The sequence below is a fragment of the Theropithecus gelada genome, chromosome 12 (genome assembly GCF_003255815.1).
Source record: "Theropithecus gelada isolate Dixy chromosome 12, Tgel_1.0, whole genome shotgun sequence".
In the NCBI taxonomy this organism is placed as follows: domain Eukaryota; kingdom Metazoa; phylum Chordata; class Mammalia; order Primates; family Cercopithecidae; genus Theropithecus; species Theropithecus gelada.
In genome coordinates this window covers 48,941,233-49,013,321 of record NC_037680.1, presented here as the reverse complement: position 1 = coordinate 49,013,321, position 72,089 = coordinate 48,941,233, and the positions used below count along the sequence as shown (strand labels likewise).

Genomic DNA, 72,089 nt, shown 5'->3' with positions numbered 1-72,089 from the left:
CACCCCCTGCAGGAAGAAATTTAGACCAAAAGATGGTGGTCAGAGTTTCAAGCCCCAGATCTCCCTTATCTGAGGCCTATGTGCAGGTAGATGTGCAGGCAGATCTGTTTGGTGAGGGTTCCGTTTCTGAAAAACAACTCAGAGACATATGTTACAATGTTATATTTGGTTTGTATAGGGGAACCAAATGTCCCCTGATTCTAGTTTCCTTGGCTCTTGCTTTAGGCTATTACCTTCTTGCTCATTAAGTTGCTTATTTACTTCTCAGGGCTAACTAGGTGCCTGGAACTTGAAGGAACTCAAGATTTTCCTTAATTCCCATGCTTGGGGGGGGGCCCACAGGCCTCTAAGAAGGTCCTTACTCCATCTCACATCTGATGTCCAAGAGAAGAGAGAACAAAATATGGTCTAGTATGTGAATTTCCTAAGTCTTTTAATGACTATGTATGGCTTTCTTGATACTGTGCATATTTTTTGAGCTAAATAGAAGCATGTTCTGTGTTCTGTTGCCTCTCTTATGTCAGTGCTTGCTTTAAACATAAGCATGTTTATAATTCATCATATTGGGCTCTGCTCATTTCTATAAACTCCACCAGCTGCTGTTGCTTTGGCACAACAGAGTATTTTATGTTCCTCTGAAGTATTTCCCTGACGAATATAATGCTTTGTGAAACCTGTATTGCAGAAAATGCCTGAATGTTGAATTGAAACCATGAGAACTGAAGAGTAATGAGCCAAGATCAGAGCTTGTGACAATCCACAGGTGGCCCTGGGTGCAGGTTTAGATACTATTCTTTCAGACAATGTTCTCAGCCCTGTGCATCACTCAATCCTCTACATCTGAAATGATTTGCATAACCATGTTGCTGGGCCTGGGACGAAATTCCTATGGCAGTGTTGCTTTTTCAGATTCTCATTCTCTCCCCTCTTTTTTTCTCTCTCTTTTAGAATTCTGCAGGAATGGAATGGATTTGTGTGGGGTTTTCTTTTCTGTAGAAATTCAGGTTGTATGTCTTTCATAAGTGTTCAGAGCTGAGAAAGAAAGGGTTTGGATACCGTTGTATTTTACTGTGCCTTCTAAAAGACATTTCAACAATCTCTAAATTAGTTTATCTCCTTGTTTTTTATTTCTTAAATAAATTAATGACCTACCCCAAAAGAAGGTGTGACAGTAATTTCTTTTCTCTCTCTCTCTTTTTTTTTTTTTAGTGCCGTGGCATGATCATAGCTCCCTGCAGCCTCAACCTCCAGGGTTGAAGCAATCCTCCCACCTCAGCCTACTGAGAAGCTGGGACTACAGGAATGCACAACCACACTGGGCTAATTTTTTTTTTATTTTTAGGAGAGACAGGGTCTCACCATGTTGCCCAGGCTGGCCTCAAACCCCTGGGCTCAAGTGATCCTCCTGCCTCGGCCTCCTAAAGTATTGGGATTACAGGTGTGAGCCACTGCACCGTGCAACACGTTAATTTCAAACCTATATCTTTAAAATAATGGATATTAGTGTCTATATGGATTGCCAAACTACAGAGAGAAGAACAGTTATTTTGTTTCATTACTTATAAAGCTTCCCTCTTCTCTAAAATAACTATGTCTGTTGAATGCTGGCAATACCAATATGTCAACAGAAATTTTAAGTCTATAAATTCCTTTTTATTTATTGCCCCCATTATTACTAATGTCCCTCTACCTTCAAAAGAAAAATCAAATGGAAAAGTAGCACTTATCTGACTTAGGCTATTGAAAACTTTTAACTACTTACATTTCAGATAATAAATGAGCCTCAGCAACTAATCAAACTCAGAATCAAAAAAATAAGTACACTTAGTTTCTTAACTATAAATTATTTTGACCCAAGCCAAATATATTTTTTATCTTCCAGAGATATTATAATCTCCCAAGCCAAGGAAAGAAAAAAATGTTAGGAAGAATCCAATACATGACTGTGTTTTCAAAGATTTTGAAAGATTTCTAGGTAATATTTTTACCTGCTGCAGACTCACTACCTTCAGACGTCAGTTACCACACTTGCATGGGAGGAGGATCTTTGTGATGTTTTTATGGGAGGAGGATCTTTCTGATGTTTATATTGGTTTTCTCTTTTTTTGTCACTGATTCATTCATGTCATTAAGCACATATATGTATATATGATATATATGACATATATAGATACATATACATAAAATATATCTATATATTTTTTGCTATGTGCCAGGCATTGTTCGAGGCTCTGGGAATGCAATGCCCAAGAGCCTTTATACCTCAAATCCAGAAAGGGGAAACAGACAATTAAGAAATGTAAATAAGGTGTCGTAAGTGCTCCACTAAGACAAATAGAAAGTACTATGGGAGTTCATAGCAAAGGCACCAGATTAGGATTAGACCAGACTAAATGTTCAAGGCAGGCTTACTGGATAAAGGAATATTTACACAGAGCCCCAAAAGATGAGTCAGATTCAGTCCTTGGAAAACAAGGGCATAAGAAAAATATGTTCCAGTCGTAGAGAGGTAGAGCAGGGACTAGCAGGAGATAAGGTTGAAGGCAGAAAGTTACAAACAGAAGCATGATATGATTAGATGAACATTCCAGGAACATCACTCTGCCTGGAGAAAGGACACACAGGACAATTACATCTGTCAGGAAACCAAACAAAGGCTGAAATACAATAATGCAGTAAGTATAGAAAGAGAATTTACACAAAATTCTCTTTCTATCCTTCAAAAGGCAAATTCACAGGTCAATTAACTGTCAGAGTGGGGACAGGGGAGAGTGGCTGATCACAACCCTTGAATTTCAGACATACTAGTGAAGTTATATGGTGGGCTACTGTATTAGTTAGATTCGTTGATGCTAACAGCTGTTATGACTCAAAATCTCAGTGGCTTAGCACAACAAATGTTTATGTTTATTTCTCTGTCACCTCACAGTCCAAAGCTGAGCTGGGAGAAGGTGGGTTCTGCTCCACACAGTCATTCATATCTCCATGTTTTGTCCCTGGATTTAAGCATTCAAAAGACATTATGAGGCTTCTGTCCCTCCCCCTTTTATTTTTTACTTATTTATTTAATTTTTTGAGACAGAGTTTCACTCTTGTTGCCCAGGCTGGAGTACAAGGGCACGATCTCGGCTCAGTGCAACCTCTGCCTCCCGGGTTCAAGCGATTCTCCTGCCTCAGCCTCCCGAGTAGCTGGGATTACAGATGCACACCACCATGCCCAGCTAATTTTTTATTTTTAGTAGACAAGGTTTCTCCATGTTGGTCAGGCTGGCCTTGAACTCCTGACCTCAGGTGATCTGCCCACCTCGGCCTCCCAAAGTGCTAGGATTACGGGCATGAGCTACCTACTGCACCTGGCCCTGCCCTTTCCTTTTTATTCTCAGCTCTGCCTTCCTTTTCACTGGTTTACCCCTCTCCTTATGGTGGCAAGGATGGAACCCCAGCATGTCCACTCAAATGATCTCTAGTGCAGCAGTTCCCAATCTTTTTGGCACCAGGGACTGGTTTCGTGGAAGACAATTTTTCCATGGATGGTGGTTGGGGGATGGTTTTGGGATGAAACTGTTCCACCTCAGTTCATCAGGCATTGGATTTTCATAAGGAACACAACCTAGATCCCTCGCATGCACAGTTCACAATGGGGTTCACCCTTCTATGAGAAGCTAACGCCACCACTAAACTGACAGGAGGCAGAGCTTAGGCAGTAATGCTCACCTCCTGCTATGCAGCCAGGTTCCTTACAGGCCCTAGAGTGGTACCGGTATGTGGCCCCGGGGGCTGGGGAACTCCTGCTCTAGTGTATCATCTCAGGAGATAAGCTTTCCCCAACCATTCTCTTAGCATCTCTAATAATCCCTGCAAAAGGATTCTGGACTTCCTCGGGTCAGATAACCACCTAGGGCCAGTCACAGTCCAACTGGATGAAGAACTTTGATTGGCCAGCCTGAGTCACACCCCAGAGGCAGAGGAGACCTGATGATTGGTAGCTCCATCAGATGTGGGAGGAGGAGTTCCTGAGAGGAACAAAGAAAGAAAGACTCTAATACCAGAAGGCAGGGATAAGTAGCTGCAAAAACAACAGCCATCACCAAAGCTATATAAACTTTAATTTCTCATCAAATTTTGGTTTAGGATCTTAGCAGAACTGACGGGTAGAAAATCAACCTATGCAATTTTAATTTAGGAGTGCCCAATGAGCAACCCGCTGTGCTATTATGCTATGAAGTATGATGACTAAACATTTCCATTGTGTAAGTCTAGAATGTCACATTTTTTTCATATCTATATGTTCATTGGTGTTTTATCTTTGAAACGACATGGTTTTTACTCCAGTCTTTAGCCTGTATTGAGGTTTATGGGTCTCCTGGGGAAAAGCTAAGTTTAGTGTAGAATTTGTTCTGTCTTCAATCACAAGGGAAAAACAACCTGCCCAAGCAAATCCTGTGGGAACATGATTTATGAGTGCATGCTTAGGTGTTTTATTACTACATATCATACCTTTTGTTAGTGCTTCTATTAATATTGCCAGTCACGAGCCATAAAATTGACTCTGAGTACATCCACAAGCTTTTATAAACCTCTTTCTGAATCATTGGTTTTTCTGTAAAACATAAAACATTTTGGTAAAAAACAAAAAGTGGCAATTCACTTGGTTTTGGCTTAGCACTTGCATTTTCTAGGAGTGGAATCACAGCTGCTCAGAACTGTGGGAGCTCTCAGAAGTCATCTCACCTCATTCTCTATTTCTCTGTGACTGGAGGGTAGGCACTCTGTACACTTAGTGGAATGAATGTCTCCACTGTGGCATCACACTGCTGTTAAGCTTATTACCTCACAACAGCCCAGGTTTTCATGTGATTGTTTTATTTGCTTTTGAGACCAAATTCTTTTTTTTTTTTTTTTAAACAGTCTCACTCTGTCGCCCAGGCTGGAGTGCAGTGGCATGATTTCGGCCCACTGCAACCTCCACCTCCTGGGTTCAAGCAATTCTCCTGCAATTCTCCTATATAATTATATATTATACACAAAATATATATAATGTATATAATATATATATTTATATATAAATATATTTATATGAAGGGCAGTTTATTAAGTATTAACTCACATGATCACAAGGTCCCACAACAGGCCATCTGCAAGCTGAGGGGCAAGGAAAGTCAGTCCGAGTCCCAAAACTGAAGAATTTGGAGTCCAGTGCTCGAGGGCAGGAAGCATCCAGCACAGGAGAAAGATGTGGGCTGAGAGGCTAAGCCAATCTAGTCTTTTCACATTTTTCTGTCTGCTTTATATTCTAGCCACACTGACAGCTGATTAGATGGTGCCCACCCAGATTAAGTGTGGGTCCGCCTTTCCCAGCCCACTGACTCAAATGTTAATCTCCTTTGGCGACACCCTCACAGACACACCCAGGATCAATACTTTGCATCCTTCAATCCAATCAAGTTGACACTCAGTATTAACCATCACACATGCCCAATGAATTTTTGTATTTTTAGTAGAGATGGGGTTTTGCCATGTTGGCCAGGCTGGTCTTGAACTCCTGGTTTCAAGTGATCTGCCTGCCTTGGCTTCCCAAAGTGCTGGGATTATAGGAGTGAGCCACTGTGCCCAGCCGACACGTTCTAAACATCAGAAATGTGCTCTAGTTTTTTTTTCCTTTGAGCCTGTATTAGGCCATTCTTGCATTACCACAAAGAAGTACCTAGACTGGGTAGTTTATAAATAAAAGAGATGTAATTGGCTCATGGTTCTGCAGGCTGTACAGGAAGCACTGTGGCATCTGCTTCTGGGGAGGCCTCAGGAAACTTTTACTTATGGTGGAAGGCAAAGGGAGCGCAGGCACTTCACATGGTGGAAGCAAGAACAAGAGTGTGAGGTGGAGAGTGCCACACACTTTTAAATGACCAGATCTCGTGAGAACTCACCCACTATCATGAAGACAGCACCAAGGAGATGGTGTTACACTATTCATAAGAAATCCAGCCCCTGATCCAGTCACCTCCCACCAGGTCCCACTTCCAATACTGGGGATTATAATTCAACATGAGATTCGAGTGGGGAGACAGAGCTAAACCATATCAGAGCCCCACAGAATGAGCCTGCATAGGATGACAGGTCTCACTTTCAGATTACCCTAGGTTCCCTGAGGCTTTTCTTCCCCAGACTTCATATCCTCAGTTCTGTCCAACTTCCCTCAAATGCCATCGTTTCCACAGCCACATCTATCTTGACCATTTTACTGTGGCCATGTTCCAGTCCTCTTTGGGCACAGTTGTTCACTGTATTATAAATCTACCTGCCCTTCTGTCTTCTGGTTCCCATTCTTACATCTTATTCATGATATTTCAGAAGACTGTCCAATTATTTGCTGAAGTCCAGATACCTATTTCAACAGCCTTTGTCTGACCAAGACAAACTATCAAAAACATAAATGAGTTTTGTCTTGCTTGTTTGACACAGGGTCTCACTCCAGACTGGAGTGCAGTGATGTGATCTCGGCTCACCGCAACCTCTGCCTGCCAGGCTCAAGTGCTTCTCCTGCCTCAGCCTCCTGAGTAGCTAGGATTACAGGTGCACACCACTACCACCTGGCTAATTTTTGTATTTTTAGTAGAGACGGGGTTTTGCCATGTTGGTCAGGCTGGTCTCGAACTCCTGACCTCAAGTGATCCACCCACCTGGGCCTCCCAAAGTGCTGGGATTACAGGTGTGAGCCACTATGCCTGGCCTGAGATCAGTTTTGTCTGGAATGTTCTTCATGTAGAACATTAAGGTTGCCCATCTACAATTTGCAGCATCCTCTTTCTTCCTTCCTTAAATGAAATTGAGACTTTTCCCTGACTTTGATCATCTGATCCTTTTCCCTTTTTCATGAGCCATCAAAGGCTATTATAAGCTTTCATGGATCTCATCACAGATCCTGTCAATATCCCTGGGTGTAATTGTGGCGGGATAATATTTTGAGATATTACCTGAGAAATCCCTCTCTAAATTTTTTACTCTTTGCCTTTTATTCATTTAGTCAATGCATTCATTGCCTCAGGCAAAGACTGTTACAGCAGAAAACCAAAGAGCTGCTAAAATTTCTGAAGCTTACACCTTTAGATGTTTAAAAAAAAGAAAAGAAAAGAAAAAAAAGCTAGGCCTAGAGATAATTCAGGTCATAAAAATTAAATGGGAGAAAATGAGTTATCGGCAGAGTGTCTGCTTTTCCTGGTCCTCTGCTTCTCTTCAGCTCCACCCCTGGTCCACTGAGCTATGGAAATTTGTTCAGACTATGGGAAGAGAGAAATCAAGACAGTTGGAAATCCAAGAACAGGAGAGAATGTGGGCACCCCTGGTGAATAAGGCAAAGCTTGAGGGTCTTCTCCTGCCCAGCAGCAAAATGAGTGCAAATGTCCACGCGATATATCCCGGGAGCCCAAGAAAACCTCACAAGGCCCTGCTCTCCCTAGTGCAGTTGGGGGCAGGGGGTGGCAGAATGATTTCCGGTAAGCCTGAGAGTAGCATACAAGTGGTGAAAGTCATGCAAAGATAAGGGCTTAAAACAGAAATGGATGAGTACCAGCAAGAAAAATCTGCATTACTTCTTATAGGGGATACTGCAGCACTTCATCCAGAGTTGCTCCGTACGGTCGATGTACCTAACTCCAAGCTGCTGGGGATATTGGCTGCAGACCATAATTTCTTTACCCAAAGTCACACCCTTCCCAGTGCTCACTGATGCAGGAATAAAATGGCCCACTTCTCTAGCCTCAATGAGAGACAACTCTGAAAAGCCACCCCAACTCTGGAACTCCCAGAAGGATCAGCTGGGACCTCAGTTGCAGCCACACTGTAGGAAGGCTTCTTGCTTTGGTCAGTCCTGCCTGCCCCAACTTCTTCCAGGTTATTTTCTAAGAACTCTCCCAAACAAATTTTCTCAGCTCTCCGCTTAATTTTGTTGCCAGGGAATTCATCTAAGGTTTCTGCTCACCTGAGCCGACAGCTTGAAGATTGCATAATTCTGCTCCAAACTTTTCCAGGTGCAGAGATAAATTATTCTAGAGAATCGTGGTTTGCACTATTGTTCTTTTCTTCTTCATTCATCTTTGGCTTCAGTTCTCACACATCAATTTTACTTCTACTCTTTCCTACCAGATGATTATGAAAGTGAAGCAAAGTAGGAATGGAATGTTTTAATCTTTATTGCTTGTTGCCATCACTGTCCAAACATTGGACCAATGTATATTCTTGCCACCTACTTTTGGGTAAACTAAAAAGGACCCCTTGTTTTCATCTTTAGCATGTTTCAAAATATCTCCTTCTAAAATTTTAACTTTTCTTTTTCAATCTTATACACTTCAATAGTTGTATATCCTAAGATGAATGATGACTTCAGGGTCCTAAGCCAGTTTATAAAGGCCTCCTTTGTATAATAAGTCCTACCTACATAGTCTATCATCTCACTATAGAATGTAGGGGTAGTTGGATGCTTTTACTTGCAGACTTGGAAGCCTCCACTAAAATTGACCGAGTCTCATTTACTGTGCTGTTACATTGCAATAGCCTAAATAACTGTGATCAAATGACTGTTTAAATCATGACGTATCTATTATAATGGAAAACTACATAACCCCTAAAAGTGTTGAGGGTGATTTATGGGTTCTAACATGAAATATGCTTTGTAAGTAAAGGAATAGGTTATTGCCAAATAGTTTTCAGCAAAGTTTTTTAATAAAGTTATGTGTTTAATGTGTATAAATATACATGTTTGCATATATATAGAAAATGTTAGAAATAATGCACAAAAATATTCAGTCATTACATCTGGGGCATGGAACTATAGAAGTTGAGAGGTTCAGAGGATGCTATGGTTTGAATGTTTGTTCCCCTCTTAACTCATGTGTTGAAAGCTTAATCCCCAATGCAACAGCACTGGGCAATGGGGCTTAATGGGAGGTGTTTAGGTAATGAGGAATCGCCCTCATGAACAGGTTAATGCCATCAGAAAAATGGCCTGCAGGAGTTGATCAGCTCTCTCTTGGTCTTCTGCCATGTGAGGATATGATGGTACCCCCCTCCAGATGACACAGTATTCTAAGTGCCAAGAAATCTTGTAAGCAGAGAGACCAGGTCCTAACCTGCCAGTGGCTTGTTCTTGGACTTTTCATCCTCCAGAACTGTGAGAGAATAAATTTTCATTCTTTATAGATTACTCAGTGAAATCCTGTTATAGCAGCACAAAATGGACTGAGAATACATTTTAATACAAATTATTTCATTTAATAAGAATCTATTTTTATCTTTAATAAAACATTATTTAATAATTTTTATCTATTCAATTTTCTTAAGTATTGAATTTTAAAATAATTGGCCAGGCGCAGTGGTTCATGCCTGTAATCTTAGCACTTTGGGAGGCCGAGGTGGGCGGATCACTTGAGGTCAGGAGTTTGAAACCAGCCTGGCCAACATGGTGAAAACCCATCCCTACTAAAAATACAAAAAAATTAGCCATGCATGGTGGCAGATGCCTGTAATCCTAGCCACTCAGGACGCTGAGGCAGGAGAATCGCTTGAACCCAGGAGGCAGAGGTTGCAGTGAGGTGAGATCACACTACTACACTCCAGCCTGGGTGACAGAGTGAGACTGTGTCCCTAAATAAACAAACAAACCAATCATTTTTATAAATTACAAAGACAGAAAAAGAACATCTTATTGGGAAAGCATACTGTATGCCATGTTCTGTTTTTCTATTTTGAAGTTGACTTTCCAAGACACTACCCTGAAAGAAAACATGCATTCCACTGTCAGTCCAACCACTAGCCAATTTAGATGCAGAAGTATGCTATTCAAGAGGGAGCATTATTTTATTGCTTTTTAAATTAACCTAATTTAAAAATACTCCTAAATTTAAAAATAACCTATCACATGTAAGTAAATTATGTAGCATAAGATGATGAACCTCTATGAACTTATTTCTCACAAAACCTTCAACTTGAACAATACCATTCATTCACCTATGTGCTTTTCCCTATCCCATTCATGCAACCATTAGCCTGAGTTTTGCATTTATCATCCCCTCACCTTTCAAAAAATGTAGGTTTTCATAGGCCTGAGCACTGTTTTGTTTGGCTTTTTTTAGTTTATGGAGATATTATACAGTATCAGTCTCTCGGGAGTTCTTTTCCACTCGAAATTATGTTCCTAAGATTCATATCCATGTGTGGAGCTATAGTTCATTAACTGCTGTATATTATTTCGCTGGATAAATACAATATACCAAAACTTACTTATTCCATGTCATTGGGTTTCAAGAGTATTTCCAGTTGTTTTTGTTATTAGCATTCCAAATACGTGCAACTTTTCCTAGAATGTATTTCTAGGAGTAGAGTTTTAGGTCACAAGTTATGTCAATGTGTAATTTTACAAAAAACTGCTAAATTGGTTTTCAAAGTTATTTTATAAATTTGCACATGCATTATAATGTATGAGAGTTCACATTGATTCATATTCTCACATTTGGCTTTCTTAGACCTTTCCTCTAAGGGATATAAAATAGTAGTACCTCAATGTGGTCTTAATTTGTACTTCCTTGATTACTAAGCAGGTTCAGCACTTACATGAGATTTCACTTTCCGGTTTTCTTCTATAAAGTGCCTGTTCGTAGCTGCGTCCCCACAGTGCTGCTTCTACCGTAGGCACTCCCTAAATGTTTGTTGACTAAATGAGTAAATTTTCATGTAGCAAAATAAGACTTAGGATATGGACTTGCTAATTTAAGATGTAAAGATGTTCTTTTTTACAAGGTACCGCAAGCTCTACTTCCCTAACCTTGTAATTTAGTAAGTCTCATTACCTAGCCAATTTAGTGTAACTGATAACCGATTCTCTTGCATAATTGATTTGTTTCAAAAAGTGTTCACATAATTATTGTAAAGATGATTTTGCATAAGATATTAGTTATCCTTGGTGAAGCAGTATTTTGCTTCTTTTTTTTTTTTTTTTGAGATGGACTTTTACTCTTATTGCCCAGGCTGAAATGCAACGGTGCAATCTCAGCTCACTGCAACCTCTGCCTCCCGGGTTCAAACGATTCTCCTGCCTCAACCTCCCAAGTCGCTGGAATTACAGGCGTGTGCTACCACACCCGGTTAACTTTGTATTTTTAGTACAGACCAGGTTTCTCCATGTTGGTCAGGCTGGTCTTGAACTCCCGACCTCAGGTGATCCATCCACCTTGGCCTCCCAAAGTGCTGGGATTACAGGCATAAGCCACTACGCCCGGCCTCTACTATTGAATTTTAATGGCAGTAGAGAAGTTCTAAATTTTGTTCTAGTCACTGAATAATTCAGTGCTGTTTTCAGAACACTAAGCATTTTTTTCAGAAAAACATGAAATATTGAACCCAAAGTTGGCAGTGATGCAAGATTTCTCTCAGCCCCTTTGCCAGACTCCTAGCAGGGGCACCCTGTCTGCTTGGCCTACTGTGCTCAGACCCTTGTGGGAGGGAGCACATGAGTGGGCAAGTGTGGGATCCAGGCGGCCACTCCACCCACACAGGAGCAAACTCTCTGCAGGGTCTGTAGCCAGACCAGGCAAAATTATGTCCAAGAAAAAGCGTAAACAGCTATTCCTGAACATTCATCACTGTTATATACTAATACTTAACAGATATGTCATGAGGCATCAAATTTATGAAAAATTAATACAACTTAAAATTCAGAAAAATGTTATCTGTTACCTTAATTTTTATGACATCTTTTTGTAAGTGTTTCTGAATTAGAAATAGATGATTGTTACAGGATCTCTGGGGTGTCAATTTTTTCTGGCCAGAGACCTCTATGGCCATGGTGCCTGAATTCTTGTCCTCCATCCAGGAAGAATGAGGTATGCAGACAAGTGGAGGGTGAAGAAGAGTTTTATTGTATTAGAATAGCTCAGAGGAGTGGGTGGCTCCTCTCTGTAGGCAGATTATTCCATTGGGTGTTCAGTTAGCCGAAAGGCAGCCCTGGAAAGGGTGGCTCCTCTCTGCAGGCAAGTCATTCGGATGTCTGCAGGTCTCTGAAGCTCTCAGCAGAGGGTAGCTCCTCTCTGCAGCTGGTCGCCCATCATCTCCAGCTATGGGTAGAGTACTTCCTCTCTGTAGCTGCTCATCCCGTCATCCTCTGCCCTGCTCTGGCTGAGCCCAGGGCTTTTATGGACCTCAGAGGGGAGGAAGTACGTGCTGATTGGTCCATAGGCAGCCATGAGCAGCACGGAAAAGCATGAGTCCCCACTCCTGTGGGAGGGACTGGCAGCCACTGGCGGCCTGGCCCCCAGTCTTCAGGCCCTCCCTGGCCAGAAGGTGGGGACTTACTGGGGACCCACCCCTTCCATTCAGGACTCTGAACAGATACCCCTGAACCTGCAGGGCTAGGGGTTGGTGGGAGTGGGGGAGCCTTCCTGGGATCCCTGAGGGTGCAGGCTACAGAGATTCCCAGGTTCTACACCTGGGAGGGCGGTCACAGCTGCACCCGGGAGCTCCCACCCCATCAACTTGGAAGGGGCAGGGCTCCTGCTTATCCACAGCTCCTGCCTGCTTCCTGGAGCAGGAGACCCAGGTCTGAAGCTGTGGGTGCGGCAGCTGCAGCTGCACCCAGGAGGGCAGATCCTGCCTGTTTCCGGCTCCCTCAAGAACACAGGGAGGCTTGGATCCACGGCTGTAGTTTGGGAAGGCCAGGAGGGCAGGGCTCCTGCCTGCTCCGTAGAACAGGAGGCCTGGGTCTACAGCTGCGATTTGGGCGGCCACAGCCGCACCGGAAATTCCTGTCCCAACTCAGGAGGAGAAGGGATTCCCCTGGCTCCATAGCGTACGCAGCCCCAGCCACACTTCCCTGCTGCAGCCAGCATGATGGCAGCAGCCATTGGCATCATTATTACACATTTTTAAGTGGGTAGGTATTCCACAGAAATATGATTTTTAAAACCACCCTTCAGATAGTCCAGATAGGAGACTATCCGATAGGGAATAAGGAAAAAAGTCAAAGGTGGGCATGGTGGTAAACCCATAAGCTCAGATACTTAGGATGCTGAGGTGGAAGGATTGTTTGAGCTCTGGAGTTTGAGGCTGCAGTGAGCCATCATTGTGCCACTGCACTCCAGCCTGGGTGACAGTGAGACTCCACCTCTTAAAAAAAAGGAATTAGCAGCAAAAAAGGTCAAATAAGGATTTTACTATTTGTCTTCTCCAGCATTTCTTCTGAAGTCATGGAGGTGTACTGCTCAGATTTCCCCTCAAGAATGAATGTCCAGTTTAGCTGTAAAAAATGCAAATTAGCTGATAAGCTCCATCTGTCAGTTCCTTCAGGATGTGCTTCAGCTTTCAACTCAAGGCCACACCCCTCCAGGGAAGTCCCTACCAATGACTGAGCAGGGCCAGGGTACCCTCCGCCATTTCGGCCCTGAGTGGGTATCCTCACGGGCAATCTTTGCTCCTGAGCTCCTCATGTTAGTCAAGACTCAGCTCTGCATCATGGTCTGAGGTTCTCTATGCCCAATACTGCTTCCTCCACAATTCACTTCTAAACTGTTTTGTTACCCTCCAATAAACCTTTTACATTCCTGTCTCAGCATCTGCTTCCCAGAGTACCCAAATGACACAACTTTTCTGTAGCAAAGGCTTTAATTAAAACACTAGCTGTGCCGGGCACCGTGGCTCATGCTTGTAATCCCAGCATTTTGGGAGCCCGAGGCAGGCAGATCACCTGAGGTCATGAGTTCAAGACCAGCCTGGCTAACATGGTGAAAACCCATCTCTACTAAAAATAGAAAAATTAGCCAGGTGTGGTGGCACACCCCTGTAATCCCAGCTACTAGGGGGCTGAGGAAGGAGAACCGCTCAAACCCGGGAGGCAGAGGTTGCAGTGGTCTGAGATCACGCCATTGCACACCAGCCTGAACAATAAGAGCGAAACTCTGTCTCAAAAAAAACAAAACAAAACAAAGCAAAAACAAAACATTACTGGTAGCATTTTCTTTTACTGACATGCATGTGTAGCATGTATTTGGCTAAACACACAGAAAAACTATTAGCACATTTTAAATTGAATTTTGGATAGAGTGGTGACTGGACTTAGGAGAACACAGTGTTCCTATCACCTACGTCCATGGGTTTGAGAAATTTATGCTTAGCTTGAAAACGCTTTTTTTTAAAAAACAAAAATCCTTCTAATCAATGTAGAAAACCTCTTGACATTGTTAGTTTATGGCAGTGATACTAATTACTATCATATATTATTATACGCAGGAAATGTGCTAAGCGTTGTACATACATTAGGCTCACTTAGTTCTAGAGGCTTATGTCTAAACAATATTAACTCATGAATTAGTTAATTGCTCGTAAGAGTTTCACCTTTAGCCAGGAAGTACATTAGCGTTGGATCTAGGAATTGCTATCTTGGCTGTATAATGAAAATATTCAAATGTTAATGTATAATGGTGGATCTTGGGAAGAGAAATGGTCTTTACTAGCTTAGGCCAAAAAAGTGTGTACCATAGGAATAATTATGAATTTTCCAACAACATTACATATTTAGAGAAATGCTCTTCTCTGTGAGAAAACACCTTTTAAAATTGTGGCTTGGATAATTATGATTTGCTAAATACGTGTTTGACTTATTCCATTTCTAGCCATGTATTTCTTACGAATTCTGACTCACTGATTTACAAGATGAGATACAAAAAAGCATTATTCTTACATCAGGGAGTATCAAAGATGGGAGAAGGTGCCTGAGGGGAGTCAGCACTATCAGATCCCAACATGGGGACCACTGGCTATTTTGAATATATGTGAATTTTGTCAAATGCTTCTATGTCAGTTGATATTATATGATTTCTCTTCTTCAGCCTGTTTCTATGATTACACTAATTGATTTTTGAATCTTGAACCATCCTTGCTTACAAGGGATAAATCACATTTGGTCATGACATGTACTTCTTGTTACACATTAATGGATTTAATATTTTTGGGGGAGTTTTGCCTCTAAGTTCATGAGAAATATGAATCTGTATTTTTTTTATATTGTGTTTGGTTTTGGCATCATGGTAAAACTAGTCTTATAAAATGAGTTGCGAAGTGTTTCCCTCCTGTTCTATTTCCTGGAAAAGACTGTGCAAAACTAACAATTTTTTTTTTTAATATACTGAATGTATGAAACTGATAACTTTTTTTTTTTAAATGTTTGATAGAATTCTTCAGTGAAACCATGTGGGTCTGGAGATTCCCTTTTTGAAGTTTTAAAATTACAAATTCAATTTATTTAGTGGTTAAAGGACTATGCACATTTTTTCATCCTGATTGATTTTTGGTACTTTTGAGGTTTTTGCTCCTGGTTTTATTTAAGGAAAAGATGAAAATAGTCAGTGAGAGAATCACATAAAATATGAAGTTCTTACTAGTAATTTGAGAAGAGGTTGATAGAATGCAAAGTATTTTATACTCAGGATTTGACTATCAACTTGTTCATGAATTGAAACCATTGCTGAATGTGATGCTGAGGATTTTTTCCCGTTCTATAACCCGAAGTCTCTGATTTTATTGACTTTATATGCTACCAAAACCCCAAGATCCAAACAAATATTTCACTTAAAATCACACATAAATTCTACAAAATAAAAACCCTCCTTTGCCACTGAAGTAAAACTTTAGATACATGTTTTGCTATTTTTACAGCTGTATTAATCAAATAAGGAAAACAGAAACTAAGAATTTTAGAGGCTGAGTGCAGTGGCTCATGCCTGTAATCCCAGCACTATGGGAGGCCAGGGAGGGCGGATCACCCGAGGTCAGGAGTTTGAGACCAGCCTGGCCAACATGGTGAAACCCCATCTGTACTGAAAGTACAAAAAGTAGCTGGGCATGGTGATGGGCGCCTGTAATCCCAGCTACTTGGGAGGCTGAGGCAGGAGAATCGCTTGAACCCGAGAGACAGAGGTTGCAGTGAGCCAAGACTGCACCACTGTACTCCAGCCTGGGCAACAGAGTGAGACTCCATCTCAAAGAAAAAAGACAAAAATTAAATAGAGATAATTTGATGTAGGAAATGGAATATACAGATAATACAAAACTGAGAAACCAAAAGGTGATTATGAGGTAACCCAAAGATGAATAACCACAGGAAAATAATTTTTCAGTCCAACCCAGAGCTGGAGAACAAAAGAAAAGACGTGTTTCAAAAACCTAGGCGCAGGGAGGAGCCCCCCATCATGCTGGCTTGTTCTGGCCCTGCAAGCTCAGAGCCCACGCTCAGAGCTCTGAGAGGCATCATAGGGGCAGACAGTGCCTAAACATACTGGATACCTATTTTTCAAATAGTGACTGCAGAACAAGAGGGACGATTCAAGCAGTAGATACATTTTGGAGAAGATAAACCAAGAAGAGCCACTGTTGAGTGAACATAAACCTGAAATCCTGTATTATAGAATTAACAGCGAAGGATATACTAGATGAACAAGCTAGAATATTACAGACTAAAAGTGATACTGGCTGGGTGCAGTGGCTCACACCTGTAACCCCAGCACCTTGGGAGGCTGAGGCAGGCAGATCACTTGAGGTCAGGAGTTTGAGACCAGCAGACCAACATGGTGAAACCCTGTCTCTACTAAAAATACAAAAATTAGCCAGGCGTGGTGGTGGGCACTTGTAGTCCCAGCAACTTGGGAGGCTGAGGCATGAGAATCATTTGAACCTAGGAGGCGGAGGTTGCAGTAAGCTGAGATCACACCACTGCACTCCAGCATAGGGCCCATCTATTGCATTTGCCAGATGGATAATTCAGTTTACTTTTGGGACAATACTGCAAGTACAAACAGCAGGATAATCACGCATTCCAATGATGATGTGCACTTAAGGATACACGCATGTCCGTTTTAGAAACTTAGTGTCTGCATTTCCTTCCTTAGAGCATTTCCTTCGATTTCTTTGGGTTGTTTGGACTCTAATATAATTTCTTCTGTGTAGTCTTTATTTTATTGAGTGCAGCGGACACCTCTGTGCTTACAGCAGTAATACTCCAATGGAAATAAATCAAATTCACTTCACTTAGAATGCACCTGAGAAAAGTTAATCAAAAAAGCATAAAATCTTATTTTCTTTATAGTAAGTAACATTTCAGATTGTGTTTAATATGATACTTAACAGAAAGAAGTCCAGTTGTTTATACTGATGAGGAGGAAAAGCTGTCTTTTACCTTAAATATACCTGACCAATGTACAGCAGTGCGCCCCTTGCAAAGACAAACCAGACAATCTCCAATTAGAATGTGCCCAATTTCCACTTAAGAACCATTTTCTGGAAGTTGAGTGTCCTTGTCATAGACAGCATTCACACAGAATACCATCCTAACTTTCTCTTTGAATTGGAATCAAGTGCTGCTATCTGCTGATTGGAAACTAAAAGTGCATTTAGGGTGCTATTTCAAAAGTGTCCATTATTAACTATCTCCTTAGAAAATAAAGCTTCTAAGTCAAGCATATTTTTAGTTTTGCATAGTGGAGTAAGTTTATCTTCACTGATTTGGGACTTTATAATGATTTTCCATTACAGAAATTCAGAATTATACAATTTAATGTGGTTTATGAAAATATCCAATTACCAACATCCTGAGTGGCTGTTAAATGATAGGGGAAAGAAAAGACAAATTCAATTCCAGGACCTACAAAAGCCCATCTGCGGATGGTGGATGTCTTAGTCTTTTCCATTTCAGTGCCTTTCATAATGCTTAGTACGCAGTAGGCACTCAAAAAATACATGTTCAGTGAACGAACAATCATACAGTGGGTAGCTTTGAATTTTTCCTCAGAGGGTCTAGGTGGCTCACACAAAAATGAGTGACATATGATGCAGGAGAACATGAAGGATTTTAATCAGAAGAAAATGGAGTAAGAAGAGATACAATTCAAAAAAATAAAAGATAGTTTGGAGGTGGTAAAATGGCCATCGGTTAATCCACAGATTTGGTTTCACATAGACTTACAGCACAGTGAATGACAAACAGTTGTACAATTTAACATGATGGAAATGTAAAATTTCTTGCACAATAACTGGAGGTTCTTTCATATTCCCATTAATACTAACTTCTTCTGAGTTTATGGACATTGCAAATAGCATTAGTCAAAATACCCCAGAATCTTGCGGGTGGAAGAGTAGACTAGCTATATAATCACCCAGAATCAGAAGGAAAATGTTATAAAATAAAATGACCTTTCTTTCCTTCTGTATGTTTGTGTATTTTTCTTTGATCAATGCCCAAGAAGTAGCTGACTCCTCTTGCTATGTATTTCCATTTACTAAATAGACTTTAGTTCCAGCAATATCATTACCATTCCGTTTCTTTTCTCCTATCTCACGCTATATGTTTGTTATAGATTGTAAATTCCCCACAGGGTATGATGGTCTTGAGTTTTCAGCCTTCTCTTCTACTTACGTTTTTGCATCAAGAGTCTCAATGTCAGTTGAGTCAAGTATTAACTAAAACTGTTATTAAAAAATCTTTATTATTCAGATTTTTACCTTATACTACAAAAACTGCACACTATCTGATATTGCTTAGATAACTACAGTCTAACACTGAAACACAGCTCCTTTTAAAAATATCATTTCTAAGGCCAGGCGCAGTGGCTCACGCCTGTAATCCCAGCACTTTGGGAGGCCGAGGCGGGTGGATCACGAGGTCAGGAGATCGAGACCATACTGGCTAACACAGTGAAACACCGTCTCTACTAAAAATACAAAAAATTAGTTGGGCGTGCCGGCAGGCGCCTGTAGTCCTAGCTACTCAGGAGGCTGAGGCAGGAGAATGGCGTGAACCCGGGAGGCGGAGCTTGCAGTGAGCCGAGATCGCGTCACTGCACTCCAGCCTGGGAGACAGCGAGACTTCGTCTCAAAAAAACACAAATACATATATGTGTGTATTTATGTATCATTTCTAGATCACCGCCCAGGAAATGTCTTAGAGTGTAAGTATACACTGGATATGGTGTACTGCTCTGAACTGGAAACTCTAGGTTTCAGATGCCAGTTATCAACACTACGCTGCTCCTAGAGTTCCCCTACCCCCTGCTCCCTTCTGGTCCTCATCCTTGGTATTGCTGAGCCTATTCCCCTAGGACCGGCTCTGCTACAACCAGATACAGTGTCAGCCTCCACTCTGAGTTTGGCCAACCTCCTTCCTAGTACCATTGTTTCGGATTCACCACCACGTTACTATCCCACTCCATTCTAGTAGTTACAAAGAACAGAGCTTGGCATGATGCAACAACCTGTAGTTGTAGTGGCTGCCAAGGCAATGACAGTTGGCTTGTCTCAGGGTAACAGCAAGTCTTATTTTGGTTTGAGGCAGGCCCTGGAGTGACAAGACAACTGGAGGCATGTTGAAGCCATCATCCTTGGCTAGCTCAAACTACACCTTAGAGAATACCAGGAGTTTTATAAAGAACTGTATATGAAACTTAGCCAATTACATTTTCACAATTGTTTGATTCTATATATATTTTAAAAAATCAATGCATTTACTATTTCAAATTTTTGTTTTAGAGGCAATCTCACTCTGTAACCCAGGCTGGAGTGCAGTGGCACAATCATAGCTCACTGCAGCCTGGAACTCCTAGGTTCCAGAAATTCTCTCACCTCAGCCTCTGGAGTAGTTGGGCTTATAGGCGTGAGCCACCATGCCTGGCTCACTATTTTGGATTTTAATTTGGGACTCAAAATATAAGTATGTTGATGTTCGTCTTTGGCTGGTTTAAAACATTCCTTTGAAGACAATATGCCTGAGGGCTAACTTAGACACAAACTGTTTCTAAAGGCTTACTCTTTTATATTTCCACCCTTATATAATTATACCACTGTAGAGAAAGATCCCAGGAATAAGACCCCAAAGCATGATAGAGAAACTACCACTATTTAAGGGGTGCAGGGTTTCCTTTCAAGGTGGTAAAAATGTTTTGGAACTAGATAGAAGTGATGATTGCACATTGTGGATGTACTGAACGCCACTGAATTACACTTTGAAATGGTCATGTGAACTTCAACATGAAAAAGGTTATTTAAAAAAGGAAAGAAAAAAGAAACTACCACCATTCTCACTGCTACCATAGAGCACTATAAGCAAGGAATTTGACTTTACTGCAGCCATTAATACCAGCACCGATGCCACTTCTGTATCAGGAACTTGACCTGGCAACCACGAAAGGTCCTCTGAAAGCCAGATGATATATATGGCAAAACTCATGACGGCATATGGGCAACTGAACAGAACTTGTGCTTCATGTTGCTGAGTGCAGATGTGGTTGCCAAGAGTTTGATTAAGTTCTGAGAGACAGGAGATCTTGGCATACTTTACCTTCCAGAGGATGCAGGCAAATTGGCTTTGCTAAAGCACCCAATGTCTGCTTATGATCATTATAATCTTATCAATACTTCCCAGGTCTCCAGAATTAGGACACTCATTTGTTATTAAATTAGCTGTATATTTCTCCCAGGGATCACATTCTCATGAAGCATGATCAACCAATGACCCATTTAGCCATAGGACTATGCTATCCAAGAGAGGACCCAGTGATGCCACCGTTGGAGGTATCTACAAAATTAAATGGTTTTAGATCTATAATAGTACAGAGTTTTAAGGTCACACAATGTATGTACAAAATCTGGCTCATGGAGTTTGGGAAGAATAGTGATTGGACTGCAGAAATTATATATCTATCAGGTTTGGGGGATGGGGAGTTGTGGGGGTGGCAGTTAGTGAATATCAGCATGCTGACCTTTCCAAACAGGTGGTAAATGTTTTTCCACAGATCCTGCCTCTATGCTGGTCAGAGAGAAGTAAAGCAGGTGAATGCATTTTCCAATAATTAATATTACCATAAATGGGGCAAACATGAAAATGAAAATCTAAAGAAACCCATTCAGCACAGCTTTCATGAGCTCCGTACCGACTCAAGATTTACAGAGAGGCTGAGTGCGGTGGTTCATGCCTGCAATCCCAACACTTTGGGAGCCCAAGGCGTGAGGATCACTTGAGCTCAGGAGTTCGAGACCAGCCTGGCCAACATGGTGAAACCCTGTCTCTACTAAAAATTAGCTGGGCATGGTGGCAGGCACCTGTAATCCCAGCTACTCGGAGGCTGAGGCAGGAGAATTGCTTGAACCCAGGAAGCGGAGGTGGCAGTGAGCTGAGATCACACCTCTACACTGTGGAGCAGAGGAGCAAGACTCTGCCTCGAAAAAATAAATAAATAAATAAATAAAAAATAAAGATTTACAGTGTACACCAAACCTGGGCAGTCTAGTTAGTTCCACTCACACATCTTTAAGCTCAGAGGATCCTGAACGCATACGTGTCCTACCCAGAGGCCTCCAGTGTCCTTGACTGTTCACAGTGGAACAGAAGGAGGCATTATGGCATTTGGTTCTATCTCTTGTGCCTCCTGTTGACTGTATTCTCACTTAGAAATAAAAGGCTGACACAACCCAATGGATGGGCTGGGGTAAGATGCCAAGGAGAGTAATATAGGTGTGTCACTAACTAAATGGGCCAACCAAGCCCTGTGCCTCCTTCTTAAAATGGAGAGTCTATAGAGGGAGAAGTTTTCTCTGAGAGCCTCAGGAATGTTAAGCCTGTCATCTACAAACATATCTTTGGGGCTGAGATCTTGAACCTTATAATTGCTTAATAAGCCATTTACTGCCTGCCATTTGGAAAATAAGAAAGAAAAGGGCAGACAGCAATACCCCTAATGATACTTGGATAAGAACATACACAATATAAAGCTCCAAAATAATCTCAAAATTAGAAAAGTAGTCTGGCCACATCATATTGTGGCACAAAACAGTAACACTCAAGCAGCCCTGGACTGGGCCAGTGAAATTTTACTGCTGACCCTTCCAAGTAGTCTAAATGGAAAGGGCTAGACAAGAGGGCAAAGTTAAGTTAATGGCAGCCTGATGTTCCATTGGACATACTGCCACTTCCTCAATTATGGACACCACATCAAAGACCAAGGGAATAAGGTGGAACTATGTTATTTAGTAAAACTCCAAAGGCCATGATTTTTCTGAACTGGAGATTCAAATGGTGAAATGTATTAGCAATGAACATTGGAAAGGAAACACGTTTTTTAAAAAAATTGTAAGTTATCAGAAAAAAAAAAAAAAGGAAATACTTAGGTTTAAGTCTAACAAAATATGTGCGGGATCTGTAAGCTGAAAACTACAAAACACCAACGAAAGAAATCAAAGGCAACCTATGTAAACGAAGATATACACTATGTTTGGCCAGGTACCATGACTCACGCCTGTAAATCCCAGCGCTTTGGGAGGCCAAGGCAGGTGGATCACTTGAGGTGGCGACACCTTGTCTCTACTAAAAATACAAAAATTAGTCAGACGTGATGGCGCTCACCTGTAATCCCAGCTGCTAGGGGAGGCTGAGGCAGGAGAATTGCTTGAACTCGGAGGTGGAGGTTGCAGTAAGCCAAGATCACGCTACTGAACTCCAGCCTGGGCGACAGAGGAAGACTCTGTCCCCACCTCCGCAAAAAAAGATATATACCATGTTCATAAGTTGAAAAGCTCACTATTGTTAAATTATCCTCAAATTGGTCTAGAAATTTAACACATCACAATCCAAATCTCAGAACTTTTTTAGATATGTTAACATCCTTGCCCATCAGTAGTGTCAGGAGCATCCACCTTACCAAATTGTAAGTGGAGTCTCCTTCGCTAAATCCTCAGCAGACACCCATACAGGACATTCATGTATTAGATTATGTGAAATGACTATAGTCATCTGCTAAATTAATGCAAAACATTAATAATGAAGTTTTATCAAGGCCTTCCATTCATAGGCATAAGAGATCTTACCAACTGACTTTGATGTTACCTGCCTGGATCTAACCCTAGAGACTAGATCCACATTGACATTCACCAGAGAAAATCACTTGAACCTTGCTCTAAGGGGCCACAGTAAGTCCTATCTATCCGCTACCACTGCTGTAAAGTGCCAGAGCTTTCGGTCTTGGGTCCATGCTTCCCACTGCCAGAGACTTCACTTATTGCCTGGAACAGACAACGTTAGTGAAGCTCTCATTAACCACTGAAGTTTACTGTCGTCTTCCATGACCTTCCCCATGAAATGAATACAAAGATAAGCATTACACATGGATATCACTTCCTTGCATTAGCCAATTTTCAGGATTTCCACTAGTTATATGCTCACTGGGTAAGATACTTAAAATTCAGATTTCACAAAGATTAATGGGTTTTCGATTTCGAGGTCATGGACACATCCACCAAGTACCCTGGACATCAGGAATAGATCCTTCTTAAGTACTCTAAGAACCAGATTAGCAGATCTGTCTCTCTATTTGCTCTGCAACTGGTCTCAACTTTCCAGTTGGCCCTTCGGGCTGCTAAAAGCAGTTTATCTCACAACCTTTAGTCCTTCGCTACTCAAAGTGTGGCTCACAGACCAGCAGCATTAATACCACCAGGAAACTTGTTAGAAATGCAGAATCTCAGGCCCCACTCCAGACCTGCTGAACCAGAATCCACATTTTCTCAAGATGTCCAGGTGATTCGCATCAGAAGCATTGCTTACAAAGATTTAACCTTACTTTCCATTGGTTAAGCGAGTCCTTATTAAGCCAGCCCTGATCCAAGAGCAACAATCAAGTTCAGCTGTGCACCACAGCAAATGAGGCATCACCTGATGGTTCTTAATTGGTGGTTGTTTCTATTTGTTGCTTTTGTTTGTCACTGAGAGTTGGTTTTAAGATGAAAGGGATCTTCTTCTCCAAAGGAAGATTTGTCATACCAAAGCAGGAAAGGCAACAGTTTACCAAACAAAAAAACCCTAGGCCCTTTTATAAGCCTAATAATGTTTACCCAAACACAGAAACATCAGATGTTTGTTTCCTCCATGTTCCAAAATAATAGGCCAGAGTTAGAAAGGGGAATCCATAGGCAGGTAACTTTTTGTTAACACCTTGCAAATGGTGACCCTTGGACATATAACTCAACAAATTTTCCATGGCAGGCCCATGGATCCAACCCCATAGATAATTCCAGTATATCTGTCTTACATCTGCCACTATACAAGATTTATTGTAACTGGATATAATGGCTTATATAAGTGAGTTAAGCACTTTTAATTACAACCATCCCCCGCAAAAAACCTGAATTTCCTGTCTCTGTTGATGTGTTCATGTTTTTCCTCCTCTAATCTGTAGAGAGGTAAATTACATAGATTTTTAGACATTAAAGCATCCTCCTGTTCCTGGGATTCTCCTTTTGCTCAATACAATATTTTTATGCACTGCTACATTCAATGTGCCAATATTTCATTGGCAATTTTTCCATCTATGTTCATAAACAAGATTGGTCTATTAATATTTCATAGTCTTTGCTCAAGTGTAGTTTTGAGATTTTACTAACTTTTTGAAATGGGTTGGGTAGCTTTCTCTCATTTCAAAGTTTCTGTAAGATAGGAATTATCAGTTTCTTGATGTTTTGGTAACATTCATCTTTCAAAAATTGCCTTTTGGCGAGGTGGACTTGTGATTACTGATTTCATTTCCTTAGTGGTTGATTTAAATTGTCAAAATCTTACATGGATCTTATACTGTTTTCCTAGAAATATATCCATTTCTTCTCCACTTACAAAATTTTTATCATAAAGTTAATGGTACTCTTATGATTATTTTAAATCTCTATTGGTAGTTATGTCCTTTAAAAAAAAATCTAAATACTGTTTATTTGGGCCTTTTCCTTTCCTGACTGGAGGTTTATCGGAAGGGTCCCTTCTGCTGCAGCCTGCAAAGCCTCCATCAAGGGACACCCACCAGCTGGCTGCTGTTTACCTACCCCAGCTAACCCAGTGGGTATTAGTCTGTCCCCACACTGCTATAAAGAACTGCCTGAGACGGGGTAATTTATAATAAAAAGAGGATTGACTCACAGTTCCGCATGGCTGGGGAAGCCTCCAGAAACTCACAATCATGGCGGAAGGCACCTCTTCACAGGGCAGCAGGAAGAATGAATGCAGGAGGAACTACCAAATACTTATAAAACCATTAGATCTCATGAGAATTCACAATCACGAGAACAGCATGGGGGAAACAACCGCCATGATCCAATTACTTTCATCTGGTCTCTCCCTTAACATGTGGAGATTTTAATTCAAGATGAGATTTATGCGGTGGGGACAGAAAGCCTAACCACTATCAGCGTGTTTACTTGTTTACTTCTATTTTAAACTTCAAAATAAACCCGTAACTTCAGCACTGCTGTTTTGCTACTCCTCTTAAATTCTCTCATTTTCTTGTGTATTTCATCCTTTTGCTAGTTTTGCACTGGTTACTACTCAGTTTCTTTGTTCATTTTTAAGTATCATTTTGAGAATGGAGGAAAAAAACGTTATTAAGTTCATTATTCCTTATGTATTTACTGAGCACACAATTGTCATAGAAGGCAAAAATAATTTAGGTAAACAGGGTAAAGCGAGTCCCCGGCAGAAAACTTTCCTTTTAACAAACAGCAGCTCAAAAATAGCTCCCTTTTTAACCTCATGCAGTTAACCCCAGTAAAACAGTGGCCCTTAATAAGCACATTCCTTTCCCTTTAGGGGCACTAAGATAAGGAAGCTAAAAGCAGACTAGGGGGGATGCCTGCAGCTGCAAGATGTATGGGAACAGACACAGAAACTCTCCCTTCCAGATAAGCAGGACAAAGAAACACAGACTAAGAGTCTAAGAGCCTACATGGTCAGGGACTGGGATAAGAGCTGATAAAAAGCTCTGCTCTGCACAGATAGCACACCTGGTCCCAACTAAAGCGTCCTCCGGCCCTAGGAGAATAAGACATCCCCTCCTCACGAGCTTCCTCCTCACTAGCCCATTTATAAAAACCCTGACATTTTTACTACAACTTGGCAACCTGCTCGGGACCCCTCTCTGTTGTAACAGAGAGCTGTTCTTTCCTTTTGCCTATTAAACCGCTCCAAACTGTGTGTCTGCGACCTCCATTTCCTTGGCTGTGAAACCAAGAACCTTGGTATTTACCCCAGACGAGGCTGCTTCACAATTACAGGTGCCTACTACATACTGGGCATTATGGAGATACTGAGAGTAGAGTACAGTTTTGGACAAATAATTTCACACCATACTGTATTTTCATGCAATACTGTAACTGTAGAACTGTGTATTAAGTGTTTTCATACAGTACTATAACTGTTACATTCTGAATCCCATAATGAGAGACATCTAAGTACAAAACCATGGCAAGAATACTGTGGCTTTTTATATTTGAGTCAAACTTAAAAGTGTCCTGGCTTCATAAACTGTTTCCAAAAAAAACCTTCTCAGCATTTTTAACTTATAAGTAGATGGCAACACTTTAATCAAAACAACAAAATTTCTGATATTATCTGTGACAAATGCAGGAAGTGTACTTCCACTCTCAAAAAATACCCTGAATGAACACAACCCTCACGTGGAAGTTTATTTTACTGGGGTGAAACTATATTTTTGCTAAATAATCTCTAATTTAACAAAGTAAAAGATAGCTGTCACAATTCCCAATATAAACAAGAGCTTTTCCAAGTCAACCAAAAAGAGTAGAGTTTTGCACCAAAAACTGACAATCTTGTCTTTTGCTATTAAAAACCTACGGTTAGCAATTGCTAAAGAACTGTGGAGACTTTAGAAAGAGGGGGGTGGTACATATGTTCAATTCTTTTTTCCAAACATGTCAATAGAACAGAAGGCGCAGTACTTTATGAATGCCAGAACTAAGCAAACTAGTGATTTGCTTTTTTTAACATGGAAAAAATCCTTCACACAGTATTAATTATATTATTTTTCAAGTGCATTGGGTTTGACTGTAAGAAAATTAATTATTGGGGCCAAAAATTAATCAGACATGATTAAAAGTTCCTCCAGCAAAAGTCATGTTTGCAAACTACCTAACTCAACCATGATTACCCATATGTAGATACTTCACACTTACATCACAATTAAAGACATAAACTGAAATTGGTTGGCTGTTTTTTGGCTTCCTCTGATTAGTCATTCACAGGGCAACAGTGTGACCTTAAAACTAACAGTTTCCCCAGCTCTTTACCTCTGAAGTTCTGTTATGGAACTTCTTGGCTTCAACAATGAAGGGAAATTGTGGTGCCTATATCCCATCAGTTAGAAATAGGATAGGAATTTATAGGAGTTTAGTTCTGCCATTCAGCTGGTACAAGCAGAGGGTAATAATGCTGGTTAAATTAAGACTTTTTTTTTTTTTTTTACAGTTATACTGTGGAAAGTTATTCAAATTTCAAATTTATTTACAGTGTTTGAAAAGCACACAACAAAGATCTTCATTTATGCAACAAGTCAATCATCTGTGGTATGTATGGAAAATAAAAATCTAGGGTAAGTCAAACATACAAACTCTACCTCTTGCTTTCTCTATTAGAATATACACATTGGAAATCTAAGTTCCAAACAGTTCCTCTCTACTGAATAGTGAAATTTAGTGCAAGCCCCCTAACTATCAATTTTTGGATGCTTACAAAATGTTGAGCCTTGATGGTGGAAGAGGACTCTATTTAAAAGAGATGATCATATTTTTAAAAGGCTAAATTGACTCAGTTTATTTTCAAAATAAGGGTTGATCCACGTTTTCAGTTTATTGTCGTACAGAAAACATTTTATAAAATAATAAGGTAGACTTCCACTTCAACATATTCACGTAAAAACATCACAGTGCAAGAAAGTGATCACAATTAAGCATGAAGACATCAAAGGCCCGCCAGTATTTTAACTACAGAGCAGAATATTCTTGCTGTCCCTTCCTAGAAAATGTTGGCACATTCATTAACTGCTCAGGTTACAAAAATCACTTCGTGTCCACTTCTTGTCCTTCAATATATTTTCATAACTACACTGTGTTACATTAATGCTGGTGGACAAAATAGCTCCTGTAAAATCTAAAAACCTTTCAGGTAGCACAAGGATTTAAAACCAACTAGGAGAAAGCTCTCCCAGAATATTTTTTTGTATGTAATTTTCTGTATGTAATTTTCTGTCCATTACCACAATAACAGAGTAAAAAGATGTTTTACCTTAAAAAATAAGCTAAAGGAAAAAATTTCATTTTTCCTTTAAAACATTTCTTAGCTTTTAAATAGAAAAAGTTTTAATTTTCTTGAGGGAGTAGAATATTTCATAAGTAAAAACATCAAATGTTGTACAAATGTTTCATTTAGGAAACAAATACTTAGATTCAAAGGATTCTAAAACATTTCATCATTATAAGAAAACTGTAATTTAAAGCTAAAAAATTGTAATACATCAAACTAATATAAATTACTCATTAACATGTTCCATTGTTTTTCACAAAATCCATAATTAAGGAATAGTGGGTTAGGTGAGACATTTTCCCCAACATTTGGTCAGATTAGCTAAGAAGCTCTGGGCAAAGGATGCCTACTCTGAATCAGGATCTTGGCCTCTTAAATGAGGGCACTGGACTAACTGCCTATTCACTAACTGCCTCTAATCCACACATTTATCACAATTGTTCATCTTACATAATCCTTCCAAGGATGAAGTGTTTCAACTCAATGGATTTTCCAGACAAAGCTCTCCCGTTTAAGTGGCAAAACTCTTCTTTAAACTTTAAAATTTTTACTTTAAAATGTTATGTCCACTGTATTTTCCTGCCACCTTAAAAGATGTTGAGGGGTAACTAACAACAAGTCTCTAAATGACACAGTCTCCTGGACTTGCCAGCTGATGACAGGATCTGCAGATACACCTCAGGGTCTGCTCCGACTCTGAGCAACTCTGGGCCACACTGAGTGAGAAAGACAATGATACCACCTACACTGCATCGCTTTGTTTCAAAGACCAATAGAGTTATAATATATCAAAGTGTTTGTGAAGTACAAATTACCATACGAATGCAAAGGACTGCTCTAATAAACCTAAGCAAACTTCTCCCTGATAACAAAATTTGGATAATTTTAGAAAATATATGTTGTTTGTCAAGACTTGTGCAATAGGCCACGTGTGGTGGTTCACGCCTATAATCCCAGCACTTTCAGACTCAGGCAGGAGGATTTCTTGAGCTCAGGAGTTCAACACTAGCCTGGGAACATACCGAGATCTCATCTCTACAAGAAATAAAAAAAATTAGCTGGGTGTGGTAATGCACAACTGTAGTTCCAGCTATATAGGAGGCTGAGGTAGAAGGATTACTTGAGCCCAGAAGATTGAGGCTGCAGTGAGCCTTGATCATGCCACTGCACTCCATCCTGGGCAAAAGAGCGAGACCCTGTCTCAAAAAAAAAAAAAAGAAAAAGAAAAAGAAAAAAGAAAAAGAGAAAGAAAAAAGACTTGAGCAATGATGGCTCTGATGCTTTGGTTACCTGGCATTTTGTTCTTCTGCTTCTAATTGCACCAGGTGTGGGATTCAGTTTCTGTCTTCTCGAGTCTATAAATCTGGCTTTAAATAGGTGGAAACCAAAACCTACAGATGTTACTTTAGTAAATGCTGTGTCATCACTACTTACTTTGAAAGAGTGGTTCCCAACCTAGGGTAGGCATCAGACTCACCTAGGAAGCATTTTTAAAAGTGAGATTTCTAGGCTCTAGTCCTAGGGATTCTGATTCAGAATATCTGGAGTAGGACGCAGAAAAACTCCATTTTTTTCCAAAAGCTTTCTAGGTAATCTCAACAAGCAATCAGTTCAGTTTTGGAGATATATTACTTTGCCCTCAATTTCTTCTCTATTTTAGTAGCTGCTAGTATGTTTGTTTTCAGTATAAAAATTTCTCCTTGCATTAATCACAAGTACACTTAGAACAGACGGCCCATGATTTTGGCATAGATCCACAGAGAGATAGTCATTACACTTCTTTACAATAAAATTTTAAAATGATGAATTAACCTCATAGCTAAGACAATGCACATAGATGCCGAATGGTGGCTGGTTCTGTGATTACAGGGCAACTGTTTTCTGCTTTACTTGTAGTCAGTCACTGATAAACATGAAGACCATATTACTACCGAATAAAGATGGCAGAACTCCTCCAAATAACAGGAAGATGGCTAACCAGCTAATCACTATTATTTAGAAAATGTTTCTAGCAAACAAAGTATTTTTTTTAAAAAAAACTAGTTTCCTATAGAAACCCAAAGATTTCCACACTTCTGAAGTCTACCACAAAGCAAAAAGTTGACCAAAACTACAGTTGTTTAAAAATATGTTCAATTACTGTGAAATATAAGTGTAAAATAGGTGTGATTTCATCCTTTAGGAGGTTTAATGGGCACAAATGGAATTCAGTTTCCATTTTTTCTACTCAAATAGTTTTGTGAAAACGACAAATGAAGTATTTGGTATAATATAGTTCTGAACACCATACCTTCCAAATTTAATACAAAAGCCACATTTGGATTTTCCGGATGTCCCAAGTGTGTCTAGGCACTGCGGAATGTCGTCATGTCTTTGGGTTCTCTGCTGGGGACGCACCAGTCATCAGCCTCGTGGTTGGTGTTGTAATGCTTCCAGGCAGCTTTGTTATACACTGGGAGTCTTTCTATTGAGTCTGTTGACAAAGCCTGAAAAAAAAAACAAAACCTAAGACCTATTAAGTCTGGCATTTTTTAGAATTCATTATTTGAGAAAATAGAGAATGGTAAAAAGGTTCTGACAAATTAGATAACATTCTATTAGTATCTTATTAATCCTTATACCACCTAACTATACTTTTAAATGGTTATGTATATTTGAAACATCTTATTTATTAAATCTATGGCACTGACTGATGTGCAGGTTGACTGAGTTTGTTGCTTACAGTAGTTCCCAGCCATCCTGGAAGCTGCTGTATTGAAATTTTACACAAAACATGACCCAGATCAGAGTTGGCAAACTGAAGAAGTTGGTTAAATGTAAAAACATACAAATCAATATATGTATCTTAATATATGTATATAAAATTAATGAACTCTATTTTAATTATTTACTAGAAGAAATAGTTTTTTTTTTTTTTTTTTCAGTATAGTCACTGTGCTTTAAAAAAACTCATCACAAGCCAGGCACAGTGGCTTATGCCTATAATCCCAGTGCTTTGGGAAGCTTACACAGGAAGATTGCTTGAGCCCAGGAGTTGGAGACCAGCCTGGGCAACATAGCAAGATCCTGTCTCTACACAAAATAAAAATATCAGCTAGACATGGTGGCACATGAGTGTAGTCCTAACTACTTGGGAGACTGAGAGAGGAGGATCACTTGAAGCCCAGGGGTTCAAGGCTGTAGTGAACTGTGACTGTACCACTGCACTCTGGCCTGGCAACACAGCAAGACATTGTCTCTATAAATACATAAAAATTTAAAAACTCATTATAACATTATTAATAAATATAAATCTATGTCTAAGGCATCTTGGCTTTTTTGTGAACATTTCTTGGCCGTGGGTTTGAACCTGCGTCTTCTAAAGCCTCCAATTTCAGTCACTGTGCACAAGATTGCTGCATCATGCATTATTTCATGTTTTCAATATATTATTACCATTAATTCTCCATTGTATTTCCTGAAAGTCACTGGAACCCGAGATAAACTACATTTCTGGTTATCTTCTTCAAGTTAGGATTTTTCAGTAGTATTTCCACCCCAGGCCAAAGGCATTTCCTAAGATGCAGAACATCCTGAACCAGAAAATCTCATTCTGATAAGGCTAAAGTATTTTTTTTTTTTTTTTTTTTTGAGACGGAGTCTCGCTCTGCCGCCCAGGCTGGAGTGCAGTGGCCAGATCTCAGCTCACTGCAAGCTCCGCCCCCCAGGTCCACGCCATTCTCCTGCCTCAGCCTCCCGAGTAGCTGGGATTACAGGCGCCCGCCATCTCGCCCGGCTAGTTTTTTGTATTTTTTAGTAGAGACGGGGTTTCACCGTGTTCGCCAGGATGGTCTTGATCTCCTGACCTCGTGATCCACCCGTCTCGGCCTCCCAAAGTGCTGGGATTACAGGCTTGAGCCACCGCGCCCGGCCTTTTTTTTTTTTTTGAGACGGAGTCTCGCTCTGTTGCCCAGGCTGGAGTGCAGTGGCGCAATCCCCACTCACTGCAAGCTCCGCCTCCCGGGTTCACGCCATTCTCCTGCCTCAGCCTTCCGTGTAGCTGGGACTACAGGCACCCGCCACCGCGCCCGGCTAATTTTTTGTATTTTTAGTAGAGATGGGATTTCACAGTGTGAGCCAGGATGGTCTCAATCTCCTGACCTCGTGATCCGCCCGCTTCGGCCTCCCAAAGTGCTGGGATTACAGGCGTGAGCCACCGCGCCCGGCACTAAAGTCTTTGATGTTGACAATTTTAATGATTCTCTAAGACTTCTTGTCTTCTATTTTCTCTAAGGTAGAACTAAAAACCTTTCACCTCCATATTCTCTCTAAATATTCCAGAATTTCTTGATCTATAGGCTAGATCAAGCTTGTCCAATCCATGGCCCACAGGCAGCCCAAGAAGGCTTTGAATGAAGCTCAACACATTTGTAAACTTTCTTAAAACATTATGAGATTTTTTTTTTTGCAATTTTTTTTTTAAGTTCATCAGCTATCGTTAGTGTATTCTATGTGTGGCCCAAAACAGTTGTTCTTCCAGTATGGCCCAGGGAAGCCATAAGACTGGACACTCCTGGGCTAGATCAAAATCTTATATTTCGTCATAAAAATACTGCATTGGGCCAGGCACAGTGTCCACGCCTGTAATCCCAGCACTTTGGGAGGCCAAGGCAAGTGATCACCTGAGGTCAGGAGTTCAAGATCAGCCTGGCCAACATGGTGAAACCCCATCTTTACTAAAAATACAAACATTAGGCACCTGTAGTCCCAGCTACTTGGGAGGCTGAGGCAGAACAGCTTGAACCCGGGAGGCGGAGGTTGCAGTAAGCCAGGATCATGCCACTGCACTCCAGCTTAGGTGACAGAGCAAGACTCCGTCCAGAAAAAAAAAAAAAAATTGCATTGATGTTGCCCTTTTTCCTCACAATTGACATGGTTAAAAAAACAAACAAAAAATACCATCTGGAAAGAATTTAGTCTTTTCAGATTTTTCCAATATAAATTCTTCAACATTTTCTATAAAACAGATGCCATCTAGTGGCCAGAACAAGAAACTAGAGTCACTAAATCAGGCATGAACAGTCACCAGTTAGCCGAAGAAGGGGAACGATGGAACCTAGTGTTTTTCCAACCATGTAAAAATGTATGGATCCCTCCTTAATGCATTGAACACTCCAGGCAAGCAAACTAAGTGCTTCTGTGTCCATCGGGTAAGCTATATGCTTACCAAGAGTCACTTGTGCTTGTTCCCAAATCTGTTTGTACAGTTCTGTCATTATAATTACAAAATCTATTATATTAGCAAAGAACAAAAAAGGGAATGTTTCTTTGAAAACTAAGATGAATGTTTTGGAAAGACTCCTGAAGGAAAGTCACATAAAACTTGCTGTCAAATCAGTCAGGAGGTATCTGTAAAGGACAGCATAAAAGTCCAAAAAGAGTATGCACTTGTTTGTTTAAAGAAACTAAAATGATGCACTGTCAGTACAGCTTTTGCAAAAAAGACAATGTGACACTCCTATCTGCAGACCCATATACAAAGAAAAGGCCTTGGGAGTACATCAAAAGTTTGGTATATCAATGTTCATTCATGTGTTTTATGTTAAAATTAAACTTGTATGATATATAACTTATGATTCTCTACTTGAACCCAATTTTTTTCCTATTAATAGCCAGAGTCCTGATCACTCCAGTATACAAATCTCTTTCCCCACAGTTGAGGGGGTCATCTATCAAAATTGGTGAGAACCCAGGCAAAAAACCATAATCTTTTTTCTATGTTAACAGCATGTGGTAGAGTTAAATTTCATTACAGTTAAGTATGGGCATCTATTCTTATCATCAAAAGAAATACTAAATCAAGAAGACTACAGCTATTACCTTAATGTAGATAACTGCATCTGTCCCGTAACCCTCTAGGGAATACAACTTCAGGTCTCCTTGGAAGTATTGTGCGTAAAGACGTGATATGGGCAATCCATAACCAAAACCAGCCTGTTTGATGAGAAAAACAAAATTCTATTCAGAGAGCCACACACTGAAATACTTTTCTAATTAAGATAGATGCCACTGAGGCTTTCAGAGCCTACATCTGAGAGATGCATTATATTTAATATAATTAATATTTAAGCATTAATGATTAAGCTGAGGTTTACTCGAGTACTGTATCAGCTAACTTCCCTCTGGTCATTTAAAACTCTTTATTCTTTCTATAAAATGACTTGTGGTTGGTCTGGAAAAAGCATATTGCTTTTCCTTGCTGCCTGCTTGATCGTATTGTGTTCGGAATTGGTTCCTTCCGGTGGGTTCTTGGTCTGCGGACTTCTCCAGGAGAGGGGAGAAGAGCAGCATAAGTGGCTGGCAGAGGCAGGGAAAGACCAGCAGAAAAGAAAGAGAGAAAGAGACAGAAAGTCAGAGAGAGAGAGAAAGGAAGAGAGAGACAAACAAGGAGTCAGAGAGAAAGAAAGAAAAAGACAAAGTCAAAGAGACAGGAGGAGACAGAGACAAAGAGGAAGTCAGAGAGAAAGACACAGAAAGTCAAAGAGAGAGTCAGAAAGAGACAAAGAAGTCAAAGAGAAAGAGAGATAGTAGCAAAGAAAAAACAGTATACCCTATTCCTTTACAAGCCAGGGTAAATTTAAAACCTATAATTGATAATTGAAGGTCTTCTCTGTAACCCTATAATACTCCAATACCACCTTGTTGTCCATGTAAACAAGGGCATAGCCTGAAAGCACTGAGGCCACTGACAACCCATAGCTTTCCTATCAAAAATCCTTAACCCGGCGGGTTTCCTAACAGGGGATCTAAATCTGAAGGTCCGACCACACAAAGGAGGAACTCCCTTCAGGACAGGACGATAGATGTTTCCTCCCAGGCGATTAAGGGAAAAAGACACAATGGGTATTCAGTAAGTGATAAGGAAACTCTTGTAAAAGCAGAGTTAGGAAAATTGCCTAATATTCGGTCTGCTCAAATGTGAGCGCTTAAGGTAGTTACAGAATCAGGAAGGAGCCATCTATACCAATTTTAAGTTAATATGGACTGAACGAGATCTTATTAATAGGAAAGAATAATTGAAATCCCAAACTTACAAGGTTTCAATAAAAGTAAAGTTTGCTAAAAGCTAACAGTGTAACATATATTATCCTAACTTCTAATCTCATGGAAATCAGACCCTATCAGTGCTCCTCAAAGCTCAAGTCCCTCAGCGCAGGGCCATACAACTAATACCCATTTTACAGGGTTAGAAATGGCCACTGCTACAGGAACCGGAATATCCAGTTTATCTACTTCATTATCCTACTACCACAAACACTCAAAGGATTTCTCAGACAGTTTGCAAGAAATAACAAAATCTATCCTTACTCTACAATCCCAAATACTCTCTTTAGCAGCAGTGACTCTCCAAAACCGCCAAGGCCTAGACCTCCTCACTGCTGAGAATGGAGGACTCCGCACCTTCTTAGGGGAAGAGTGTTGTTTTTACACTAACCCGTCAGGCATAGACCGAGATGTCACCCGGTGTTTACAGGAAAAGTATTCTGAAATCAGACAACGCCTTTCAAACTCTTATATCAACCTCTGGCATTGGGCAACATGGTTTCTCCCCTTTCTAGGTCCTGTGACAGCCATCTTGCTATTACTCACCTTCAGGCCCTGTATTTTTAACTTCCTTGTCAAATTTGTTTCCTCTAGAATCAAGGCCATCAAGCTACAGATGGTCTTACAAATGGAGCCCCAAATGAGCTCAACTAACAACTTCTACTGAGGACCCCTGGACTGACCCACTGGCCCTTTCACTGACCTAAAGAGCTCCCCGCTGGAGGCCACTACACTGCAGGGCCCCTTCTTCATCCCTGTCCAGCAGGAAGTAGCTACAGCAGTCATTGCCCAATTCCCAACAGCAGTTAGAGTGTCCTGTTTAGAGGGGGGATTGAGAGGTGAAGCTGGCTGGGCTTCTGGGTCCACTGATGGAATTACCCCATGTGCTATCACCATCCGAAAGTAGGCTGCCGTGTTCCTACTACAATCCCTGTCAGGGTTGGAGGGCAGACCTGAAAGACGGGGTGAAAGTAAACCCTTCCAGCATGGGCGGTGGCAAAAAGTGGCTGGCTTGTTAAAGATTCGGAAAGATCAAAACTGAGTGAAGGATGAGAAGGAGGTCTGGAAGAGAGATGTGTGGATGTTCCTCTCTGGACTTGCAGTGTAAAGCTAGCCTATCCATGCAAAGACCCACCAGAAGGTATCCACAGGGAAGAAGCCTTTAGTAACCAGGTGGACAAGAAAGCCACTCCTGTGGGCATCTGCTGGCCTTTTGCCAGCTACCCTACTGCCTGCTGACTGGGACCATCTACAAAGTGAGGTCAGCAGAAAGGAGGCTCTGCAAGAAATTAGTAACAGTCTTAGCCTTGTTAAGGGCATGCAGATGTATGGGGGAGCCTGTTCAGGTCAAGTCTCTTGTTTTCTTAAAAATTCACATACATTTTATATCCTAAAATAACAAACACTTACATGGCATTTACTATGAGCCAGGCACTATAAAGAGCATTTTTACATATATCAACTCACTGAATTCTCACAATAACTCCATTTTTCTAACTGGGGAAACTTTGGCCTTCAGAGGTCAATAATTTTCCCAAGGCTGCACATCTAAGATGCAGCAGTATCAGAAATGGAATCAAAGAGTTTAGATCCAGAGTCTGGACTAGCTCACTATGCCACTCTCTAAAAAAATTCTACAATATTCGTTTACTACAAAAACAGCAGCTCCTGTCTCTCCCTCTACTTTTTAGCATAAAACTAGACTTATGAAAAGATGCTCATGTTTATCATCTGACATTGTCTGTCTGCCCCTTGATATATGGATGCCAACTCCTGGAAGCCATGTATCTCAACTGGAAAAGGACATTACTAGAGCAAGCATTTCAACTATAGTACAGCTGTAGCCATAGAATTTGTGGTATGCATCCGGTAAAACTGAGAGGTGAAGTCGGCTGGGCTTCTGGATTGGGTGGGGACTTGGGGAACTTTTCTGTTTAGCTAAGGATTGTAAACGCACCAATCAGCACTCTGTGTCTAGCTAAAGGTTTGTAAACGCACCAATCAGCACTCTGTCAAAATGAACCAATCAGCTCTCTGTAAAACAGACCAATCAGCTCTCTGTAAAATGGACCAATTAGCTCTCTGTAAAATGGACCAACCAGCAGGATGTGGGTGGGGCCAAATAAGGGAATAAAAGCAGGCCACCCAAGCCAGCAACAGCAACCCACTGGGGTCCCCTTCCACGCTGTGGGAGCTTTGTTCTTTGCTCTTCACAATAAATCTTCCTGCTGCTCACTCTCCGGGTCCGCACTACCTTTATGAGCTGTAACACTCACTGCACAGGTCTGCAGCTTCACTCCTGAAGCCAGCGAGACCACGAACCCACCAGGAGAACAAACAACTCCCGACGTACTGCCTTTATGAGCTTTAACACTCACCACGAAGGTCTGCAGTTTCACTGCTAAAGCCAGTGAGACCACGAACGCACCGGGAGGAAGAAACTCCGGACACATCTGAACATCTGAAGAAACAACCTCTGGACACACCATCTTTAAGAACTGTAACACTCACCACGAGGGTCTGCGGCTTCACTCTTAAAGTCAGTGAGACCAAGAACCCACCAATTCCGGACACAAAACTATCAGAATAAAGTCCTAGTAACTTCCTAGGAAGGGGTCTAAAATAGATCTATCTTGTACTATATCCCATCATGTTACAGCATAATTCTACTGGAAATGTCAGAGAAGTTTCCAAGCCAAGAAGAATAGAGCTCTTCTAGAATTAGACAAAATTTTGGCAACATACTTTCTGTGGGGGAGTTAGAACATAAAGATAAGGATGGAATCAATTCAAAAGTTGATCCTATTAAACCTGAAAATAGGTGGAACTAAGATTAATAAAAACACCATCAAAGAAATTATAATTTAAGCCCTCAGGTTGGTGATTGAACAGATCAGAATTTTAGTCTTATTTTTCAGTCTAGGATATGAGATCATTCTAATGACAAATACTTGAGAAAAAAGTAAACACTAAAAAGTAATTCAGTGTTGACCAAATACTGCTAAAACCAGTAATTTATTCCCCACATTAGAAATAATGTGGTTAACCACATTCTGAAAAAGGGTTTTACACAGGAAAACTACTGCTATGTCATGATCAAACGTTGTAACAAGAACTCCAGATCTCTGTCTGGTGCCCATTTCAGTTGAAAAAAAAAAAAGTGTTCTGAAGGTTGTTTAAATGTAGGGGAAAGTGTGCATTTCTAAGAGCTTCTTTCTTCCTTGTGGAGTACCCTACATGATGGCTTAACTTACTTATTTGGCAGCTAGAGCATGTGGAAGGCAATTGACAGAAACACACTTCACTATTTCTTGATAACATACCAGGGGCACCGCGCGGGAAGTCTCAACACGAGGTCTTGGTGCAGTTGAATACATGTAGTTGAAGAGTCTGTCAATTTTCCTCAGAGGAACACCACCTCCTCGGTCACTCATCTAAGATAAGAAAAGGATCATGCTCTATGCTCAAGTCCTCAAAACAGCAAAATATCAACACATACTCATAGCATCACAGTTTAACTGCTGGTGGGAGAGTGCTGCGTTTTTTGTTTTGTTTTTTTTTTGTTGTTTTTTTTTTTTTGAGATGGAGCCTCGCTCTGTCACCCAGGCTGGAGTGCGGTGGCACGAGCTCAGCTCACTGCAACCTCTGCCTCCCAGGTTCGTGCCATTCTCCTGCCTCAGCCTCCAGAGTAGCTGGAACTACAGTCGCCTGCCACCATGCCCAGCTAATTTTTTTGTTTTTGTTTTTTTTAGTTGAGACAGGGTTTCACCATGTTAGCCAGGATGGACTTATTTCCTGACCTCATGATCCACCCGCCTCGGCCTCTCAAAGTGCTGGGATCACAGGCATGAACCACCACACCTGGCTTGAGCGCTGCTTTTGACAATGAATACAACACAATCCAAGTTGCCAATATAAGCATTTCCCTCGCTGCTGAACCCAACCCAACTCCTCTAATATGTGAAACTCTAATACATAAACTCCATCATAATACTGCTGTGGCTTTGTATATTGCCGGGAGTCTCATTAACAGTGCATTATAGCACAGAACTGGACACAAGTTAACCCTATCTTGTATGTAACTATAATTTGTTATTCCTTTCTGGCTGGCAGCGTGGTGACTAGAATCAAACATGCACACCTGTAATCCAGCACTTTGGGAGGCAGAGGCAGGTGAATCACTTGAAGTCAGGAGTTCAAGACCAGTTTGGCCGACAGAGCGAAATCCCATCTCTACTAAAAATATAACAATTAGCCAGGTGGCACATGCCTATAGTCCCAGCTACTTGGGAGGCTGAGGCAGAAGAATTGCTTGAACCCAGGAGATGGAGGTCACAGTGAGCCAAGATCACACCACTGTACTCTAGCCTGGGCTACAGAGCAAGACTCCTTCTCAAAATAAATAAATAAAATAAAAATAATAAAAATGCAGGTATTAGGCTGGACGTGGTGATTCATGCTTGTAATCTCAGCACTTTGGGGGACTAAGACAAGAGAATCACTTGAAGCCAGGAGTTTGAGATCAGCCTGCACAACAGAGTTAAGACCCCATCGCTACAAAAAATTTTCTAAAATTAGCTGGGCATGGTGGCATACAATTGTGATCTCAGCTACTTGGGAGGCTGAGGAAGGAGGATCACTTGAGCCCAGGAGGTGGAGGCTATAGTGAGCTATGATTGCACCACTGCACTCCAGCCTGGGTGACAGAGTGAGCCACTGTCTCTAAATTTAAAAAAAAAGAAAAAGAAGAAGAAATGCATATATTGGCTGGGTGTGGTGGCTCCCACATATAATCCCAACACTTTGGGAGGCCATAACAGGGGGATCACTTGGGCCCAGCAGTTCCAGACAAGCCTGTGCAATATAGTGAGACTCCATCTCTACAAAAAAACAAAACAAAACAAAAACAAAAACAAAAAAACTTTTAAATTAGCCAGATGTGGTAGTGCATGCCTGTAATCCCAACTACTTGGGAGGCTGAGGCAGGAGGATCACTTGAGCCCAGGACTTCGAGGCTGTAGTGAGCTATGATCTCATCACTGTACTCCAACCTGGGTGACAGAATAAAACCCTGCCTCTATTTAAAAAAAAAAAAAAAATGCATGTACCTTTCACACAACGTCACTTCCAGAAATTTATCCTAAATAAGCAGAAAAGCATGCAAAGCATGTATGAGAACATCCATCATAGCTCTATGCAGAATACCTAAAACTAAACAACCTAAATAGGGGATTAGTTAAGTAAAAGAAAGTACATTCTAAAATAGGATATTGTTAACCATTAATTAGATATTATACAGAACTCTACATACTGGCTTAAGAGATCTTGTTAAGCAGGAAAAAAAAAAACCCAGTTACAAAGAAGCATTTATAATACTTTGTAAAAATTCTACTATAAAAAGGTCTGAAATGATATATAATTTTATTGTCTGTAGAATGAGTAATTTTCTCTTCTTGTTTGGGGTTTTCAGATTCTGAATTTTCTTCACAATTACTTTAACAGGAAAAAAACAGTATAATTTTCATTTTCAGGGAGAAAAAAACAGAACCGCTACTTTGTGTTTGCATCTACAAGCAATTTTACAGCCTAGAACCCCAAAACACTTTCTGATGTGTTTGTAAGGCATGTAGGTCTTTACATTTTTATATCATTTTTCAACTCAAACAGTATGGCAAATCAAATTTAGTAATTTATTTACGTATAATTTTTGTTTTCCTTCAAAGTTAACATGGACTTATTTTCCTAGCTAGTATCCAGCTTATATTCTCATCTACTATAACCATTTTCCTTTGTCACAGAATCTGAATTGATTTTACTGCCTATAACAATACAGTTGTCATACACAAATCTGCTTTTAATTTATGTGTATATAAAATAGTACTGAATAATATGTATTAAAAGTCAATAGGCTGAATGGCTTATAGTTAAGTTCTTATATATTTAAAAATTTTTTACAGCATGTATATATTACCTTTATAATGGTAATTATGGAGATATTTTGATTTTTATAACTAAAAAATCTGCCTTGAAATCCCATTTAAAAATCTGCCTCTAATACATCTAAAATTAAGTAATTACACTATCAAAGTATACAAGGCCTTTATTAGGAATTTGTGGCTGGGTGTGGTGGCTTACGCCTATAAATCCAGCACTTTGGGAGACCAAGGCGGGCGAATCACTTGAGGTCAGGAGTTCAAGACCAGCCTGGCCAACATGGCAAAACCCTGTCTCGACTGAAAATACAAAATTATCCAGGCATCATGGTGCACGCCTGTAATCTCAGCTACTTGGGAGGCTGAGGCACAAGAATCTCTTGAATCCAGGAGGAGGCTGCAGTGAGCCAAGGCTGTGCCACTGTACTCTAGCCTGGGTGACATGGCGAGACTCTGCTCAGTTTTAAAAAAAAAAAAAAAAAAAAAAAAAACTTTTATGTAGCATGATGCTTGAAATTGCTCTTGGCCCTGTAAAGCAATTTATTTTAGTAAGATGAATAAAGAGCTCTGGGTATTTTGAGAAATTCAACAATTTGTTAATTATTCATCCTTTAATGATATGCTCTGCTTCACATTTGCTAGTAACATGAATAAGAAGTATGCATATTCTATAAATACATGAAGGGAGTAAAGAACATATTAGAATAGATATTGAGATAAAAAGGTAGACTTGAGTAAATTATTTTCCGGTTTTCCTTAACCTTTTGGCCAGGGAGACTGTAACAACCACCTGGCAAGTACAAAATAAGGAGCCATTTCCAGCCTCAGGCTGCATGGGAAAATAACAGGGGCTAAGCAGACAGGACAGAGAGGATGTGAGAAGCATCATCTTGCTAGAGGTAAAGGGGCAAACTAAGCCACAGGAATAGAGTTAGAAACTACAGTCAAAGCAGTACTTTGCTTTGCAGTCAACAATACAATAAACCGGAGCCAGTGGATTTTAAAGTAGGCGAAAGAGTTTCCAAAAGAGCAGCAATAGATTGGAGGATCCAAGTTCTTCAGGAAAAGGAAGGGAGGGAATAATGGTAGAGACAGACATTAAGTCTGTATATATTCAAGGCAAGAAGAATGGAACCTTTGATGACAAATGTATTGAAAGAGAGATGTGAAAACTAACACGAAACCCTATTAAGATAATGAGATAAGTATTGTCAACAGGAAGGCCAAGGAAGAGAAGTTCGCCAATTATTTTTAAAGTTTTCTCTTCAGTGCACAAAATCACCACGTCAATGTCATCTAACCAAGAGCTGCCATCCCTAACTTCCTGTTCCTAGTAACACTAGGCTCGCTAGGTTAATTCATGTGAATTCCAGGCCTAGACGAAATGAACCACTACTGACTAGATGACAGCTCTAAAGCCAGGACATTCAACCAACCGTGTATTCACCCAGAGTTCCTAAAGTTTCTCAGCCAACAGCGCTTTCACTGTTAAGTTTGTAAAATCATCAACAGTAAATGAACCAAGACATTTCAATTTTAATTTAAATGACATGTAGGCCGGGCACTGTGGCTCACACCTGTAATCCCAGCACTTTGGGAGGCTGAGGCAGGCAGATCACTTGAGTTCAGGAGTTCAAGACCAGCCTGGCCAACATGGTGAAACTCCGTCTCTACTAAAAATACAAAAATTAGTCAGGTGTGGTGGCGCACGCCTGTAAATCCCTGATACTCAGAAGGCTGAGACAGGAGAATTGCTTGAACCCGGGAAAGAGAGGTCGCAGTGAGCCGAGATTCTGCCACTGCACTCCAGCCTGGGTGACAGAGTAAGACTCCATCTATAAAAAAAAAAGACATGTGGCTGTAACACATAGGTTATTTATAGATTATATATTAAACACAGAATTGAAAGAGCAGCTAGGGCTGAAAGACAGAAACGACAACTTTTGTATAGGTTTTTAGCAGAAGGATAAAAGGTAAAAAAAGTCAATTAATTTGAATAAGCTAAAAAAAAATGGGAAAGAAAAAAAACCAAGCCTTGATTCTGAAAGTCTAGGGTAAGTAATGGGGATAAAAGCTCGAATGAAGAAAAAGCAAGAATTTAACATGTAAAGAGAGACTGCAAGAGGAGATGCCTTCATGTGACCTTGGATGTGAGGGGAGAAACAACAGGTGAAGGCAGAGCCTAATACAGACAGCACTTCTAGAACAGTCTTTTTGAGACCTTTACAAGCCTTTCTATTTTATTTTAAACAGCTTTATTCAAACATAATTAACATAGCAGGCTTCTAGAACAGTCTTTTTGAGACCGTTACAGGCGTATTTTATTTTAAACAGTTTTATTCAGATATAATTTACATAACAGACTGGACGCAGTGGCTGATGCCTGTAATCCCAGCACTTTGGGAGGCGGAGGCAGACAGATCACTTGAGGTCAGCAGCTCGAGACCAGCCTGGCCAACATGGCAAAACCTCATCGCTACTAAAAATACAATAATTAGTCGGGTGTGGTGGCAGGCGCCTGTAGTCCCAGCCACTAGGGAGGCTGAGGCAGGAGAATAGCTTGAACCTGGGAGGCTTGCAGCGAGCTGAGATCATGCCACTGCACTCCAGCCTGGGCAACAGAGGGAGACTCCATCTCAAAAAAGATAAAAATAATTTACATACCATCTAATGTATTCACTTAAAGTATATAATTGAATGATTTTTAACATAGTCATAGATATGTGCAACCATTACCACAGTCAATTTTAGAATATATTCATCACCTCCAAAAGAAACCCTGGCTCCTTTAGTGGCCACATCCCTAGGCAACCACTAATCTACTTTCTGTCCCTATATATTTGCCAATTCTGGATATTTCATGTAAATAAAATCATATAATATGTGGCCTTTTGTGATTGGCTTCTTTTACTTAGCATAATGTCTTCAATGTTATAACAACCAGTTTGTAGCATATATGAGTATTTCAGTGCTTTGTGGCCAAATAATATTCCACTGTATGGGCACACCACATTTTGTTTATCCATTCATTAGCTGATAGATATTTGGGTTGCTTATACCTGTACACTATTGTGAATAGTGCCACTATAAGTATTTGTGTATAAGTTTTTGCCTAAATATTCTCAATCCTTTGAGGTATAGTCATAGGAGTGGGATTGCCGGGTCATTATGAATTTTTCTTTCCATCATAAAGACAGATTACCTAAGAGAAGCCCATCCACCAGCACAGAAGTAATCTCTTCTGAGAGTCTAAGAACTCAGTAAACCTTGATCCATGCAATGATAGATATTAGCAATAGAAATCAGCTGCAGACCAAAATGCTAAATAAAGCACTACTAATAGAAACAGAAAAAGGTATAAGAAAGAACATGCTGCAGCACAACTTAAGCCCCAAACCAGAAGACCAGTGGGTCTTTTCTTTTCTTTCTTTCTTTCTTTTTTTTTTTTTTGAGACTGAGTCTCGCTCTGTCACCCAGGCTGGAGTGCAGTGGCCAGATCTCAGGTCACTGCAAGCTCCGCCTCCCGGGTTCACACCATTCTCCTGCCTCAGCCTCCGGAGTAGCTGGGACTACAGGGCCGCCACCTCGCCTGGCTAGTTTTTTATATTTTTAGTAGAGACAGGGTTTCCCCGGGTTAGCCAGGATGGTCTCGATCTCCTGACCTCGTGATCCACCCATCTCGGCCTCCCAAAGTGCTGGGATTACAGGCTTGAGCCACCGTGCCCGGCCAGTGGGTCTTTTCTTGACTATATAAACCTTAATGGGCAAGTAGCTGACACATAAATAACCAAAAAATAGACACATTAGCATCTGAGCTTAAAAAAAACAAAAGTGATACATTCATATTGTTTTTACAGCAAACAGATGGCATTGCCATTCATTATTTGTGCCTAGCCCTTTAAAATGAACAACCAGGAGAGAAACAGACAAAAAGAAACTCAGGAAATGGACAATGCAGGGTGCAGAGGCAAATTAGTTTAAAAAAAAAAAAAATATATATATATATATATATATATATATATATAAAATATCCTCAGAGCAATAAAATAAAACTAGAGCAGAATTCTAAAAAGGATTAATTTTAAAAATAAGAGTTCTTGGAAATTTGTAAGATAACAGAAATAAGAATTCAATAGAAGGGCTGGGAATTTGAAGTCAAGGAAATCTCACAGAATAGAATAAAAAGTTGAAGCAATGAAAAACAGGGGAAAAAACGATTAAAAACAGGTAATGATGTCATGAAGCCCAACATCCTCCTAATATGACTATCAGAAAGAGACTAAACACACAGTGAAAAGGAAAATATCAAGAAAATAATGGGAAGTTCAAAGACCATAGCCCAATAAATAAGAAAAGGCCCACACCAAGTCACATCAATGAAATTTCAGAACACAGCTTTAAAAAAAAAAAAAAAAAAAAAAAAAAAAAGATGTTATAAAGTCCGGTTAAACAAAAGTAGACACCTAAAACTGGTCACATAAAAAGGAAGAGGAATTGTAATAAACGTTGTCTTCTCAAAAAGAACAGCAGGAGTGACATCAGCAAAAATAGGAGAGAAAGAACCTGCAAAAGTGTCTCCTCTATCAAAGCATCAAAAAAAAATGAGGGGGGGGGGTGGTGGCACAAAAATCATGAAGAATCAACTTTGACAGAATTCTGGAAATTAACTAAAGGCATGCAGCAATCTGGGGAACATTTATTAAAGTAAAACAACTGAATCCCTATAAGAACAGTAAGCATTTTAACTTGTTCCTATCCTGCTCCCCCTCCCTCCAATAAATATGCAATCAGAGTGAAACCAGCAGCCTGGTAGCCGCTGGGAATACTATTTATTTGACCTGACTCTGAGCTCCCCAGTACAAAAGTCTTTCACCCCACCCCCATCCCTGGAAACATCTGTCAAAAACAATTAGCAGTAACTGATTAATTTGAGGGCTGTAGGAGGCACTGGACAACAGCTAGGGCAAAGAATAAGGCTAAACAAAAAGCTTGACAGGAAGGTCTAGGGAATGAGATAGCCATAGGAGCTTTGAAAAACTCAGCTATCTCCTGGGAATCTGAAAGGCCATACTCATGCCCAGGGTCATGCTCAGGAAAGACATGAGAAGACCCTAAGCTCTCACCTCTAACTGCTCTATGCAAGCAGGACCTAAAGGTTAAGGCACAGTTGTCAACTGCCTGGTTGACAGTTGAAGATATTCTCCTAAACACTTCTCCTATACACACAGAGTCCCCCGGCAAAGACTGGGAAACTTACTGATTCCACATATTTGAGGAAATCTCAGTCCAGTCATTAGCTGACCACTAAGCTAAATGAGCAGAGACTTCAGAGACCACACACAACAAATAACTCAAACTTAACAGAATTAACTCCAAAAAAAAAAAAAATTACAAAACAATCACAAAAACAACCTTGGGGAGAGGGCAGTACCTGATCTCCAGAGCTGTCAAAATATATTATTTTAAATGTCTAGTTTTCTACAAAAATAACAAGATATGAAAAGAAACAAAAAAGTATTGCCCATACATAGGCAAGGAAAAATCAAGTCAATAAACTATACCTGAGTCAGTAAAGTCAGACTCTGTAAACAAACACTAAAGAACTAAAGTATGAGGATGTCTCAAAATAGAAAATTTTAAAGGATACAACAATAAAAGATATGGCAATAAAAATGATACGCATCAAGATTTGGCAAAGGTGAAAAAACATGATAGACATTATATAAGATAACTAAGTTGAAATTCTGGAGTTGAGAAGTACAATAAATGAAATGAAAATTTCACTAGAGGGGTTCAACAGTGTATTTGAGCATGTGAAAGAAAAGAATCAGTGATAGTGAAGACAGGTCAATTGAAATTATCCAGTCTGAGAAACAGAAAGAGAAATGACTCATCACATATTTGCAATATTCAATAAGATTGTAACAGCTGATTTCTCATCTAAAATCATGGAGGCTGGAAGGCAGTGAGGTAACATATTCCCAAGTGCTGAAAGAAAAAGACTATCAACAAGAATTCTACAACCAGCAAAACTATCCTTCAAAAATGAAGGAGAAATTAAGACATTTCCTGATAAGCAAAAACTGAGAGAGATCATCACTGGTAGACATACGCTATCAAGAAATACCAAAGGGAATCCTTCAGGCTGAAACAAAAGGATACTAGACAATACATTGAATCCATGTGAAGAAATAAACGGTACCAGGAAAAGTAATTACAAAAGTAAGCATTAAGGATAATATGAGTATATTTTTTGTTTGTAACTCTTTTTGTGTCCTATCTGATTTAAAAGACAATTGCATAGAATAATTATACATCTCTGTAGACAGGCCCACAATGTACAAAAACGTACATTATATGACAATAACAGCACAAAGGATGGGTGGGGAGGGGCAAAGGCCTATTTAGGAGAAAAGTCATTGTGTATTATTTAAAGTAAATTGGTATTAATCTGAACTAGATATTAAATTAAGGTGTTTATTGTAATCCCCAGGATAATCACTTAAAAAACTCAAAGAAATACAGTAACAAAAACAAGAACGAAATTAAAACAATGTAATACAAAGTATCATTTTAACAAAAGACAGTAATAAGGAAGAATAAAAAATGATATGACATATATTGAAGACAAAACGGCAAACATAAACCAAAATTACTGTTAATTACATTAATAGTAATTACATTAAATGTAATTGATCTGACATTCCAATTAAAAGGTGGACATTGGCAGAATGGTTTTAAATTCTAACTATATGCTAAAAAGAGACACATTTTAGACTGAAAGGCACAAAGAGGTTTAAATTAAAAGTCTGGAAAGATACACTATGAAAACAAAAACAAAAAGAGAGTTGGGATGGTTACACTAACTTCAAACAAAATATACTTTAAAGCAAAAATTGTTACAAGAGACAAAATAGAAGATTTTTTAATGATATAAGGTTAATAAACAAAAGATATAATTAAAAACATGTATGTACTCAACAGAGCTCCAAAATACATGAAGCAAAATTGATAGAACTGAAGGGAGAAATAGACAATTCAACAATAATTGGAGACTTCAATACTCCACTTTCAACAATGGATCTAACAATTACAAGATTAACAAGGAAAGACAAGCTTGTACAACACTACAAACCAACCAAACCTAATAGCTATCTGTAGAACATTCAACAGCAGCAGAATGAACACTTCTCAAGTACACATGGAACATTCTCCAGGATAGACCCTATGTTAGGCCATAAAATGAATCTTAATAGATGTATACTTGAAATCATACAAAGTATGTTTCCAATCACAACAGAATGAAATTTAAATGATTAAGAGAAAACATGGGAAATTCACAAGGATGTGGCAATTAAAACCACCCACTCCTATTAACCAATGGAAAAAATCCAAATGGAAACTAGAGAATACTTTGAGATGAATGGAAATGAAAACAAAACATTAAAAACTTGTAAGATACAGACAAAGCAGTGCTTAGAGTAAAATTTACAGTTGTAAAATGTCTCAAATGAATAACCAAAACTTCCACCTTTAGAAACTAGAAAAACAGGAGCAAAATAACACCAAAGCAAGCAGAAGGAAGGAAATTATAATGAAGCCTAGAGTGCAACTAATGAAATACAGAATAGAAAAATGGAGAAAACCAATGACATTAAAAATTGGTTCTTTAGAAAGATTAACAAAATTGATAAATATTTAGCTATATTGACCAAGAAAAAAAAAAAGAAGACTCAAATTTATAAAACCAGGAGTGAAAGTGGGGACATCACTATCAATCTTACAAAAATAAAAAGGATTATTAGGGAATACTACGAACAATTGTGTGTAATAATTAGATAACCTAAATGAAACGGACAAATTACAATAAAAATACAAACTATTGACACAGCTCAGGAAGAAATGGACAATTTGAATAGATAGCAAATATATTATTTATATTTATTTATTTTATTATTATTATTTGACACAGAGTCTTGATCTGTCGTCCAGGCTAGAGTGCAATGGCACAATCTCAGCTCACCGCAACCTCTGCCGCCTGGGTTCAAGTGATTCTCCTGCCTCAGCCTCCCAAGTAGCTGGGATTACAGGCACATACCACTGTGCCTGGCTGATTTTTGTATTTTTAGTAGAGATGGAGTTTTGCCATGTTGGCCACTCTAGTCTCAAACTCCTGAGCTCAGGTGATCCACCTGCCTTGGCTTCCCAAAGTGCTAGGATTACAAGCATAAGCCACTGTGCCTGGCCTATTATTTATGTTTATAAATATCTATCCATAAATCTGAATAACTAACAAATAGAGATTTAACTAGTAATCAAAAATCTTCCCACAAAGACAACCTCAGGCCCAGAAGTCTTCACTGTTGTGTTCTACCAAACACTGACAGAATACCAATCCTTCAAAAACTCTTCCAAAATACAGAAAGAGAGGGAAATTCCCTACTCATTCTATAAGGCCAGTGTCATCCCGATACTAAAACTAAAACATCTCAAGAAACTACAGACCAATAAACATACCTTATGAACATCAATGTAAAAATCCTCAACAAAACAACATAAACCATAAAAAAATTGAGACTTATCCCAAGAATGCAAGGTTGGTTTGATGTAGAAAAAGCAATGTAATACACTACTTAATAGAACAAAGAACAAACCACACAATCATTTCAATCTCCACAGAAAAAGCACTTGACAAAATTGAATATCCTTTCATGATAAAAACACTCAAACTAAGAATAGAGGCAAACTTTCTCAATCTGATAAAGGGTATCTATGAAAAAAATCAGAGCTAACATCATACTTAATGGTGAAAGACAAGAAGTTATCCCCCTTAGGATCAGAAAAAAGACAAGGATGTTTCCTGTCAGCACTTCTATTCAACACTGCACTAGCCACACTTACATCTTTTTGCAGAGACACGATCATTTATATAGAAAATTCTAAGTAATCCACAAAAATTTATTCATGCTAATGAAGATATTTAGCAAGGATGCAGGATACAAGATCAGTACCAAAAAAATCAGTTATATTCCTATCCACTAGTAAAAAGCACTCCAAAAAATGGAATTAAGAGAACAATTCCATTATAATAGCATTAAAAATAATAAAATACTTAGGAATAAATTTAAAAGTCCAAGACTTGTACACTAAAAACCACAAAACATTATTGAAAGAAAGCAAAGAAGACCTATAAAGATGCCCTGTGTCATAAGTGTAAAGATGTCTTGTGTTCATGAATTAGAAGAGTTAATATTGTTAACTCTAAGATGGCAACACTTCCCAAATGATGCCCATCAAAATTCTAGTTGGCATTGTTTTTTGCAGAAATTGACAAGCTGATCCTAAAACCCATAGAAATGCGAGAACCCATAATAGCCAAAATAATCCTGAAAAAAAAGTTGTAGGACTCACACTTGCAAATTTCAAAACTTAAAGCTACAATAACTGAGGCAGGCGTTAAGTACTTGCATAATGAGAGATATATACATCAATGGAATAGAACTGAGAATCCAGAAATAAACCCCATACATTCACGAGCAATTGATTTTTGGCAAGGGTGACAGGGCAATTGAATGCGGAAAGAATAGGTTTTTCACAAATGGTACTGGGACAACTGGATATCCACATGCAAAAGAATGAAGATGAACCTTTACCTCAAACCATGTACAAAAATTAACTCAAAATGGATCAAAGACCTTAAATGTAAAAGCTAAAACTATAAAACTCTCAGAAACATAGGCATAAATTTTCAAGACTTTGGAGTAGGCAATGGCTTCTTAGACATAAGGCTGAAATCACATGCAATGTGAAAAAAAAATTGAAAAATTTCAAAACTAAAAACTTTGGCTGGGTGTGGTGCCTCAAACCTGTAATCCCAGCACTTTGGGAGGCCAAGGTGGGAGGACTGCTTAAACTCAGGAGTTCGAGACCAGCCTGCGCAACACAGCAAGACCCCATTTCTATTTCAAAAAGCAAAAAACAAAACAACACAACTTTGTACTTCAAAGGACACTATCAAGAAAGTGAAAAGAACACATAGAATGGGAGAATATACTTGCAAATCATACATCTCATCAGGGACTAGTAACCCCTATACATATATATACACACACACACATACACACACACACAGAATCCTTATATATATACATATACATAAGAGAGAGAACCCTTACAACTCAACAATAAAAGACAAACAGCCAATTTTAAAACTGAAAAAAGGATCTTAATCTGCATTTCTTCAAAGATACACAAAAGGCCAATCAGCAAATGAAAAGATGCTCAACATCAGTCATTAGACAAATGCAAATAAAAACCACAATGAGCTACCACTTCACACTCACAATAATGTCTATAATAAAAAAAGACAGACTACAATTGTTGACAAGGACAAGGAAAAACAGGAACTTTTACATATTGTTGATGAGAATGCACAATGGTGCAGGTCCTTTGGAAAACAGTTTGGCAGTTTCTCAAAGTTAAACAGAGTTTCCTATAATTCAGCAATTCAATCCCTAGGTATATACATAAGATAACTGAAACACATGTTCACACAATAATTTGTACACAAATGTTCATAGCTGTATTATTTATAATAACCAAAAAATAAAAAGGAACCAAATGTCTATCAACTGATGAATGTATAACCCAAAGGTGTTATATCCATATAACAGAGTATCATTCAGTCATAAAAAGGAACGAAGTACAAATGCATACTATAACATTATAGTAAGTGAAAGAAGTCAGTAACAAAAGATCACATACTGCATGATTAAGTTTATATAAAACGCCCAGAAAGAGAAATACACAAACAGAAAATAGATTAGTGGTTGCTAAGGGCTAGAAGAGAGAAAAATGGGAAGTGACTTCATGGGTACTGGTATTTTCCTTTTTTTGAGATGGAGTCTTGCTCTGTCGCCCAGGCTGGAGTGCAGTGGTGTGATCTCGGCTCACTGCAACCTCTGCCTCCTGGGTTCAAGTGATTCTCATGTCTCAGCCTCCTGAATAGCTGGGATTACAGGCGCCTGCCACCATGCCCAGCTAATTTTGTATTTTTTTGTAGAGATGGGGTTTCACCATGTTGGCCAGGCTGCTCTTAAACGCCTGACCTCAGGCAATCTGCCCACCTTGGCCTCCCAAAGTGCCGGGATTACAGGCATGAGCTGCTGTGCCTGACGGAGTACTGCGTTTTTTCTTAGGACTGATGAAAATGTTCTAGAATGAGACAGCGGCAATATTTGAATAACCTTATGAATTTCACTGAATTGTACCTTTTAAAAAAAGGAACAACGGATGCCTTCAAACTTTTGCAAGATGATTATTCTCAACTTTGAATTTCATATACAAACTTAAATATTAGGATGATAGTATAGGGAAAGTGGCCCTTGGGCTAGGGGAGGGGAGCAGGTGCTCTATTAAAGAGAGCTAACTCCTCAACTACTATAACAGAAAGGTAATATTTACTGTTTAAAATGTAAACATTAGGCCAGGCGCAGTAGCTCACGCCTGTAATCCCAGCACTTTGGGAGGGTGAGGCAGGTGGACAACTCAAGGTCAGGAGTTCGAGACCAGCCCGGCCAATATGGTAAAACCCCGTCTCTACTAAAATACAAAAAATTAGCTAGGCGTGGTGGCGGGTGCCTGTTGTCCCAGCTACTTGGGAGGCTGAGGCAGGAGAATTGCTTGAACCCGGGAGGCAGAGGTTGCAGTGGGCCAAGATCACACTACTGCATTCCACCCTGGGTGACAGAGCGAGACTCCATCTCGAAAAAAGAAAGACTAGGAATCTCTGAGTAACTCGGAGTAATGAGGCCCACAAAGGGCCAGGAACTGACACATTTGATTTTTTATAGTCTCTGCATTTATTACTTTAATATAAATTTTTAGTGATTATTAAAAGAGAAAAACACTATCATACTCTTAAGAAACTAGGGCCAGGCACAGTGGCTCACACCTGTAATACTAGTGCTTTGGTAGGCCAAGGTGGGAGGATCACTTGAGACCAGCGGTTTTGAGATCAGCCTGGGCAACAGTAAGACCTAGTCTCTACCCCCTAAAATTATTTTAATTAGCCAGGCTTGCATGCCTGCAGCCTGCAGTCCCAGTTACTCTGGAAGCTATGGGAGGAGGATCGCTTGAGCCCAGGAGTTCGAGGTCACCGTGAGCAATGATCATACCACTGCACTCCAGCCTGGGTGACAGAAAACAATTTTTAATAAAATTTAAAAGAAGAAACTGAGCCACCTGAACAACGTAATAGAAAAGGTCTAGTCCTGGGGACAGAAGACTGGATATCATGTCCCATGGTATTTATGCCCTGTGTGATCCTGAGCTAATCACCATGTCTTAGTCTCCTCACCTGTAAAAGTGAGGATAAAATTACCTGCATTATGAGAATCAAATGAAACAAACTAGATTAAAAAGCATTGTTTTAAAATTTTTAAATTATATATTAAATACTATCTCCATAATACTGCAACTATCCAAATATTTTAGATCTTATCAAAGAGATATTCATGATAAATTGTCTGTCTCCAAGATTTATTTTAACTTGAATCACCTGGATGGGGAACCAGACTAGAAAAGATTCAAGGAGTAACTATAATCCACCAGCTCAATGAAGCAATGTGCTTATTATCTATTACAGACAAGATTCTTTTCCCCTGAGAGATTATGTCTTTTTAAAAATTATGCGTATGGTTACCTTTGCATGTCTGTACATCAATTACAAAAAAAAAAAGAAAAAAAAAACACCAAACACATTTACCTTCACAGTCAAATCCTCATTACCCAACGTGACATGAACTTGAATAGGAGGGTAAACACCTCTGTTGGCATGGTGTTCCATAGTGGCTCTCATTGCATTCTGAAACACATTAGGGTTGTATTAAAAATACAGCTTTTTAGAAAGGACAAAGTATAATTTTCAAGTACATATGCACTATTTGAAGTTTTTAAATTTGATGAAAATATGCCAAAGAATCACAATTCTTACAACCACATTTAAAGTTTTTTTTTTTTTTAATGGAGTCAATTTGGGGGGATCTAAAGGATATTCTGACCTAAAGATTCCAACTAAATTCTGCATATTTTCCAAAGTCAGACTTCAAAACACTTTAAACTAGTTACATTAAAGCAGAAAACTCTGTTCAAACACTTTTATAATTTTAGTAAGTGATGGGCAAAACATTTTTGAAAATGTAGTTTCAGCTCTATCTTCAGAACTATTTAAAAAACTGTCATACATTTCTTTAAAGAAAAGTAATTTTTTCATATAGTAGTAACAGCGATGGTCGTATTTGATGGAGCAATGAATCCCTTTATCTCTAGCTTGAAATTAAGGGTACTGACACTGTAAAGCTGCTCTGACTACTTTCTAAAGGAAATAGGGTACACAGTGCCAACATATCAGAAGCCTTGAACAATATCATGACATTCAGCATTGCAGTAGAAAATGATACAAACTAGATGTAACTAAAAAGGCATCTGAATTTGGCAGTAAGTGTGTGTGGCCCTGGCACACCAATTGCGATTGAGTCCCCTTATGGAGGAGATTCCATCATTTCCATCACAGGCAGTTTAAGATTAGGTTCCAGGTGAAAGCCATTATTACTGACATTATGAACAATATGTAATATAATATGGAATGCCTCAATCATAGGGCACAAGATCTTTATGCCACTGGAATTTCAAGGAAAAAATTCGTGTTAATGCTTTAAGTGCCCATCACTACTTGTTTAACAACTTGGATAAAAAGATTTTGGGGCTAGGTGCAGTGGTTTATGCCTGTAATCTCAACACTGGGAATCCAAGGCAGGACTGCTTGAGGCCAGGACTTCAAGGGCAGCCTGGGTAACAGAGTGAGACCTCAATGCTACAAAAAATAAAATAAATATTTTTGAAAAGATTTTGTAAGGTATTAAATACATTTTTGCTGTCTTAGAAGAAAGAACACTTTGGTGGTGTTCTAAGATATTTGGTCAGTTTTTCTGTGTTTCAGTGCACTCTTCCTTTACATTATCAGATTGAAAGCCACCCCCTCTCTCCTCTAGTTTGCTGCTGGCTGATGAAACAGAACTAAAGAGAGACTACAAGCTTCTGATGGAGGGCAGTCGTTTTCACCCACCAGGACCTGTGCCCCTCACTCCTCACCCATTTTCCTGTCAACCAGCAAGTATCATGGGCAGGGAAAAAAGATACTCTCAATATTACTAGCATAATTTGTTTTCAAAATTTGTTGTAAAGAGCAAAGATAACAACAAAAACCCTGTAAGTCAATATAAATGACCTCCCCCTCCCAAGGAAAGCCAGACCAAAAAAAGAATTCTAGTCCTTTGAGGGTAGCAAGTTGAGAATCACTCGTCTAAATATTGTTTTAAAATGTAAAGATAACTTTATTAAGCATCTATGTGTAATATGTTGCCACTGTACTGGACACTTAGTATGTTATTCCCAATCGTCATAAACAATCCTGGACAGTATTCCTGTTTTACAGAAAAGGAAACTGAGGCTCAGAGAGGTTGAGTGACTTGCCCAAGGTCACACACAAATTAAGTGCCATAATTCGGATTCAAACCCAGGTCTTTCTGACTCCATAGTCTGAGCTCACTACTACATGGAGGTGTCTCCCTGTGTTGATAAAAGGCTGATCTCCAGCAATGTGATACGATACTGACATGAAATGGCACTTCTTAATAGGAGAACCTAGTGGAATATTTGGCTTTCAGAGCAGATTCCTAACCTCAGGAATGTACTGGTAAAGGTTATGTAATACTATTTTACAAACCTTGAAAAGTTCAAACACCATGTGATAGAGATGGGATGGTACATAAACCACTTGTATTGGCTGTCCTGGTGATTTTGCTACAGAGCAGAAGAGAAAAATATGAAAGTACAGAGAGATGTGCTTTAAAGCATTTTTAAGAAAAAACTGTGTAGTGATGAAAAGAAAACATTAACTACGGAGGACAGTATAATCTGGGGGAGAACTGCTACACCATTTCTTCAATGTATTAGTGTTTGAACCCATACCCACAAGTATTTACAACTGACGATGACAAGAGTCCTGTGGTCATTTCTCACAATCTTGTGTAACAATCGAACCAACCCATGCAACCATTTTTCTCTAGGATGGTAAAGTCTTTTTTTAAAGATCGCTCAACTGTTGGGTAGGAATTTTACTTTCCAAATAGAGAAGTGTTAAAGTCCATAAATTCCACAGTCCAATTCACATGAATACATTCTTCTTCTTCTTTTTTTTTTTTTTTTTGAGACGGAGTCTTGCTCTGTCGCCCAGCCTGGAGTGCAGTGGCGCAATCTCAGCTCACTGCAACCTCTGCCTCCCGGGTTCAAGCAATTCTCCTACCTCAGCCTCCCGAATAGCTGGGATTACAGGCACCCACCACCATGCCTGGCTGATTTTTCTATTTTTAGTAGAGATGGGGTTTCACCATATTGGCCCAGGCTTGTCTCAAATTCCTGACCTTGTGAGCCGCCCGCCTCGGCTTCCCAAAGTGCTGGGATTACAGACGTGAGCCACCGCGCCCAGCCGATACATTCTTTAAGCCATTTTCAAAATGTTTCACCTGGGCGGAATATTGTTTATTTCAGACATTTCGATGGATATAAAGCTGAATAAAAAAATATGAGCTAGCATCAATTTCTCGAGACAGTAATTAATTCTACATTTAAACACTTAACAGGAGCCCCACTGGGGGTGGTGATAGGGGTGTGTATAAAACAGACATTTAGTAGAACAAATGATTAAGACTCATGATATCTTAGAATTCTAATTCAACCAATAAATCAGACCTTCCTCTGAATAAACTCCCCCTGGGGAACAAGAATGGGATATCTGGAAATTGCTCACAGCAGTTCAGGTTTGCAAACTATCACTTGTACATTGTGATTGTTATTTACCAAATGCTATGCTACCATCATGGCTCAAAAGAGTTAATATGGCTTTAGAAAACCACCAGGCAATGCTATTTTCAATTGCGTAACTTCACTGCTCTCTCACTCTAAGGTCCAGAATACAGCTCAGTAAAAGCCTATTTCATTTTATTCTTTCCACCACACCTTCTTAAAGTGTCATCCTAGGAAATGTTTTTCTCTGTCAAACTACCATGCCTTCAGGAAAGAGACTCATCAATCCCCCTTCAAGGCATCTAAACCCTTTTTATCCAAAAGGCACTCATCAGGGTAAAAAGAAAACCATCAGAGACAAACACATTCTCAAATAGATGAGCATCTTTCTTTCCTCTTTTACAAACCCAGTCTTTCTATGTCCTCAACAACAGAAAATTATTTATAACTCAGGAAGTAGAAAAAGGGTAAGTCTTACATTATTGAAGTGCATGTAAAAGTCAAATGTAACTTTCTTGGCATCATTTTTTTCTATGACTAAACAGAAAATTAAAAATAAGCAAAGAATCAAAGTTATCAATTAAAAATAAAGAAAATGAGGCACAAAAAGCCAAATTTTTTCATAAAGAATCTGACTAAATTACATATATATTTATAGATACACTTTTTACATGATTAGTATCCTTTAGCCTTCATATCCAATGAATTTGATGAAAAAAGTCATCTTCCATTAAAACATTTAAATTCTTATTCCTTATGAAGTAATCAACGCACTAATCACTGAGAAAAAGACAACATCAGGCTTACCATTTAGTTCTCCAAGTTCTAGTTCGGGAGAGTTAATATAATACAAATCACACAGACGCCTAGCATTTTCATAGCCATCTAGTGCGAATCAAAACAAAACAAAAAAGGATTTAATAAATATACTTCCCTTTCATGCATTAAGATGGCAATAGTATTGACAAATGAAAGTCTTAAACTCTCTACAGAAGAAAATATACTTTGATAGTTTAGGGAAAGTCTCTGCTTTTTTTTTTTTTTTTTTTTTTTTTGGTGGAGACATGGTCTCGCTATATTGCTGAGGTTTGTCTCCAGCTCCTGGGCTCAAGGCCCCCAACCAGGTAAAGTCTTTCTCTTTTTTTTTTTTGAGACAGAGTCTTGGTCAACCAGGCTGGAGTGTGGTGGCGCTATCTCAGCTCACTCCAGCCTCCACCTCCCTGGTTCAAGTGATTCTCCTGCCTCAGCCTCCCAAGTAGCTGGGACTACATAGGCATGTGTCACCACACCCAGGTAATTTTTGAATTTTCAGTACAGGTGGGGTTTCACCATGTTGGCCAGGCTGGTCTCGAACTCCTGACCTCAGGTGATCCACCCGCCTCAGCCTCCCAAAGTGCTGGGATTATAGGCATAAGCCACTGCACCTGGCCCAGGGAAAGTCTAAGTGTGACATGACAAAGCTGAATAGCCATAAACAATAAATGACAAATAAAACTACAAAAAAATGTAAAAGTGTATATGCTAAAAAGACACCAACGACAATGCAAAAAAGAAAAATAACAGGTTGAAGAAAATATTTCCTATCTATATAACAAACTTAAGAGTTGGTTAGGAAATACTCTTATCCACTGTTTGATACCTTTTTAGAGATACCAAAATTTTATATGCATTTAAATGTTTTTAATTCTAGGAATCTTACCCTCTAAAATACTAGCAAAAGTAAGCATGTATTTAAGGATGTTCACAGCAGAACTGCTGGTATTGGTGGTAACAAAAAAATTAAAACAACCTAAATGTATGCCAACAGGAGAATGAATTAATACATACTGATACATTCCATACAGCCATTCAAAATCTTGGGGTATATCCAGATGTACTGAACAGCAAGATGTCTGCAAACTTGTAGAAAAATCACAGAGCACCCCATTTTCTAAAAACAACAATGTAAGGCCAATATCAATTGTGTATGTGTACAAGTGGTATAAATAGAAAAAAGCGTGAAAGGATTCAAACCAACCTGTTATGAATTACTGCTCATAGTGCAAGGAATTAGAAACAGGGGAGCAGGGACTTGAAATCTTTTTTAAGTGAAAGATACCCTCAGCTGGGCTCAGTGGCTCACGCCTGTAATCCCAGCTCTTCAGGAGGCCGAGGCAGGCAGGAGTTCCAGACCAGCCTGGCCAACATGGTAAAACCCTATCTGCACTAAAGATACAAAAATTAGCCAGGCGTAGTGTTGAGCATCTGTAACTCCAGCTACTGGGGAAGCTGAGGCAAGACAATCGCTTGAACTCAGGAGGCAGAGGCTACAGTGAGCTGAGATCGCAGCACTGCACTCCAGCCTGGGCAACAGAATGAGACCCTGTCTCAAACAAAACAAAACAAAAAAGATATCCTCTATAGTATCACCAAACTTTGCCTATCTATAATTCTATCAATAAAATAGTCATCCTATACATAATGCACAAATAATACTATAAGGTTATTTTCAAACCCATGCATTTGTGCCTACCATTTTATCTCATGATACAAATAGTTGTTTAATAGTAAGAAATAACAGTAACTTTGATTTTTGTATCTTTTTTGTAAGGAGAAATGTCAGTATTTACCTTTAATAACTTCAACTACATTGCAGTTTGGATTTATGCTTCCAATGTGTTTTCGATGAGACGGACTTCCTTTGCCTTTTCCCCCAAACAATAAAGCTATCCAAAAAGACAAAACCAACAAAATAAGCTAAACTACCTAATGCTCTTTTCCAAATCTGAATAGTGTTTAAATTGTACCAAACAGTAGAACAAATATTTGCCTTTAGGATAAACACAGTATTTTACATTCAATAAAAATACCTTTCTTGATGGCAGTCTATTTACTTCTCTTAATTAGCCAAAAGGTAAAACTAAATTTTCTACCTAAATGGAAGTTTCCTAAATACATTTAAAATATGCCAACACATCTCATTTAGCTGCTTCTCTTGACTCAGGACACTTACAGTGCTGATTGAGTAACATTCTAATTGAAATGCGACTCATGTAGAATCGATCCAAAAAGTACTGAACATTCTGGCTGGTGACAGGATCCACCCCAAAGCTCTCCTTGTATTCAATCACACCCTGGGCCATTGTGGGAATGACATCATTGTGTCGGTTTCTGATCCGTATCACAGTATCTGTAAAGCTAAACAAACCCATCTGTCAAAACAGCCAAATATTTTGACAAGTAAACTTAATACAAAAATATAAGTTTAACCAACTATGCTAGACAAAAATCCCTAATTTACTAAAAGGAAAATCAGTTCATGTTTTCCTATACTTATTTAAATGTATTTCAAATCATAAAATATACCAAATCTATGGAAGTATAACGACCTCCAAAATAAAACTTTCAAAATGTAATTATTTTCTTGGTTTCCTAAGAGTAAGGCTGTGACAAAACATAATCCTAAAAATGTTAATGGTTTTAACTGCTATCAACTAAGGTTATCTGAGCACTTGCTAAGAGGATGGTATTCCAGAGATATTCTGCATAGGAGAAGACAAAGCACTTGCCTCTAGGGAACACCTGCTCTGCTCTGCAAGGAATCAAGATGAATGAGCCAATAAAGCCTGCCTGTTTTAGAACTATTCCCTAGGGTTCAAAGAGAGAAGGAAACACTTAGGACAGAAAAACGAAAAAAGAATTATCATTTCATTTATCCTATGAGTTTATAAAATGGGAGAGGAAAAGTAAACAATTGTATTAAAAGATAAATCTTCAAATCATCTAGTAGCCTTCCCATTTCTGTCACTTAGAAGACGTTGCATGGTTAAAGAACTAAATAAAAGACAAAAGAGAAAAGAAATCTTTTTTTTCTTTTTTTGAGATGGAGTTTTGCTCTTTTTCCCCAGGCTGGAGCGTAATCACGCAATCTTGGCTCACTGTAACCTCCACCTCCCAAGTTCAAGCGATTCTACTGCCTCAGCCTTCCTCAGTAGCTGGGATTACAGGTATGCACCACCACGCTTGGCTAATTTTGTATTTTCAGTAGAGATGGGGTTCCTCCATGTTGATCAGGCCAGTCTTGAACTCCCGACCTCAGACTATCTGCCCACCTCGGCCTCCCAAAGTGCTGGGATTACCAGCATAAGCCACTCTGCCCGGCCCAAGAAGTCTTAATTATGCAGTAACAAAACCAATTTTCTAACATAACCCATCTGAATTTACACTTCCAAATGAGTGTTTTCCTATTCAAAGTCATCATCTTGAGTACTATTAACTTATTCCAATGATGTTTCCACTGCTTAAAACATTTTTGGAATTCCTAGTTAGTAACAAGCTTCAAAACAAGACTGTTAAACCAAAATACAAACAACAAAACTCTTCGAAAACAACAAACAACTCATCATTCTAGTCATTCCTTTATTTATTTTTCTTTTTTCTTAAAAGAAACACAAAGCTGTATTATTCTGCTTGACTACTTATTTTCCACAGCTCTGAACGACTGTTTTCAGAAGGCTCTATAGCATGTTTACTTCTAAAGTAAGGCTGCTTGGATTCTACCATGTGCTAACTATGTAACCTTAAGCTACATGCCCTCTTTGTGCACAAACAGCATTATTTCAATGAATTGTTTTAAAGATTAAAAAACATCATTCATGTAAAGTCTGCTCAATACCTAAGCAAGGAGTAAACTCTTGCTGAACGTTATTTTCAGATTAAAATCATGTTTAAAAAAATGAAGTGCTACTGTTCCCTTTAAAGACAGTCCAAAAAACATGTGTAACTAACTGAGGACAAGAGATGGTCATTACATTGTCGGTTCCCTTCACTGCAATAAGCAGGTAGCTGCATACGGCAAATACTTTGGTCTACCAATTCCAGTATATGGGTTATTAAACTTGTCATATTACTGACATCATCTTACAGGCCATAGAGAATAAACTAGAAACCTGCAACCATGTTTTATAGGCCTTCTATGTTTTAAAAAATGTTTTAATTAGCTGCCAATCTTTCAAAAGCAAGAGATTTTACATTACAAACCTAGACTTGTAGCTTTCCTTTAAAATCAGAAAATAATCAGATGATATGGGCAGTATTTTAACATGGCAAAGATCAGCTGGGGCTGAAGGTGGTTGTCCATTAGAAAGAGCATGCACCCTCCAGGTTAACAATCCAACTGCAACTGAGGCCACACCTACATTTCCATTGATCATCACACCTGAACTTTGTCTTTTGTTAAAGAGGAATGCGAAGCATTTCTTATGCCTAGTCAAATTTAATGATTAGGTTATTTGTCCTGCCTGTATGGGCTGCTATAGTCACATATATCACATGTTGTAAAGTAGCAGAAACCTAAAAGTTAATCAATTTCCCCTAAGTGACCTAATAATAGGTTTAAGAATAGGGTCAAAATAGTGAACTTACTCATAAATAGCTTTAGCATCCTCAGCACTTTTGTCCTTAAAATCAAGAAGCTCCTGAAGACTCTGGATATACCTAAAATGCAGATCAAGAGGATAAGTTCGTTCTTTTATATTCTGAAAGTTATCATGAAACTTAGCTCAAAAGCTATTTTTAGCATTTTATAATTTTTAATTTAGAGTACTGCTATAAATTATGGTTGAAGTAGAATTTTTACACCCATGCACATTCGAGCAAAGTGCTGGGAACAAATAGTAGAAGGTACACATTTTCTCCTAAAAGCATAGGTCAAGTTTAAGAATTTTAAGATTTTCTATTCTAAGTTCTACATCCTAAAATGGCTTTTAATTTTTTTTTTAATTTACCACTGTACATTACAGTATACATACTGATTATGCTGAGATCTGACTCTGTCACCAATAACTATGTGATCTTGGGCAAATGACTTAATTTGTCTTATTATCGGTAAAAGGAGGACAGCCTCTCTTGCTCTGAGACTCTATCTTAAATATCTATGCTTTAAAACCTTAATTTTACGTGGTTATGTCCAACTAACAAGTATTTATTAATAGCCTATAATCTACTATATGGTTCTTTTAAACTGAACAAAAAATACAAAAGTCATAAAAATGTAGATTTTAAATTCATCTAATAATTCAAGGTATCAAAGCATCTGTTAAGAAATGAGCAAAATAAAGAAGGCCAAATGATTTTCTGATGGTCTTGCAGGCAAGTACAATGGCACTGCCAGGCCAGAGCTAAAAATAACTTGCTACCACTGAATTACTTTCTTTGACAGTGTAAGGGAACTATTACTTAGCTGTAAGCACTTAATCTGCAACTGCCCTAACTTAACAGGCATCTAGGAGCAATGAAAGTGCTTTAAAAACCTGTAATTCCATCTGTTGGTTTGGAAAGCTGTTTCTGACAAGCAGCATGTCTTAATGCATTCCAAAGTTAAGGGATTCTGATAGCCGCTGCTGCTTTGCTTTAACCCTTAATTTCCTCTTAATTGGTAAGAACAACTACGCTCTCCATCCAAGAGATAGCTGAGTACCTACAAGAGATACCGATCAGACTTCATGACTGATAAGCTTCAAAAAGCAGCATATTCTACTTCTAATGAAGAATTTTTTTAAAACAGGAAAAATCTTCCATGGATTATATTTTCTCCTTTATATCCCATCATAATTCCTAAACAAATGCTTCCCATTTAAGCCACACTTATAACTATTCCATACTTGGACTAGATAGCATCTGATTATCACATATATAGCAATCATACTTCTTTTGCTTTTTTTAATCGAGATTAGATCAACTTCTCCCATACACTATAATGACTACAAAAAGAAAACTTGAATCTCCATGAATCATAACTGGGAAATGCCCTGCAGCTAAACTTCTTCCATTTAAGACTTAACTCTAGGCAGCTCATTTATTTGAAGTGTATAGTGCTTAAAAGAACAACACTTTTAAAGTAATAACATTAACAAAGGCTGTATATAGGTGGCTCCATGAGTGTATACCCTTAACATCTCTACTCATCTTTGGGAATAGATCACACTTTTTCTACACAATTCCAAAAACTTCTAATTGTTTTAAAACAGAAAAATAAACGTTTTAACTTTTGTAATTTATAAAAAGATACCCTTCAGTAAATACAGTTTATTAAAAATACATATACCCTTTCATATATTTCATTGTTCTGACTATAGAATGGTATAGCAGAGACGGACAAATGGGAGTTTGAATCCCAACTCCACTATCAATGGTACTGCCTTATGCAAAAGATTTAACCTTTATGTGCCTCAGCATCCTCATCTGTAAAACAGAGTTAACCTGCCAGGTGCAGTGGCTCATGTCTGTAATCCCAACACTTTGGGACGCCAAGGTGAGAGGACTGCTTGAGCCCTGTTCACAACCTGCCTGGGCAAAAAAGTGAGACCCCATCTCTACAAAAAATAAAAGAATTCGTCAGGTATGGTGGCACATGGCTGTGGTCCCAGCTGCTCGGGAGGCTAAGGCTGTAGGATCTCTTGAGCCCAGGAGGTCAAGACTGCAGTGAGCCATGATCACACTACTGCACTCTAGCCTGGGTGACGGAGACCCTGTCTCTAAAAAGAAAATAAATTCATTTTAAAAATAATAAACAGGCTGGGCACAATGGCTCACGCCCACAATCCCTGCACTTTGAGAGGCCCAGGTGGGCAAATCCCTTGAGCTCCGGAGTTTGAGGCCAGTCTAGGCAACATGGAAAAACCCCATCTCTGCTAAAAAATACAAAAATTAGCTGGGCGTGGCACGCGCTTGTGGTTTCAGCTACTCAGGAGGCTGAGGTGGGAGGATGACCTGAGCCAGGGAGGTGGAGGTTGCAGTGAGCTGAGCTGTGATCGCCACTGCACTCCAACCTGGGTGACAGAGTAAGAGTAAGAACCTGTCTCAAAAAAATAAGTAAACAGGCTAGGAGCGGTGGCTCATGCCTGTAATCCCAGCACTTTGGGAAGCCGAGGTGGGAGGATCACCTGAGGTCAGGAGTTTGAGACTAGCCTAGCCAACATGGTGAAACCTCTGTCTCTACTAAAAATACAAACATTAGCTGGGTGTGGTGGCAGGTGCCTGTATCCAGCTACTCTGGAGGCTGAGGCAAGAGAATTACTTGAACCCAGGAGGCAGAGGTTGCAGTGAGCCAAGATCATGCACTCCAGCCTGGGTGACAGAGCAAGACTCCATTTAAAAAAAAATACATAAATAAATAAAAATAACAACAATGAATAAAATGGAGAGATTCATACCTACTGTGCAAGGTTGTTAAAGGGATTAAAGGCAATATACATAAATACCTAGTCATCAACAAATTGTAGACATTTTTCTGATAATATCCTTGCAGATATACTAACGTAAATCCTAAATTTAGCATCTGTATTTCAGTGCAGTTCTAACTGGTTTTCTCAAAATCAAGGAGTTGTGGAGTCCAGGATTCAGGGCACAAGCCCAAATACATTGCCCCCACCTGCCCCCAGACAAAAAAAGGAGAATACTGCTACTACCTTAAGATTCTGGCCAGGCACGGTGGCTCATGCCTGTAATCCCAATACTTTGGGAGGCCAAGGCAGGCGGATCACAAGGTCAGGAGATCGAGATCATCCTGGCCAACATGGTGAAACCCTGTATCTACTAAAAATTCAAAAATTAGCTGGGCATGGTGGCACATGCCTGTAATCCCAGTTACTCGGGAGGCTGAGGCAGGAGAATTGCCTGAACCAGTGAGCTGGAGCTTGCAGTGAGCTGAGATTGCGCCACTGCACTCCAGCCTGGCCTAAGAGCAGGACTCCCTCTCAAAAAAAAAAAAAAAAGATTCCACTGAAGAGTAAAAAAAGCATTTGCCGTAACCTCGAATAGAGTCCACAACTCCATCAAATTGCAAACACAAGATGAGAATCTTACCAGCTTTGTACCAATTGAACGGATGGTGTTCTGAGAAGATTATCTGGAAGGAGACTTATTTCTTTCATTATATTTGCCAGTCTGACAGGCAACTCTTGCCGAAGAAACATAAATGAGGTCTTTTCACAAGCATTCACTGATCCTGAAACCAAACATGATGGGTAAAGCAGTTAAGTAAAAGCCATAAAGAAACCGAAGGCAAGAGGCAGGGAGAAATGAGAGGCAGTTACCTGGCAAGGCCAGAGGGGTAGAATCACCACGATGGGGCAAGGAATAGAAGGCAAAGGTATCCCTGCCTGTGGGAGGTGAGGGATGAGATAACCCAGTCTCCAGAGTTATGACATTCCAATTACTGACATTCCAATGGCTCTGTACAGCAATTACGATAACCTTGTCTCCCTAACTTGTATCCTTATAGTGATGACCCATTTTAGAAGTTAGGTAAACTGAGCATTTCTGAGCAAGGCTTTATAAAATTAACAGCAGAACCTGGAAAAGTCTAGCCTGTACACCCTGTTGCTGCTATCATTTAGAAAATCTGTTTTTTAACTCTAGGTTTAAAAAGAGTTAATGTCTAAGAAACAGAAACTTTAAGGTGGTCTGAATGCAGTGGTATTTACGACTAATTGATTACGACCAGTTACAGATTTCTTTGTTCCTTCTCCACTCCCACTGTTTCACTTGACTAGCCTTAAAAAAATAAATTAAAAACAGGGGGCCAGGCACAGTGATTCATGCCTATAATTCCAGCACTTTGCGAGGCCGAGGCTTGAGGACTGTTTGAGCGCAGGGGTTCAAGACCAGCCTGGGCAACACAATGAGACCTCGTATTTATAAAAAATAAAAAACAGCTGGGCGTGGTTGTGCTTGCCTGTAATTCTAGCCTTGGGAAGCTCAGGCAGAAAAGTGAGGTTATAGTGACCTATGATAGCACCACTGCACTCCAGCCTGGGTGACAGAGTAAAACCCTGTCTCAATCAAAAAGAAAAGAGTAAAATTTTGATGTTTGCATATGAAGATTCACTGATTCCATATAGAACCACAAATGCAGTAAGCAAAGAGTAAGTGGAGTCCAGGTGTGGTGGCTCACACCTATAATCACTTTGGGAGGCCAAGCTGGGAGGATGGCTTGAGCCCAGGAGTTTCAGACCAGCCTGGACAACATAGCGAGACCCCATTTCTATTTTTAAAAAATACACACACACACACACACACACACACACACACGGGAAAAAAGAGTAAGTGCAGAGGAACGCTTTCAAGCAACAGAAAGCAAAAACCACCACTGCCTGTTAGCACCATCTTCAAGTAGGTCCTATTCAATTGTCAGGTTACTGGAAAGTCTCCTAACCCCTCCACTCCCATATCACGATCCCATATCACTTCCTAAGCAGAATCGTTGTAGAATGTCCTTTGGCAAACAGCGCCACTTAATATTAAACTAAAACGTCTTGCTATTCCAGTAATGCATTTTAAGCTTACTATTCTTGCTGCTTTAGCAGAGAAAACGTTAGCAAAAACTAGACTGTCAATAGTAGAAATTAAGTTATTAAAGGAAAACAGCTTGTGAAAGTTTCACGGCATACTTATGACCACCACCAAATTCGCCCCTACGTCGAACTAGGGTCATTTTAAAGTAAAAACAAAAACCTAAGGCTTTGACCCAAAAATTATGCGACTATAAACCACAGTTTTAAGACAAAGTTGTCAACCATGCAGGCATCATTCAATGCAGAAGTCACAATGCAGAAGATAACCTTTGTACTCAAATTTTATGAATTCATTAAGGTTTTCCCTTTTCCCCTCATTGCCTTCATAGGTAAGTGGGAAGTAAAAGTTAAAATGCCTAACTATGCAATTCCTTCTGCAATCTGTTTAACAGCTTATCGAGAAAACAAGGATAATCTGGTAAACTTCACAGCATCCTGTTCTCATGCACTCAACACGTGCTCAAGACTTACTTGCTGATGATGAAATGTGCTGTTGGTGCAAACAATTTATGCTACTGGCAAGGAAAACATTCTAAGAAACTCTGGGCCAGTTATAACCTGCCTTGCCTATCATCACGCCATTTCTATGCAATCATCATATGCAAAACTGGGCATTCATCATCACTGCGCGGAATCCAAAAGCGATCCTCGGGGGTGTCCACGCTTGGCCTCCCACGCGGGCGCGCCTCCTCGGAAGGGGCCTGGCCGAGCGCGCACCTGCACACGTGCGCCGGAAGGCGGGAGGTCATTCTGCGCGGCCCAGCTGGTTTGTTTTCAACAATACGATAAAAGCCACACGCCCACCGTTATTTACGCCGTCAGCCAGCGCCGGCACTTGGAGGGAGGAAGGAAGCACCTAAGGCGCTGGGGGCGGAAACACTGAGGAGGAGGGCTGCGCCTCAGGCGAGAGCTGGCCGGCACCGACAGGGCCTGGAGCAGGGGCCGCAGCTCCCCGCCTGGGACCGCGCACAAAGGCCCGAAGTCCGGGCCGCACTCACCGAAGTCCAGGAACTGCTTCATGGAGAGCGGGGACGGTGAGAAGCGCGCGTAGAAGTCCACCTGGCCCGGAACGCCGCGCTCGGACGCCGGGCCGGAGCCCGAGTCCGAGCTGAAGGAGCGGCTGGGGCCGGCGGCGCGCAGCCCCGGGCCCGGGACGGCCAAGGCAGCTCCGCGAAGCAGCCGCGCCAGCCTCATGCCGAGCCCCGCTAGAGAAGCCAGAGCCCGGGCGCCACGTTTCCCCGCGCTTCTGCCGAGTGGTACGTGAGGGACGTGGCGGGCAGCAGGGGAGGGGACCGGCTGTCACCGGCGCGGCCCCCACCCCTCTCGCCGGAGCCCGGCCCCCTGCGCCGCTGGGCGGGATGCAGAGCGGGAAGGAGGCGGGGAGAGAAAAGGGGGCGGGCGCTCGCGGGGCCCGCCCCCTCTCCGGAGTCCTGCCCAGCCCTGCGGGGAAGTAGAGGAGGAGCGCGCGCCAGGCCGCAGCCGGCGCCCAGATCCCGCAGCCGCCGCCGGCGAGGTGTGGGGTACGCGTGGAAGTCGTCCCCGTACATTTCGGGTGACGGGACCGGGGACACTAAGAGGCGAGGCGGTGTGGAGCGTCCCCTTCCCGCGCCCTTTTGAAACAAATCCCCCCTTCCTGCTTCCTCTACCCTCCTAGTCTCGGCCAAAAGGCTCAAGGACAGGGCGGCCCTCCGCTTGCACACACCGCGGTGTCCTGGTGCGAGCGCATTCTAAAACCGCTTCTCTGTGACGCAAGCCACACATTTTTCAGGGTCAGAGAGCTTCAGGAGTCCCCTCTTGCCAAACAGGGGTACGTAAATACGAATGCTGAACAGTGGGACGTGTGGCCCTAAATAGTATCACCGAGACGGCGGCCCCAGGAGGAGAGACGTACTGCCATGTACTGGCTGTGTGCCTTTGAGTGAGCTCTTTAACCTCTCTGAGCCTCCATCTCTTTACCTGAAAAAGGAGCGTAGTATCTGCCTCAGTTGCTCTGACATGGGTAGTAGAGCTATCTGTGTTAGCACAATGCCGGGGACATACCAGATAATAAATGGGGTTTATTTTTACCATTATTGCTTTTTAAAATTATGTCCTTAGTAAGATTTTATCAGAACCACTTACCTGTGTTTTCCCTGAAGCACATTTTACTAAAAGTTTGAGAGAAAACAACAGTTTTTGGCCGTTTTATAACTATTTGACGTATTCGAGTATCAGCAGTTCTCCCACACTGACTGTAGGTTTTAGAAAGTGTAACGGATACATAGTTTTGTGAACCCCGAAAGTTTGAGACAAGTCTCGATTAATGTATAAAGTTTATCTTGGCAAAGTTGAGAACACGTCCGTCTCTATATGTAAAAAGCAGACAACTTGAAGCAGGGAGGAAGGCTTCCAGGTTATAGGTAGGTGAAAGACAAATGGTTGCAGTCTTGAGTTTCTGATAAGCCTTTCCAAAAAAGGCAATCAGATATGCATCTATCTCAGCAGAGGGATGACTTTGAATAGAATGGGAGGCAGGTTTGCCCTAAGCAGTTCCCAGCTTGAATTTTCCCTTTAGCTCAGTGATTTTGGGGCCCATGTTGTTTTCCTTTCACATTTCGGTGAATCTTCATTCTCCTTATGTTTTTCTGGACAATCACACGTGGATACGGTATGGGACATTATTCTTTTGGCCCTGACAGCTTTGTCAAACCTGGTATCAGTGTGCACCTCTGGAGTTCCCATCTCTTTCTTGGCAAATTTCCAGATATCTTTGCTGAGTGCCCGAGGGCCACACTTCTTGAAGTCCATTTCAATGGGATGTGCTTGGGAATGTTGATGGTGTCACCACCTCATTGGTGGCTGAATGGCCCCCTTCTGCTTCCCACCCTTCTTCTGCAGTGCCCAAGTTGGAATGAAGAAAACAATTTTAAGTTGAATATTACACGTTCTTAAAACAATCCATCAGACATTTCCACAGCTCTACTCCAGCTTCTCAGGTTGCCTCCTCCTTTCTTTTCTCCTTCCTTCTAGATTATTCCCTGAGCTCCAAAGTCTTGTCACTTTATCATGCACACCATTATTCAGCTTCCTCAATCCCTGTTTGCAATTTTGCTGCTTTCTGCCTGAGCATGTCAAGATGCTCGGCTGAACATTAATTTATGTGAAAGCACAAAGGCCCAGCAGAAACTTTGAGACTATTTTAGCAAAATTTTTTCCCCCAGCAAGGAATCAACTGTTGTATAAAGTGCTTTTTCTTTTCTCCAGAGTATATTCACCATGCTTCAACCAATATATGGAGAATGTGCATATAAAAGCACATATTAAGTGGTGTCAACTTTTGCTTCTTAGTCAAAGACTTTGGGTCCAGAAACTGGAGAGAACTTTTGAGGACTTTAGTAAAGAGCTATATTTTCTGTTGTTATGGTCTGAATGTGTCCCCTAAAATTCCTATGTTGAAACTTAATTATCCACGTGGTAGTATTAAGAGGTGGGGCCTTTAGGAGGGAATTAAGTCATGAGGGCAGAGCCTTATAAAAGGGCCTAAGAGGGTGAGTCTGTTTCTACCATCTCTCCTACCATGTGAATGAAACTGCCTTTGAAAAATTATAACAGTGAGAAAATTCTGACAGTGAAAGAGATCTGACCTAACCAACTCCATCTTGCTTCTCACTTCCAAGCTGCCCTTGTTTATTGATGAGCATAGGCCAAACTAACTTTGGGAGGAATTTAGTTTAAATATTAACTTTGAAACAAAGATAACAGCTCCTCCATGAAACAAACCCCCAGCTTTCCTGGGGACCAGAACACCTTTGTTAAACTAACAAATTAGGCAGGGCACAATGGCTCATGCCTGTAATCCCAGCACTTTGGGAGGCCATAGTGGGAGGATTGCATAAGTCCAGGAGTTCGAGACCAGCCTGGGCAGCATAGACCTTGTCTCGACAGAAAATGAACAAAATTAGCTGGGCATGGTGGCACGTGCCTGTAGTGCTTCGTGGGGAGCATCAGTTGAGCCCAGAAGGTGTAGTTTGCAGTGAGCCAAGATCCTGCTGCATCATTTCTGCCTGTGTGACAGAGCGAGACCTTGTCTCAAAAAATAAGTAAACTAACAAACTAGCTACAAGATTAGAAATTATAACTCAGGAGTCATGCAGTCAGAGTCCACAAGATCACTGACCTCCGCAATTGCGCCTATAGATAACATTGCTATTATAAAACCTAACGTTGGTGTTTGAGTTATTTTTCAAACCCTGAATTCCAATGGACCAGGTAGAACCACACAGATAAGTAAAATGACTCATCTGCTCTTGTGGCCCCCACCCAGAAACTGACTAAGCATAAGATGACAGCTTCGACTTCCTATAATTTTATTCTTGACTCAACCAATCAGCATTCCCCATTGTCTTACCTGCTGTCTGCCAAACTATCTTTAAAAAACCCTAGCCTCTGAATTTCTGGGAGGTTGATTTGAGTAGTAATAAAACTCTCATCTTCCATTTAGCCAGCTCCACAGGCATTAAACTCTTTGTCTTGATAAATTGGCTCTATCTGGGCAGCAGGCAAGAAAAACCTATTGGGTGGTTTACATGAGGACACAGCAAGAAAGCCCTTACCAGACATTGAAACCTGGCACCTTGATCTTGAACTTCCCAGCCTCTACAACTGTAAGAAAACTAATTTCTATTGCTTAAAAATTACCCAGACTGAAATATTTTGTTATAGCACCACTAACAGACTAAG

The 72,089-nt window shown here is 40.1% G+C and overlaps 1 protein-coding gene across 2 annotated transcripts; it reads right to left on the bottom strand.

Moving 5' to 3' along the window:
- Positions 1-27,340: 27,340 nt before the first annotated feature.
- Positions 27,341-68,746, bottom strand: PDK1 (pyruvate dehydrogenase kinase 1). Of its 2 annotated transcripts, XR_003122113.1 has the most exons (12): positions 68,369-68,746; positions 65,881-66,022; positions 62,440-62,511; positions 60,029-60,213; positions 59,646-59,741; positions 57,844-57,921; positions 55,958-56,034; positions 53,939-54,037; positions 38,563-38,673; positions 34,016-34,129; positions 30,447-30,642; positions 27,341-28,872 (listed from the first exon to the last, which is right to left on the bottom strand). XR_003122113.1 is itself a non-coding variant. In XM_025404209.1 (11 exons), the coding sequence occupies exons 1-11, from the start codon at positions 68,562-68,564 to the stop codon at positions 30,502-30,504; spliced, it is 1,311 nt and encodes a 436-aa protein (XP_025259994.1). In that variant the 5' UTR covers positions 68,565-68,746; the 3' UTR covers positions 27,341-30,501. The 2 variants fall into 2 exon arrangements, 1 of the variants encoding a protein (XP_025259994.1); XM_025404209.1 differs by having other exon boundaries at positions 27,341-30,642.
- Between the last annotated feature and the right edge of the window lie 3,343 nt (positions 68,747-72,089).

Excerpts from the sequence above, each read along its gene's own strand:
- PDK1 (XM_025404209.1), bottom strand. The coding sequence starts at position 68,564 with ATGAGGCTGGCGCGGCTGCTTCGCGGAGCTGCCTTGGCCGTCCCGGGC. Across the intron at positions 60,214-62,439 it reads GATGCTAAAGCTATTTATGA|CTTTACAGATACTGTGATAC; the intron begins GTAAGTTCACTA and ends GGGTTTGTTTAG. Across the intron at positions 34,130-38,562 it reads CTTCCCGCGCGGTGCCCCTG|GCTGGTTTTGGTTATGGATT; the intron begins GTATGTTATCAA and ends CTCATCAAACAG.